This window comes from Mesoplodon bidens (assembly GCF_964165515.1).
Source record: "Mesoplodon bidens genome assembly, chromosome: 2".
NCBI classification, from domain to species: Eukaryota; Metazoa; Chordata; class Mammalia; order Artiodactyla; family Ziphiidae; genus Mesoplodon; species Mesoplodon bidens.
In genome coordinates, this window is record NC_138177.1 from 17,649,322 (window position 1) to 17,721,410 (window position 72,089).

The 72,089-nt window shown below is 36.6% G+C and overlaps 1 protein-coding gene across 3 annotated transcripts; it reads left to right on the forward strand.

The window, feature by feature from the left end:
- Positions 1-9,130: 9,130 nt before the first annotated feature.
- On the forward strand, positions 9,131-55,070 carry LYPLAL1 (lysophospholipase like 1). 3 transcript variants are annotated; one of them, XM_081224919.1, is made up of 6 exons: positions 9,131-9,235; positions 13,689-13,788; positions 24,999-25,168; positions 34,273-34,388; positions 35,192-35,240; positions 54,791-55,070. In XM_081224919.1, exons 1-6 carry the CDS (start codon positions 9,142-9,144, stop codon positions 55,021-55,023), a joined length of 762 nt encoding a protein of 253 aa, XP_081081045.1. In that variant the 5' UTR covers positions 9,131-9,141; the 3' UTR covers positions 55,024-55,070. The 3 variants fall into 3 exon arrangements, with proteins under 3 accessions (XP_081081045.1, XP_081081047.1, XP_081081046.1); XM_081224921.1 differs by having other exon boundaries at positions 35,192-35,253; positions 54,791-55,037; XM_081224920.1 differs by lacking the exon at positions 54,791-55,070 and having other exon boundaries at positions 35,192-36,134.
- The last annotated feature ends 17,019 nt before the right edge of the window (positions 55,071-72,089 follow it).

Below are 72,089 nucleotides of genomic sequence, written 5' to 3' on the forward strand. Positions count from 1 at the left end.
ACTAGACAAAGGAAGAGAAGATAGATTTGAGATTTGAAGAATGAATAGGTTAGTAAAGGAGGGAAGAGCTATGCCTGGCTGAGAGATCAGAATGGGCAAAGGCAAAGGGGCCCAGGGTGGCACAGCACATGGGGAGAACTCTTGCTGTTCAACATCATGAAAAGAGTAGAACAGATTGGCTGTCTCCAGAAATAAACAGGAAAAATAAAGAGGTATGTTCCTGAACAGTGTTTTGAAAATTGCTTTGTAAAATCAACTTTTATATCAGATGTAAAAGCACCTAAAAAAAGGACTGTGAAGAATCCTTTTATTGTCTAGGCACTGGGACTGCAAAGATGGAAAAAATCCAATCTGCCTTCAGAAAGGTCAATGAAATATACTCAATTAAATATAAATTATGCCATATTTAATTTGTCTTGTATATATAGACTTTGAGGTGTATATCATGCTTTCTTAAAGTGAGGCATTCCCATAAAAATGACCTCATTTCCTTGTTCTTGTCATGCTCAGATCTGAAAGTATCATCTTCAAGAAAAGTGTTTTCTAAGTAGGGTAACTTGACCTCAAGAGTGTACAATACAGTCCTTTGGAATGTGGAAAGAAGATATTAAAACTTGTTTACATCTTATTTTTATCCCAAGCTTTTAAATTTCTACTTTATGTTTTGTGTGCATAGAATGTATTACTAAATAATGCATTCATATAACTTATAAGTAAATAAATATACATATACAAGAGATGTGCTAAAAACTTTTTAGTGATAGGGCATATATAACAGAAAAATTCTGGAGATGATCTCTATAGAAGTTAATTATTTTTCTCCTACCAATTAAGCTGGATGATACGGTAGCTAGCACCAGGTGGAGAGTGCTGCTTTGGTTTAGCTGAAGATATAAAGCACGGGGCTTCTCATAAGCTTTGCTTGCTGGGAATCGGAATGATCTTGTCACCATTAATCTTATATGTTGTTGCTTTCAAAACTATAAAAGCATGGAGCAAGATAGTCACACCTGAGGTTCATATATTTCTAGGGAGTCCTTTGGTGGATTCAGAAAACCCCCAAAGTGCACTGGTGTGTGTGTGTGTGTGTGTCTCCCTTTCACTTGAAATGGCCCATAACTTTAAGCTGAATCTTAAGAAGACCATGACCAGCCCCTACCCAACACCACCAACAATTTAATAGACTTATCACAGGACTGCAAGGTCGGATCTTAACAGAGGGCACCGCAAAACAGACGAAAGCTTCAAGTGAGCTTTATTAGGGGGCGCTCCCGGGCGAGGTTCACTGGTCCGAGAGAAAGGAGTCAGAGAAGTCGCACCCGGGCGAGGGTTGGGCAAGATTTTATAGGGGAAGAAGGGAAAGGGGTGTGGTGAATCTGGGAGGGTGCAGGGTATTCCTTATTTGGTGGTCTCTTCGGGTATCGTGGCAATATCTGGTGCCGGTTGCATCAGTCTTGGGACCGTTAGTCCTGCCCCTCGAAAGGCGGGAAGGCTGGGCCGGGTGGAAGGTCCCCAGGTCAGTTCCTGGAACTGGGTGGTCCGGAAAGTCTCCAGGTCAGTTTCTGGAACTGGGTGGTCCGGAGAGTTTCGGTCTGATGCAACCTGTGAATCTGATTGCGTTCCCCTGCCTCGGGCCAGTTGGCCTTACAAGGACAAAATCTTGTCTTTGTGGGCTGGCTGACCTGTGTGCTCCAAACACATATGCCACATTTTAAGCAACCAGCCTTCCTGGATTATGGCTCATTCCTTGTCCTTAGGACCTATTTCCTCTTCTCATTCAGGGTTACGTCCTAGTTTTGTTTTATTCCCACTACACGATCTCTTGCCAATGAGCTCTCTGATTTTCAAAAAATTCTGCTTCCCAAGTGAAGCCAGAACCAGTCCTAATATTGTGATCCTGGCTCTGCCCTTGTCTGGTTTCCTCCAAGTTTTGGCCTGTCCACCTCTCTGGCTCTTCCTGGCTACTGCCAACACGACCAATGACAGGTAGATGTCTGAAGGGGTGTAGAGTTTCACTCTTCCTTCAGGCTTTTCCTTCAAAATATAACTCAATTAAAAGCATAATTCAATTCCAACAAGTAATATTTACGATTCCATTCTAGGCATCTCAGGAAGGTACAAAAATAAGTAAAATATGTCCTGCAAGTAAAATAGGTCTTGCACTTAAGGAAACTACAGTTTAGTAGATCACAGGGATAGCAGGAAAAGTATTTAAACCTAGGTTTCATACCTCAAAGCCACTGCACCTTCCACCATACAACACAAACCAGGTGGGAATTGTGTGTGGGTTTGTAGATTTTCAACACTGTTTAATAAAAACACTTCTTTTCACTTATATTCTTTTATTCTCTTAAGCTGTGAAGGCAAATGAAACAAGTGTATACAAATGAAAACATGTGATGAGTGCCAAATTAACATTCTGAATTATCACTGCCTTAAACTCCTGTTTTATCCCTTGCATCTATTTATCTATTGTGATAGTAGCACATAACATGGAATTTATCATCTTAGCCATTTTTAAGTGTACCGTTCAGAAGTGCTTAGTCACATTGTTGTGAAACAGATCTCCAGAACTGTCTCATCTTTTAAATCTGAAGCTCTATCTGAAATCCTATACTCATTAAACAGCAACTCTTCTTTTCCGTCTTGCCTCAGCCCCTGGTAACCACCATCCTACTTTCTGTTTCTATGAATTTGACTACTCTAGACACCTCATATATGTGGAATCATACAGTACGTGTCCTCTTGTGAATGGCTTATTTCACTCACCATAATGTCCTCAAGTTTCCCTCATGCTGTAGCATGTGACAGAATTTCCTTCCTTTTTAAGGCTGAATAATATTCCACTGTATCATATACCTTACTCTATCCACTCATCTCCTGATGGACATTTGGGCTGCTTCCATCTCTTGACTATTTTGAATAGTACTGCTATAAACATAGGAGTGCAAATATCTCTTCAAGACCCTGCTTTCAGTTATTTTGAATATATTCACTTGCATCCATTTTTAACCTATACAAAGAAAATTTTCTCCTAAAGACTTATATTTTGCCAGCATTTTATAAAAAATTCTCTGAAAGTATAATTAGACAAAGGAATGGTATTTGCCTTTAGGATATGAATTAAGGAGAATTTTACAGTTTCTGTATTTTCTTAATTAAATACAGAGATGACAATAGAAAATCCATTGTCATACCTTTACATAAAATATTTTCCATTGGTCAATAATATAGACAGATAGATAGGCAGAAAATAGTCCACTTCAGAATAAATTGCACTTACTTTCTAAATTGCAAAGATTGATTCATATGATCTGATTGTCTTCTTAAAAGATCTTTTTAAATTCTTTTTTTCCTGGCTTTAGAAATCATCAGGAAGAGAGTAGAAAGAGAGAGTAAAGGTACTAAAATCAGCCACACAAGAAAGGAGGAGAATTGTATTTGCTGATATTTCTGATACTACTAAATAAAAGTTTGTGCAGTACAATTAAGAGTTTTGAGCCAAGCATAATTAAATGTCAGAGGTATACTTATAAAAGTGGCATGTGTCACAAATTTAAACTCCTTCATGATCTCAGAATCATAGAACTCGAGAGCTTATCAATCCCTACTCCCTGATTTCACAGTTGGATAAACTGATTCAAAGAGACTAATGGTCTGTTTAATGTTACATAGCTTGTTACTCCTGAAGCTGGAACATCATTTCAATATTCTGCTCACTGCATGCTACTGTGCCATTATGCTGTTATGATTACATATATATTTCATCTGCTCTTAAATGAACGTAGCAGGACATAGATGTTCAGACTGTATTAAGAGGGAAGTTACTCTTTTTGCTTTGCTTTTCTTTTCTTTTTTTAAATATGTGTACGGAATGCATCATCTTCCCCTCAGCCTATGGGATGGTTTGAAGATTGAGACTTCCCTGCCCTCAAGGGAACAAGATCTGGTTAGGCGTTGCTAATACCTCTTGCTCTGAATTTGAAGAGCCATCAAGATCTGTTATAGAAGGCAAAGAATGGATGCTAGGGTACATAGACATTCCGAAAATCAATGCAGGGATTCCCATGAGGGATGTGAGGACATAGAGGAAGTGGACTAGGAAGCGTTTCCAGAAAGTATCAATAGCTTAGGAATATGAGAACTGGTCATGGGAAGTGCTCCAAAGGGAGGTGATCCCTTTCCTAAAGAAGAATCATGTCACAATGCAAACAACATTGTTGCAGTTTCCAGTCACATACACTGACCACCGAGCCTACGTCTGAGGCAGAAACTTCCACCGTCCTCAACCAAGTCCTGTACACTGCTTTGGTGTGAATCACTCTGACTGTGAATAGTCCAGCAGGAGTGACAAGTGCCCACGCTCCAAGATTGTATTTAGTCCGTATCTGAGTAACTCATGTGTCATCCCCCCATGCTGCCTCAGCCTAGCTCACAATACCCCAGGTGACCCATCTGCTGTGAAATGGCCCCATGTCTGCCATGCATATCTAGTAGGAGTAGTGGGTTATCAAAGGAGGATTCCCCACACCTGCATTTAGAAGGACTGAACTGAAAAAACTTAAGGTCCCTAGAACTGAGGAAATGGCTACACTAAAGTTTATAATCTCATATAGCCATTCATTTCTAAAAAGTTCATTCTTATTGTTTAATAAGAATTCAGGACCTTTAAGTATTCTCTAGTTTTTCTTTCATAAATGGATAAGGGGAAAGTATAAAGGAACTTACTTTGTTAGTTTATAAAATTTTAACCAGTGTTATTACCTAACACTGAGATATTTTGTCCAATGTGTACGTACTGTTAATGTATATGTGTTTCTCTCTTTGAATAATGCAACAGATAAAAACCAACCAATGCAAAGAGGGTAAGATTTGATGCTCAAGAATGAGGAAAACAACAAATGCATAAACTGTGTATTGTCTGATGACTAAAGTGATTCCAATTAACTGTGATCATTTGAAAGTACCAAATATACTACTCTAAATGGCTTATCTTACAATCATTCTGAAGCCAATAAGTGTGTCCTAAAGGATTTCTAAACACATAGTGTCACAGCAAACTAAACTCTCACCTTACCATTTATCTTTAGATCCCAATAGATATTGAAACATTGCAAAAAGGGAGGGGTTTTGTTTGTTTGTTTTTTGCTTTTATTTTATTTACTTGTTTTCCTGAGGTTAAACACTGAAGTTACCAAAAGGGAGTGCATCAATAATGGGCATATAGATTGGCTGAAAGGAAACGAGTTAAAAACAAAAAAAAATTAAGAGATACACAAAGAGTAAAAGAATGTATGAAGAAAAATCTTCCAGGGATAACTCTTCCCCCAAGTTCAAAATGGCAAAAGATCCACCAGAAAAGAAGCAAACAACCATCCTGGGACTTAATTACATGCAAAGTAATGCATGAAAGGAACATGAAAGTTACAAAACAAAGTTACATGAAAGGAACAAAACATTTTTGTTCAATAGTTTCCTACCAGATGGCATTTCTAAATACAGTAATCTAAAACCTTCTGTTTGTTCTATGAATAAAGATGAAAGGAATAGCAACAATAGCTAAGCATTGAAATCACTGGAAATAAAAGAGTATTTTGATTAGGTTTATAAGAATCTGGCTTATACCAATAATGATCCTAAATGTGGGAAGCCTCAAGTTCTAGAGGAAACTCAGAATCCCAGCATTCAGGTACTGCTTGTCTACCTGCTCAAAGTGATGCTCATTCAAGGTGAACTGGTGCTCATTCAAGGTGGAGGAGCAAACCAGGAATTAAAACCAGACTTGGGGATAATCTGAAGAAACACAGAACTCCTAATAGATAGAGACTCTAAAGGGCTACAATCTAAATCCCAGAAGCATTTTTTTTCCTAAAATAGAAGAGTTGGGACATACCCTAATTTTTGTGAGCTACTGTGTAAATGTGTGAGACTGGACTTTGGCGTCAGATAGAACCAATATACAAATCAAGGCTCTATAACTGACTGGCAGTATGAACTTGAGTCAAGTTCTTTACCCCTCTGAGCCTCACTGGCAAAAACAGATAGTAATACTGCACAGTTTTCTTACCCACCAGGGTTCTTGGCCTCCTTAATCAATAGGAATTGATAAGAGACCAGACAAGACATTCAGGCAAGGCTTTACTGGGGCCCCTGCTGCAGCCGCCGGGAGCAAGAACAAGCAACAGGTCCCCTTGCTTGCTCCCTGGAGGCGGGGGAGAGCTAGTTCCTTATATGGGGTGAGGGGAGGGATGTGTCCAAGGGTCAGGCCGGAGGGGTGCCTTAGATGGTTTGCCTACCCCTCTGGTGGTGCTGTGTGCAGGGGGCTCGTGCAGTCCCCTGATTGTGCTCCTGGCTCTTCAGAAGTGGCAATTGGGTTTTTGGTCTTTTTGTATCTTGTTGTTCATTATTTGACCCAACTGCTCATACATGCAGTTATTTTTAGTCCCTTATAGTTTCTTTGTATTTTGTAGGAGACGTCTGTCCAGGTGCAAGTACTGCAGCAAAGGGTCCCAGGTTCCAGCCTGTCTCAGTTTTATGGGAATTTACTTATGATACCTAGTTATGCCCCAATGTTTTACTCTTTTTTACTATTACTATTTTACTATTATTAGCAATAATAATCATAATAATTATGTTTCTGATATTTTTGCCATTTCAAAAGCATGGGGTAGTGCACAGAAAGTTTTTCTGGCAGTAAATGGATTTCTAAGAGTAGAACTCAAAGCCTTACCTGGCATATCTCCAGTGGTCACTCCTCCTATAGCACTGCCCTCTTCTCACCTGGCTCTTGAAAGTTATCAAGAATTCAAGTGGGGAAGGCAGATCTAGAGACAGAAGTAATTTTTTTTTTTTTTTTTTACTTGGAGTATAGCTGCTTTACAATGCTGTGTTAGTTTCTGCTGTACAATGAAGTGAATCACCTATATGTATACATATATCCCCTCCCTCTTGGACCTCCCTCCCAGCCCACCCCTCCATCCCACCCATCTAGGTCATCACAGAGCACCAAGCTGAGCTTCCTGTGCTTTACAGCAGATTCCCACTAGCTATCTATTTTACTCATGGTAGCGTATATAGGTCAATCCTAATCTAGAAGCAATTTTTGAGAATTGGCTATCAGAGCTCTGCCCATCCCAGCCTGTCCTCATTAATGACTTCATTCTCAGTCCTCTCTGCTGAAGATCTAGAGGCTTGTGAAAGAAAACAAGAGTTACTTTTTGATCTGGTTAACTAATGGCATGTAGGGCCATTCCCAGGGACAGCATTGGTATAACACTGATAGCATAGAGCTTATCTTGGCATCTGAAGATAAACAGTTTAGTCACCTGGGAGTAGCATAATTACCTTGAACAAATAAAAGATATGTTGCAATTGCTTAAATATGGAGCAGACTACAATGAATGGAAGGCTGGTGTTTAATGGCTCTTAAAGTTCCACTGGGTTGTTTGTTGAACTTTACAAGAGGAGTGAGCCACCTGCTGGGACTGAAGCCCTCAGTATTAAATGATGTCTATGATTAGGCCTTGATATAGAAAGCAATTCCTTTTTTTTTTTTTTGGTACTTTAAAAATTGTGATAAAATATACATAACAAAAAATTTACCATTTTAACCATTTTTAAGTGTATAGTTTCAGTGGCACTAAGTACATTCACAATGTTGTATAACCATCACCATTTCCAGAAATTTTTCATCATCCCAAACAGAAACTCTGTACCCATTAAACAACAACTTCCCATCATCTCCCCCCAGCCCCCCGTCCTGGCTTAAAGCCCTTGGTAACCACTATTCTACTCTACTCTGTCTTTAAGAATCTGTCTATTCTAGAGACCACGTATAGGTGGGATCATAAAATATTTGTCTTTTATGTCCAGTTTATTTTCAAGGTTCATCTGTGTTGTATCAGAATTTCATTCCTTTTTAAGGCTGAATAATATTCCAATGTATGGGTATACCACATTTTCTTTTCCATCCACCCATCCATGGACACTTCGGTTGTTTCCACCTTTTAGCTGTTGTGAATAATGCTGCTATCAACACTGGTATGCAAGTATCTGAGGCTGTGCTTCCATTTCTTTTGTATGTATACCTAGAAGGTGCATTGCTAAATCATATGGTAATTCTGTTTAACTTTTTAAGGAACCGCCAAACTTTTCCACAGCTGCTGCACCATTTTACATTCTCCTCAGCAATCTTCAAGTGTCCCAACTTCTCCACAAACACTTATTTTGGTTTTTCAATAATGGCCACCTTCAGAAATAGAGACGCAGAGGTAGAGAACAAACTATGGGCACCAAGGGGGGAAAGTGGGGCAGGGGGGATGAATTTGGAGATTGGGATTGACATAAATCCACTAATATGTATAAAATAGATAACTAATAAGACCCTGTGGTATAAAAAATAAATAAAACTAAATAAAAAAAAAAAATGGGGGCTTCCCTGGTGGCGCAGTGGTTGAGAGTCCGCCTGCCGATGCAGGGGACACGGGTTTGTGCCCCGGTCCGGGAAGATCCCACATGCCGCGTTGCGGCTGGGCCCGTGAGCCATGGCCGCTGAGCGTGCCCGTCCGGAGCCTGTGCTCCGCAACGGGAGAGGCAACAACAGTGAGAGGCCCGCGTACCACAAAAAAAAAAAAAAAAAAAAAAAAAAAAAAAAAAAAAACGGCCCCCTAATAGGTATGAAATGGTACCACTTTCAATCTGATTTTCCTAAGCAAACTATTTTTATAAACTACACGAAGAGTTATTATTACATGGCTGTCTTATCCTGAGTATAAAATGCTACAAACATCCTGTGTAAGTCTCACAGGAGAAGGTAAAATATGGTTATGTTAAATTTTAAACATCATAACACCAATATTTCTCTAAATCAAAAGCAATCCTGAGTTTTCGAACTGCAGTTGAAAATCCTACAGCAAAGAAGTATATCCGTGCCTTACCGAAGGGGTCACCTGTATGATACCAGTCTTGGCAAAACCAAAGCCTCAGTACAACCTAAACTGCCTCAGACTTGACCCGGAGGCAGGACTGCGCAGCCTGACTGCGCATGCGCATCTCGAGGCGCGCCCCCTGCCAGCCTACGTGCGCGGGCCCGCGGGAGAGCGTAAGGGCGGGGCTTGTGAATCTCTAGTCGTGGCGGCAGTCATGGCGGCTACGTCGGGTTCAGTTCGCCTGCATCGCTGCATGGTGTCGCCGGCTGGGAGGCACAGCGCCTCTCTGATCTTCCTGCACGGCTCAGGTGGACTACAGTTTTTCGTCCCGGTTACTGCAGCATGGGAAATGCCCCCCCCCCCACTCGGTTTCCCCAGTGTTGCCCTAGTGGGGGAAGCGCTGGCCCCAGTAGGGCGCGGTGGACTCGGAGAGGGTGACTCTCCCCTCGGTAGCCCCGCGGCTGTGGACACACAGGTCTGGTAACCTGTCCCCGGCCGTCCTCCCCGCCCCCCCACCCTTGTCTTCCTTTTGCCTGTCTTGCAGTCACTGGCTGGCCCGCTGTTCTGGCCTTTGTGTCCCGTCATTCGGCCAGCCCTCTGTTTACATTCTCTCCATTGCAACCATTGCCACACATTCCCCCGCCCCATGTCTCTCCCCCAAATTTAAACAGAGCAAGTTAGAAAGGTAAGTCTTTTGCTAGAGACAAATAACATTATCTAGTACTTTTCAGAGTCAGCTACCAGTGTTTGGAATTTTCAACCGCAGTGGATTATTTATCTCCTTTCTGTGAGGGACCATGCCAGGGCTGGAGTGCCTTTTCCCCTTCACTCTTTCCTGCCCCCCATTCCTTCTCCTTTCCCACCCCCCCCTTGTCTTTCAGACCCCAAGATAAAGCACAGAGTCAACTCTGAGTCCCAGGGGCAGGTATTCTCCTTCCACCGCCTGCCTTTAGTGACGTGTTTAATTCTGTATAGCGTTTCTTACACTTAACTGTAGTTACTTCTGACTTCCCCACTTCACTTCTTCCTCAAGATTAAGGACCCTTGTTTGAACCTTTGCATCCCTAGTGCGGCCCAGGGTAAGTTCTTGGGAAGTGTTTTTTAAAGAAATGAAATGCAGCCTGTGTCCCCCTCAGGGGGCCTACCTAAATTTAAAAACAATTCGTTTAGTTTGACTCAGCAGTGGAGATCACAAGATGGTGCATGATTTACTGCCAAGTGAATTATAAGGAAAAAAACTTTGGATAGGCATTATTAAGGCTTTTGGAAAATGAAGAGCTTGTTAGGTTTGCCAGAGGAAGTGGTCTTTAAACTGGGACTTATGTAGGCTTAAAGAGGACAGTGATTGGATAGTGGAGAGGATTGTAAGGTACAGGGTGGAAACCTGGAAATGGGCAGTTGTAGGAAATATTCTTATTTTTAAAATGAGTCTGGGTAGATTGAATAGTTTGTCCATGGTCACTTGGCTATTACTGTGAGTGGTGGTGGAATTGGGATTTGAACCCAGATCTCTGACTCCAGAATCAGTGCTCTGGAGAGGTAAGTTGAAAAAACTCTGAACTAGGATGTATCATTTTGGAAATAGGGAAAAAAAAGGCCAAAGATGTTTGAAGGGAAAGACTTGACTAATGAAATATACTTAGAAGATGAGGGGTCTAAGATGACAGCAATGCTTATAACTCGGAGACTAATACTTATATTATTTGGGGTTCCAAGGGTGTTTATAAGCACCCAGAAATTCCCCAATACCATAGTCCTTTTAATAAGTAAATAATTTCATAAAAAGTCTGAGACTTTTCTTCTTTTTTCCCTGGACAGCTTTGCTTAAAGTTACTATCCTCACTCTTTTCAATTTCAAATTACTGACGTTTTAAAATTTGTAACCATATGTCTCTGAAAGCCAGAGTTGTATGTATATATTTTTTCGCTCTGTGCTTTGAACGAAGAGTTTATCCAAAGAATCCTGCCAGTTATGCAAGTATATTGCAGTTCCTGTGTATTTTGATCTCCAACTTATCGGGAATATGATTTTACATTAGACAATAATATATGTGGTTATGTTATAGGATATGTTTGGCTTCTGGTTAATACAAATGTGGGCAAACCGATTTTAACAGTTTTACCATACTCTTGGAATAAGGTGCTGGCTTTTTAAAGAGCAGACTTTATGAATGGATGGATGCATGTTGTTTTGTAGCATTTAGTTTTGCTTTTCAAGGTTGAAAAAGTGTTTAGAGGCAGATTTTGTTTTTTTAAAAAATCGTGAAAACTTGAGGTTCTCTTCTACGCAGTGGCAGCCATAGAACATCATATAGGAATAGAAGTTATATCTAGCCAACCTAATTTGAGTGTTTCAACTACTAAAATACCGAAAAAATACCTTCTTTCAGGATGATGAAAACAAATGATAGCTTAATTAGCTTTGCTCAGCTTCTCAGATTAGATAAATTCACTATTATACGCTCCATTAGGACACTGTGGTTCTTCTTTCAGTGACATTCACCGTATTTGTAATTACCTAATTTAATGTCTGTATCCCACACTGAGCTCTAAGGTTCACACAGGCCCAAATCATGCATGACTTGCTTTCTCCCCGTATAGTAAGTCTCAGCACATTGACTGAGTTGGTTCTTACTAAATTCACCAGTAACCTCTGTGTTGCTAAATGTAATGGACATTTTTCAGTCATCATTTTATTTGAACTGTCAGCAGCATTCGCCTTTCTTCTTGAAACACTCTCCTGGTTCTTTCTACCTGTATATGGATGTTGCACACTCATTCTCCTCTCCCTGGCCATTAATGTTGGGCTTCCTCAAAATTCGGTCCTAGGTCCTCTTCTCTTCTCCCTCTACATTTTTCTCCTCAGGCTAAATTCCATACAAGCCCACAGATTCTATTTTTATCTCCGTTCATGTGACACAAATATGTGTCTCCATTTTAGATCTCCTTTGAGCTCTAGACCTGGTTATCCAACTGCCTAATAGTCATTCATGCATTAATCTATTCATTCAAGAAATGTCTATTACATGGCCACTGTGCAAAGCACTGTTCTATGCTCTCAGCTCTTAAGAACCTGGATTTTGCCCTCCAGCTGGTTGTAGGTTGCTCAACCCTTCGTGTAGGATCTAGAATGCATTACAAAGGGGTACCTCACACTCAGCATGTATAGACCTGCTGCCTCCTGTGTTTCCTGTCTTGGTGTATATAGCTCTGGCCAAAAACCTCGCCGTCACCCTAGAAACCCTTCATAATTGACCCCTCATAGCTAATCTGTTGCCAGTTTCTTTTAATTTTATCTCCTAAATATCTCTAGTATCTATTTCTGTATACTCCACTGCGATCACTGTAGTCTAAGCATCTGTCATCTGAACAGTAGCCTCCGAACTATCCTTCCACATCTATCTTTGTCCTCCTTCAGGTCTGTCTTCACATAGCTTTGAGAGTAATCCTTAGAAGCATGCCCCCTTTCTGCCCCCCCCCAAAACCTTCAGGGCTTCTCCATGCTCTCAGGCTTTGTCGGGATGTTAGGATCCATCCTGCATTCACTGCTTTTCCCCTCATTTTCTACTTTTCACTTCTTCAATGCCATACTGCTTCCTGTACAGCATTTCAGCATTTGCCATATCCTGTCTGAGATGCTTTTCCCTGTGCACTTCAGTTTTTACCATCCTGTAGATCGCAATTCAAACCATTCAACAACTATCTACTGGATGCCTAGTTTGTGTCCTAGGCATCAGATGAACAAGTAACTCACTGGCTGAAACACAAAATGAACCTTGCCTTGTGGAGTTTATATTCTAGTGAAGTTATCCCTGAATCCTTAACTGGGTCAATTCTGAATCTAATAAACCCTTGAAGTATGAAGTGTCTTAGCTTTGCAGTGGTTACGTTTGTCTTTCACATTTGTTTATATGATTAATTGACTAATGTCTGTTTCTCACAATAATCTATACACTCCATGAGTATAGGAATTCTTTCTCCCATCACCTTCCCATCACTGCCTCTCTAGCAGTAAGCACAGTGTCTGACACATTAGTAGGTATTCAGTAGATACTTTTTTAATTGCTGCCTTAATGAATTGATTGATTAAAAATTAGAGTTGTTAACTTGAAAATTTTCTCTTTAGGACCACATAAAATGAACCTATAGTTCCTTCCATTTTTATGGAAATACACATATATTAATTCTTGCATGAGGCTTGGTTGTTTTTCAGCCATGGGATGTACAGTCATTATTTTAGATTATGTAAACATATTGCCAAAATTAAATTCTCATTTCTTCAAGTAAAAAATAAAAGTATGCTGTATACCCCTTTTGAAGAAATTTGTCTTTTTAACTAAGAAAATTGTTTTAGGTTGTTACAATTACAAAATTTTATAAGCACTTTAGGAATTTACTATTTTTAAGAGTAGAAAGAATAAATGACAGTGTTTAAAATCAGATATGGAAAGGATTTCTTTTTTAGAAAAGTCAATTGATTTATTTGTTCCTATTATATCCTTTAAACAAATGAGGAAACTTAAAACTCAAACAGGTCTTTAAAGTGAAGTCAGGAGTAAAATAATCAAAATTATTTCTAACTATTGATGGCTGATCAGTTATTTCCCATTAATAAATCGGTTTCTATACAGTTATTTTTATTTATGAAGATTTTTTAATTCTGTGTTCTAGCCTCTGTGTGACATGAAATTTATAGACTGCTTTTAAATACACTGTATTGTCAAACTGTTTTAACTTAATCTAGATTTTGTGATTCCTCAGGTGATTCTGGACAAGGATTGAGAACGTGGATCGAGCAAGTTTTAAATCAAGATTTAACATTCCAACACATAAAAGTTATTTATCCAACAGCTCCTCCCAGGTATGCAGTAATTTAAATCATTACTCAGTATAACTCTGTGGCATAAAGTATTTATAAATGTACCAGCTAGATGGTTTTTCAGCTTAATTCTGTATTTAAAATATTTTAAATTGGGGTTCTTTTTTCCAGAACTTTTTTTTTTTTTTTTTTTAGCAATTACTCTGTTAGACCAAGTTTTGCTAGGTGTGTAATTTATTCTTTGAAAAGCATTCCCTGAAGCTCTTAACTTAAACTTTGTCCCAGGCATAGTTTACAGGACTCTGCTTTCTGTGGCCCTGCAGATTGCTCATCTTTCAAACTCTTTTCCCCTTCATTCACCCCCTAAAGAAACTAATAACTCAAACAAGGATAATCTTTCTAATAATTCAGTTAAACCAGAGTTCATAATCTCTGGAAAAAGGGGTTTGTGGCATTCTTTCTACACATAGAAGGTTTTAGAAATAATTCTAAGCTTTTTGAATCAGTAAACCAGAATAGGAACATGGCATCAACTACTTAATCCATATTTATACAACCTGTAGACGTGTTTAACAAAATGCACAATCATAAGACTGGTATAGTTTTGAAGTCGAACTGCTTTTTTATGATTATTAAATTAACATCTACATGGTCTTTTAAACTGGGATTTACAAGTTTTTTTGTGTGTGTAAGTGAAATATTGTGCTGAACTATGCAACCCAACTGACTTCCCATAATCTGTTCTTGATTTGTTCTTATTAGCACACTGTGTACTTATGCAAATGCTTTGATTTATTTTTCTGTAAACTTAGTATTAAGGAGAAGTATTGATAGAAGCAGAACTTCAAGGACCTTTTCATATCTACTGTTAAAAATTTACTTATCTGCGTTGATAGAATTGATAAAGGTAGAACAATAAAATGGTAATTTTGTTTTAAGATTCAAAAAAAAAGTTATTATTTTAATATAATTTTGGAGCAGTTTAGTATTTTGATAGTGAAGATAAAAGACCTAATGGCCAGTGGGTTATTTTTGTGCTGTAAATTGAAGGTCTTTGAAAATGTCCGAAGAGCTTATTATTTACTATTGGTTTTTAGGGTGAGTGAAGTTAAGAGGGAGGAAGACAGTGGTATTTCCCATGGGAATGGGAAAGATAAGTTCAGTTTTGGCTAAATATAAATGTAATTGGCTGATAAAATTGAATGGAAGGTCATTGGAAACATGATTCTAGGAATTACTATTTTTCGCTTATGAATATCATGTCACCACCAATTATGATATGAATTCTAGACCAGTGTACCTCATACTTAGGCCACAGATATTTCTGAGAGTCCAGAATTCTCCATGTGCTCTAAAGCATTATTTGTAGGTGCTGTTGTGATTTAATAAAATATAAAAGCATTGAAATGTTTACTGAATTCATAGTAACTTTTTATTATATGTTTTCATAGTCAATAGCTATTTGGACAGATCAACAGACATTTTAGACCGTGCTATCAATGGAATATACTATAAGCTACATATATACATTTAAAATTTTTGACACCAAATTAAAAAAAAGGAAGAAGAAACAGGTAAAATTAATTTTAATAGCTTATTTTATGTAACCCTTATATCCAAAATATTATCATTTCAACATGTAATCAATATGAAATTATTAAAATGATATTTTACATTCTTTTGTTCATTTTCCTGTCGTAGACCATTTTAGTTTTTATCCTCAGTTTATCAGTATGCATACCTATTTATCTTATTTCTTATTTTCCTTCAGGAAAATTCCTAGAAAGTGCTCAGAGGTCTTAAAGTCAATTTCTGTTTGTTTAGGGAATTAGCTTTTCCAAATTGTTTTCCAAAAATGGAACAATTTGCATTATTTAACTTAGCCTGTTATTAATGTAATGTGGTTAGGTTAAAAAAATAGTAGATTGGGAATTCCCTGGCTTTCCAGTGGTTAAGAATCAGTGCTGTCACTGCCAGGGCTCCCTGTTTGATCCCTGGTTGGGGAACTAAGATCCCACAAGCCACGTGGCTCGGCCAAAAAAAAAAAAAAACAAAAGTAGATAGATAGATAGATAGTTATATAAATAGATAGGGATAGATGTGTGATTTTTTTTTCTTGTACACTCAAAATTTTTTTAATATTTTTTCTTGATCACAAAATTAATTGTTGCCTTTACAGTGATACCTACTTTATAATTTAACAGCCTCTTAAAGAAGACTGAAAAGAAAAATATAGAGTTATGTCAAAATAAGAACAGACTACCAATTTGTTGATCAATTTTTTTTTTTTTTTTTTTTTAAAGGTTTATTTACTTATTTATTTATTTTTTGCGGTATGCGGGCCTCTCACTGCTGTGGCCTCTCCCGTTGCGGAGCACAGGCTCCGCGGCCATGACTCAGGCTCAGCGGCCCCGCCGCTCCGCGGCATGTGGGATCTTCCCGGACCGGGGCGCGAACCTGTGTCCTCTGCATCGGCAAGCAGACGCTCAACCACTGCGCCACCAGGGAAGCCCCTGTTGATCAATTTTAAGCTTAGTTAATGGGTATGTGCTTTGGAAATATATTTGAAGTCACTTTTATGTTATAGTTAGACATTTTTAATGCCATTTATCTTTCAATATATCATATATTAATAAGAGTGAAGCATATGTAATACATATCTAAAGTGACAAATACAGTAATAAATCAACAATAAATCCACTTGTTATTCCTTGTAATTAGTTTGAATGAAAAATCTGGTATGTACTATACAACGTGGAATCTTTGAGAAACCAGTACTTCAGTTAAAGAGGAAAAGTGAAGACTTTTAGAAATACGTCATCTAATTCTTAATTAAAATAAAATTATAAGGGCCATTAATGAAGAATTTGTCAGTTCTGTGTCTTAATTTTCACGTCGGAAATTAACAGATTTGACTAGATCTCTAAAATCACTTGCAATGATTAACTTTTTGTATTTGGGGACCCTTCAGATTTTATCTAGTAAAGATAGAGTAAGAACCAGTAGTGTGGGACTTCCCTGGTTAAGAGTCCACCTGCCAATGCAGGGGACACAGGTTCAAGCCCTGGTCCGGGAAGATCCCACATCCCACAGAGCAACTAAGCCTGTGCACTACAACCACTGAGCCTGCGCTCTAGAGCCTGTGAGCCACAACTGCTGAGCCCACGTGCCACAACTACTGAAACCCACGTGCCTGGAGCCCATGCTCCGCAACAAGAGAAGCCACTGCAATGAGAAGCCCGTGCACTGCAACGAAGAGTAGCTCCTGCTCGCCGCAGCCAGAGAAAGCCTGTGTGCAGCAACAAAGACCCAACGCAGCCAACAGTAAAAATAATAAATAAATAAATAAATAAAACGCAAACTGGGTTTATATGAAGTTCAAAACCAAGCTAAACAAAAATCATTTAAAAAAAAAAGAACCAGTAGTGTAATGCTCATCGTCTTTTTTGCTGTACTTGTTAGGCCAATAGGTGAGGGAAATACCCAAGATGGTAATATTATTCAATAGCAGATTGAAGATACATGGAAGTATTGTGGTACAGTATTTAAGAATGCAGTTTTTGGATTAGGCAGACCTGTGATTGAATCCTGATTTCTCTACTTAATGTTGTAAGATTTTGAGCAAGGTATATTGCCTCCCTAATGGTGTCCCAATTTCTTGAGCATTAAAGTAGAGATAATTGTATCTACCTCAGAGTTGTGAGAATTGAATGTATAACGTACATAAATTCTTCAGCATGAAGTCTGACATAAAATAAGCACTCAATAAATGTTAGTTACTTAGAGTAGTCTATGATATCCTTGTGGGCAAGATATAGAAATATCCAAAGAATTACAGATAATCCTTGAGGAAATTTTCCAGAACTGTGTTTCTGGGTTGTATTCTTATTTTAATTTAGATGAGGAGACAGTGCTCAAATCTCCAGATGATATCCTCAAAAGAAATGCCCAGTCATGTTGTTTGCCCATGTTTTTATTTGGTTGTCTATCCTTTACTTACTGATTTGTTAAAGCTCTGTATTTTTTTAGATACAGCTTGTTGTTGTTAGATGTATGCATTCAAATATCTTGTCCCTGTCTGGTTTGCATTGTCACTCTCTTAATGAAATCCTGTGACCAGAAGTCCTAATACGTTTCTTTAAAAGTAAAATTTACGGTGAAATGCAAACATCTTAAGCATACAGGTCAATCAGTTTTTATGAATATATGCACTTGTTTACTTCGAATATAGAGAATGTTCCCACCATCCCAGAAAGTTTTCTTGTGCCTCCTTCCAATCAATTCCTACCACACATAGATTACCATTGTTCTAATTTCTATCACTGTAGTATAGTTTCGCCTGTTCTTGAATTTCAACTAAATGGGATAATTTAACCTTCTGTGTCTGGCTTCTTTCACTCAACATAGTGTTTATGTGCTTATCAGTAGTTCATATAAAAATTTTTGAGTAGATATTATGTGTGAATATACCACACATTTATTTATCCATTCTACTGTTGATAGACATTTGGATTATTTCCAGTTTTTGAAAATAATGTATGTCACTGCTATAAGTACTTTTGTGTTTTGTGAACATATTTTAATGGATTCTTACCTGAACTCTGTTCTGTTTCATTGGTCTATTTTTTGAATTTTATGCCAATATAAAACTGTTCTGATTAATATAGCTTTATAGGAAATTTTGAAATCAAATTGTGTAAGTTCTCTTGAACACTTTTTCATCCTAGGTTCTTTGCATTTGTATGTAAATTTTAGAATCCACTTACCAATTTTACAAAACACCTGTTTGGATTTTGATTAGAATTGCATGTAATCCACAGCAGGTTTATTTACAGAAAATTGATGTCTTCCAGTCCATGCACATGGTGTGTCACCGTTTATTTAGATCTCTATTCATTTCTCTCTGCAGTGGTTTAGACTTTTCAGTATAGAGGTCTGTTGCCAAATTTCTTCACAAATATTTTATGTTTTTTTGTGTTATTGTAAATGGAATTTTTTTTTTAATTTAAATCTCTAATTTGATTGTTACAAGTACATAGAAACACATTTTATACTTGTATCTTGTTCTTATATCTTGCTATCTTCCTAAATTCACTTATTGCTAGTAGTTATTTAGTAGATTCCTTATGATTTTTGTGTAAACAATCATATCATCTATGAATAAAGGCAGTGTTACTTTCTCCTTCCCAGCCATCAATAATTTATATGATGGTATAGTTTCTCGGTGTTTTGAAAAATTCTAAAAGTAATAAGATTCAGTCAGTAGTGCCTCTACTTTTCAATTCACTGTTTTTCCCAATGAAGTGCATGTTTATATTTTTCACTAAACATATATTCTGAAACAGGGTTAGGCACTCTTGATTTAGGTTTAGTAATGGGTTCATCTTTACTCCATCACTTAGGATTCATACCTGAAGCATGATATTAGGAGATCTCTCTCCTGATAACAGTGGATCTGTACTATAAGTACACTCCACTGGCAAGGAACCCTCATTAAAAAATGCTATTTTGAAGAAATAGTATACTTCTTTGGTAAGTATTTTAAATGGTACATTTAAATATCTATTAGTATGTAAAAGCTTATTTTCTTAGAAACATGTTCTTTCTAAAAAAAAATCAACAAAAGAAAATTTTGACCTTTTTCTAGAAATCACAGAATGGATATTACAAGAATTAAACTCAAAAGATATTCAGAGCAAAATAAAATAATTTTAGGTATCCTGTTAGGTATTCTGCTGACAAAAATTATTCCCAAATCACAAATGATTATTGGCATTCATCGTTCAACAAATACTTGTTCTTGCCACTGGGGGTATCACTGTGGAAAAGAGCATTACAGGGAGAGGGAATGTCAGGTGCTAAGTCCCTGGATCAGTAGTGAGGTAGTCCTGAAGAAAAATGAGGGAAATGTGCCTGGAACCTAGTGAATGTTGGGGGAAGAGCAGTGAAATGAGCACAGAGAGGAAGCCTGGAACCCAATGATGTTATCTGAAAGGTTATGATGACCTTTCGATTTTATGACTTACAGGGAACAAAATTTGGTGTCAAGCTGAAATGTCAACTCTTTATATTTTTAGACCTTGGACATTCATTCCCATTTAATATTTTACCAGTGTATAATGGTTTGATTGATTGATTGATTGATTGAGGAGCCACACGGATGTTCTTTGCTAAACATTTATTTATGGTGGTAATGTCTGAGCTGTTTTATACCAGCTAATAAAGTGGTTTATTTGAGGAAGAAGGTGAATGAGTATAATATATGTGCCAGTTTGTTTACCTGCTTTAAAAGACAATCTTACTTTCATGCTTTATTGAAAGGTTTTTCTAACATCTTAGGAAAATTATGCATTCTTGATTGTTTTATTAACAAAAAAAGTTCAAAATTATTCTTTGTCTCATCACATTTTTCCTATTATCTCCTTTGAACAGAATTAATTTTCTCAGAGAACTGAGAGAACAAAAGGCTACTATATTAGTAAAACTTATATTCTATGGAACATCTATCTCTAATTAAGTAAGGTACTGTCAAAGACAAAAAGTTAAGTTAATGTCATTTTTTTTCTATTAATGGCTGAGTTCCCAGAATGATTCATATTTTAGCCTATGATATCATCCTTATTTAAGTGCTTCGACAGGCAAATAAACCCTTAGAGAAACAGAAGAAAATGAAAAGGGAAGTAGAAACAAGTCAAAAAAGTACCAGTCTGATTCAGGCTTTAGTATGAGTGTTGTATATTGTTTTCATTCAGAAGATCACTGTGATTTAAGTGACAATTTCAATAGTTTGAGAGTTCTTTTTCCCTAACAGTGACATGAATGCTATATGGAAAGCACCTGCTTTCATTTTCAGAGTACTTTAAGAAAGTTAATCCTGAGAAGGGATTCTGGGAGGTGGGAGGATAGAATGCTTTCTGTCTTCTCTCCCGTTCTGATTCCAATTTATCTACCTCTCTTGAGCCAAGCAGCTTCTGAAGTCAGAAGGCCTACAGGAATGAGGGAGAATTTAGGCTCTGTGGGGGTCCCCATAGAGAGCTGGTGCAGGATTTTATCTTCTCTGCACCCAGTGTACCCACTTAGAGCCTGCGGAACGAGGCAGGAGAAGCCTTAGGTAGGGCCCAGAATGTGGCCGACCCTGGGAAGAGCACAGTCTGCAAAACTCTTCCCACAAGGACTTTTTTTTTTTTTTTTTTTTTGGTTACGTTGGATCTTTGTTGCTGTGCACAGGCTTTCTTTAATTGTGGTGAGCGGGGACTACTCTTCATTGCGGTGCTTGGGCTTCTCATTGCGGTGGCTTCTCTTGTTGCAGAGCACGGGCTCTAGGCATGCGGGCTTCAGTAGTTGTGGCTCATGGCCTCTAGAGTGCAGGCTCAGTAGTTGTAGCACACGGGCGTAGTTGCTCCACGGCATGTGGGATCTTCCCGGACCAGGGATCGAACCCATGTCCCCTGCATTGGCAGGCAGATTCTTAACCACTGCGCCACCAGGGAAGTCCTGAAATCCCACAAGGACTTTTAAGGGGAATTATTTGAAACTATTTAAGAATTTACTAAATATTTGATAAATTTCTTAGAGAGACAAAGAAGATTAGATATCTGAGAATAGGCAGGACAAGTCTGGAAGACATGTGGTAATGATGGTAGGGAGAGGGGGCCCACCTGACTCCACCTCAGAACATATTCTAAAACCACTGTAAATACAGTCGATATGATCCTAACACAGGGGTAGATAAATAGATCAGTGGAACAAAATAGAGCCTTTCCCAACCAGAATTTTCCACCTGAATCACAGAACACACAAAATGACTTCTCATTTTCTTGATTTTTGCCTAGGATAGAACAGAACTAGTACCAATCTAGATGCTTTGGAGAGCAGCCCATTCATTATAGATAGTAAATGTATTAGGTCATTAGGTTTTAATTCTGTTATTTACCTAGGTTGACACAGACTAGATAATTCAGACCTATAATATGGCAAAGGTAGAATTTCACCTTTGTGAGAAAAGTCTTTGTTTTTTTGTAGTAGTTCAGGCACAACTGGCTATCCATTTGGGAGAAAATGAATTTGAACCCTTAGGTCACTTCATGTATGAAGTAAATTCCAGAAAAATTCAAAACTTAAATGTAAGAATGAAAACAAAAATCTTAGAAGAAAATCTTGGATTCTATATGTAAAAATGTATGGATTGAGAATACCTTAAATAAATCAGAAGACCCAGAAATTTAGTTTAATACAAAAAAAAAGGACAGATTATATCAATTGTAAAAGTCTTTTATTTGGCTTTTTAAAAAAAGATAGATACTTTAAATACATTATGTCAATATAAAGAAATTGATTTGAAAAAATACTTGAAATACAAATGAAAAATATTTATGGCAATAATACACAGATGCTGTTCTAAACTAATAAAAAAAATCAAAACCCCAATAGAATAAAATAGCCAACGTTATGAATAAATAATTCCTTTATGTGGCGTTCTGGAAAGGCAGCACTAATCTATAGTGATAGAAATCAGTCAGCGGTTGCCTGGGAAGTGAATGGGACTTGCTTGTAACTGGGCATGATGGAATTTTCTGAAGTAAAGGAAATGTTCTGTATCATAATGGAAATACATTGGCAGAAGTCTTTGAACTTTGTATTTAAAATGTGTGCATTTATATATGTAAACTATACCTCAGTAAAGTTGATTTTAAAACTATAGTTGATACCCTTCAATGGTAATATTTTAAAGTATGTTAGTATCTATTGTAATTAGGGTAGGGCTGTTGGGCAAAAGGATGTTCTTAGACCTTTCTTGTAGAAAGGTGAATTTTTATAGCCTTTGTGGAAGCAACTTTGAAACATCTATTAAGGTAAAAATCATACCTCTCAATCCAGTAGTCCTATTTCACAGACTCTGTTCCATAGGAATAAAAGTCCCAGTATGTAAAAACATGTACGTGAATATGTTTGATGCAGAATTGTTCTTAGTGGCTAAAACCTGGGTACCAAATATTAAATGCCCATTAGTAGGTGAAAGGCAGATTAAATTGTGGAACATCTTTATTATATTATATAGCTATTTAAAAGGATGGGTAAGAGCTATATCAGATGAAAGGATTTCCATGAGGTATTGTTAAAGGAGAAAAGTATGACACACATAAGAAAACCAAATAAGCTTATTTCATTTTTGAAAAGCAAATGCTCTAAAAACTATAATGTAAAGAAACATGTTTTAATGTATGTGCAAAGAAAAACATTCCAGATCATTAACATAGTTTACGTAGTGTGAAGGGCAAGGATGTACGATGGGGTGGGAGAGGAGAGGAGGAATGGAGAGATGAGCAAAAAAATAAAAAGGACTTAATTGGAAGATATCAAAACAATACACACACAGACAAAATAGCCTGTATTTGCAAGATTTCATGCATGTGCATAAACTAGGAGAAAATGTTAAGATTTTATGTACTGACTTACAGAGATATTTGTAATATACATTCAAATTTTAGAAAGTATGTTACCAAGTAAAGTTTATAACACGATTATATTTTAGTAAATACGAGGTTCTCTGAAGATGAGTTCTTGTTAAATCTGAGTCGGAGCAACTGTCTTGTTTCCAGATTTCTTTCACTTTCTCTGAGAAGGTTTCCAAAATATTTCTCTTGACTTTTAGGCTCCTTAAGTGGATATCCGTTTATTTTAGAGTGTTAAGACCAATACCGAACAACAGTTGTGTAGTTCTCCTATTCCCTTCAGCGCCACCCTTTGGTCCTAACAGTTGGATGTTTCTGATGGTCAGATCTGCACAGACTGCAGAGTCCTTTTGCTACAGTGGTTGAGAGAATGAGAATTGAATAGTTCTCTCTCCTTGGGTGTGCCAGGATTCCACTTGGTTTTTCACTAAAGAAAATGCAAAGAAGCACATTCAGATCTCAGCTGGTGTCTTTCAGCCCTCCATTTTTTTGTTCTGGCTGTACACTTTATGCTTTTATTTCACTGACTCTGGAGGGTGAGAATATATAGCTAAATTTGAGATGGGGCAAAGTAGTAGAGGTGTTGGTCTAGGAGAAACCCTGCATCTGTGGTCATCACTGGTTTAGATTTCTTTCAAATTATAATGTATACTTTTGTCACTGTTTGTGTTTTCTGTGGTCTTCTTACTTATAACATAAAACTGTTTTTCACGGTCACATGAGGGGAAAGCAAGATTTGCTAAGTGAAAAGTTGTCATCTTTGGAAAACTATTGTTCTCCATGTGTGTCTTCTATATCCCCATAAACTTCTGTGTGTTTGCTACAGGAAGCTCTAAGAGTGTTTTCATTCCCTTCATTTACCTTTACCAACATAAGACTTGATACAGGACCCCTTGACCCCATTATAATTGATTAAAACAATATTTGGAATACCTTGGGATACACACAAACGTGTGCATACACACATGTATACTTAAAATAACAGAGCATCCAGAGCAAGATTCACTAATACTGTAACCACCCCATCTCATACTTAAACGTAAAGCATCTTATAATAGTCTTGTTGAACAAGACACCCAGTTCAGGGCATCTTATCACATAAAATGTTTTTAATAAAAGTCCAACAAGGCACCCAATTTGAGATCCAAATGATGCAAACAGGGTGGAATATCTGTATGATAAGCACTTCCAAAGATTATTTGTATCCCATTAAACTCATTTCAAGGTTCCTGAGAAGATTTAAAAATAAAATAGCTCCAACTCTTGATTAACAAAACAAAACAAAACAAAAATACTGTGAAGACTCCTATTCTAAGGATAATCTACCTGGATGTGATCAAGAAACCTTTAAATTACTAACGTAGCCTTCATACTTATGTGCTACAAACTAACCACCTTTTGAAAAGCATTTTGGTAAATCATATTTTCTACTCTTGAGGCATTGACTTTTTGCATGGCCAGACATTATTTATTTAGCTGTAAATATTTAAATAATCATTTAAATTGAGTGGAAAAAATAACATGCACACACAATAAATAATTACCCTTTTTTCATGGGGATTTTCTGGAGAATTTGTGAAACTTAAAAGATGGAGGAACTAAGATGATGAACTGGCATTAATAAATGTTAATAGAACCAAGGTAAGTATAGAAGAGTTAAGGCAATCAGCATGGAATATTTTTAATGTGAATTATTTAACTTTTAAAACTTGGAGGAAATTGTAATTATTCAAAACTAATTTTTTAGAAATTAAAACATCTATTTTAATTTCTTCTTTTTCTTTTTTTGGTTTTAAACAGGCCATATACTCCTTTGAAAGGAGGATTCTCCAATGTATGGTTTGACAGATTTCAGATATCTAATGACTGCCCAGAACACCTTGAATCAATTGATGTAATGTGTCAGGTGCTTACAGATTTGATTGATAGTGAAGTAAAAAGTGGTATCAAGAAGAACAGGATATTAGTAGGTAAGATCTTTAGATGTTGAGAATTTAAATACTTTTTTCACTTTTAGGTAATTCTATACATTGAATTTTACTTGGAACATTATTTAGAAGCACTTTGTATATCATTTGACCTATTCACACTTTCAGATAAACTTTACATATTAAGAATTTTACGGGTAATAGAATTATAAGCAAAAGCTCATGAAACTTTAAATGATTTTAATAATAGCATACTTTAAGACTCCCATGGCGGTAAAAATTTTCTTTCTACTTTAATTTTCAATTAAGAGATTATTCATTCCAGTTTTTAAAACATTTTATTTTAATTAGCTTAAAATTTATATGTTTAAACTACTATCGCCATAATTAAGATAAATTAGAGTACATAGTCAAAATATAACATCAAATTCGTGAAAAGTATACTCTTCGGAGTTAATATTGTAGGAATAAGGTATTCATAAACTTTTGTTAAACATGTCTTTAGCATTCTCTCTTCCCAAGGGGATATAGCATGCCTTTATATAAGCTTTATTCTACTTACACCCCTTTCTTTTTCTGCAATCATAAAATGCATAAACTATTTTATAATACATACAAAAATAAGATAAACTGTATAGAATGTGAATGATACAGGATGGATTTTTGTTAAAGAGTTATTTCCCAATAACTATTTAATTTATGATGAGTTGTATTTAATGTTGAAATTATAAAGCAAATTAAGTATCTTCATCATGTTCTAAACAACATTAAAATGTACATTGAAATCCTGTGTAGACAGGATTTGGGCAAATTAATAAACTTCCTTTGTGTTTATTGAAGTACTAAACTATTCATTGAGTTGAGAAGCAATATGATATAATGGATGGAATACATTTTTCTGTCTTGGCTTCAGCATTCACTTCTGTTAGTTAAAAGCAGTGTGCCCTCCAGTACAGTAACATCACCTTTCTGGGCCTCTGTTTCCTCATCAGTGTTTAACTCTATATTTCTATGTTTCTCTGTTTAACATCTGTGTCATAGAGATAAATACAGAACGTTATGGGAGTACTGGGAAGAGCATGGTGAAGGGGCACCAATTCAGTCTAGGGCATCATGAAACAGTTACAAGATAGAATTCAAACTATGTGAATGTGTAACAGATTCTGTCATTCAATGATTTAGCAAATATTTTCTAAGTTTCTAAGTACTGTGTGTCTGGCAGTAAGTTAGCTGCTCAAAGACACACCGATAAATAGAACAGGAATGCCACAGTTGCTTACAACCTAGAAGAGCCCATGAGGTACTTAAAATGGTAACTGTAAGGCCAGCCAGCCTTGATGATTGCCCTCAAGCAGTATAACTGACAGCTCTTCAAAGGGAATGATCATCTGTATTTATTTTTATTTCTCAGGACCCATCACAATGCCTAGCACAGAGCTAAACATTTATAATGAGTGGCATGACCTGATCTGTAAATTGATGACTTAAGTAGTTAAATATCACAGGAGTTCAGATGAAAAGAGGTCATAAGTATTTGGGGCTATTAGAGAACAATTTAATAGGAAAGTATCAGAAGCATTTGAGATTTTGAGATGTGCAAATAAATAAAATTTTAACTATTATAGTGTAGAGGTCTAAACATAGAGAGTAATATGAATGGTAAATAGAAGTAAAAAAAAAAAGTAGTGCTTGTTTTTGTCTGTCTGGATGTTAGATGGCTTTAGCAGAAAGTTTGTTGTCTGACTGGAAAATGCCTATTGATCTGATAGCTGGACTAACAGCCTGAAGAGCATAATGGTATAGTGACCAAAATGGGTCGAATCTAAAGTCCACCACTGCCTAGCTGGTTCATCAGTTAATTGCCTACACTGAATTTCTGCTACCTCATCTGCAAAGTGGGAATAGTAATACTATAAAAATACTATTTTACTGGGATATGATGTTTGTAAAACAGTTGGCTCATTTTACACTCTCAATAAATACTTTCTGGTTCCCTTTTATCCTTTATTCTATAGGTAATTGAGGAGAGATGATTGAAGTGTGTCTTTGAGTCATATAGTTAGTTAGGACTGTGCTTTAGGAAAATTAATCTGGCAGAAGGGGTAAGTGAAGAGATAAAAATTTGGGTATGGGAAAACCAGTTACTGAATTTATGATTATAGGGTAATGAGATCCTGAAGTCATGCAATGACAGTGGGAAAACACAATATTAGTACTATAAGAAATTGCTTTAAATTAAAATTGTAAAATCTTCATACATAAAAACATAGAAAATATACTAATCGTACTTCTAATGTATGTGTTAAAAAACATATCGCGTTGAATTGTAATTGCTTGTCTGCTTGTCTCTTGCCCCATCCCTCCTCCTTGCCCTTCCCTGTATCCATCAGTTACTTCATCTTATTCATCTCTGAAAAGACGTTATGGATTGTTGTAAGGTCGGAGAGCTGATAAGACTTTTGAATCTGGGTTTACTTCATTTCAAAGCCCATGGTTCTTCCATTTAACTGAACGCTTGTAAAATTCTTAATACATCTTGTCAAATTCCTTTCATGAAAAAAAGGTACCAATTGATACTTCTCCCACCTATATTAGAATGTCCATCTTATTATACCTCGCTGAATAATATTGTCTTGAAAAATATTTGCTAAAAATAAGTAAACAAAAGTGGTAATTAATATGCACTTAATTTGTTATTTTCCTTTTAATTCTGTTTATGTTTTGACACAAGAAAGCTATTTTTAATTGTCTATTTTTTTCCAAATAATTTCTCAGTTTAAGAAGGTATTTCTCTAGGACTTGAATAAATATTCAAATAGGTATTCTACTGGCTTTTCTATAATTTTTTAAATATTTAATTATTTGATTCATCTGGAGTTTGTTTTAGTTTCTTTCTACCATATCATGGAAGGTTTTAATTATTTTCTGAAGTACCAAGAGAACCTTGTTAAAAGATGATCTTATTTATAAAGCAATCAGTAATGTGGTCGATGTTTTATCAAAGCTCCACTGAATTTTTAACAAAATTTCATTTTGGAAGGGTTATAAACTATTATATTATAAAATTATAAAATTTGAAATTTATTACAAAATGCATATAATAGGATAGTTATATACACTTATGAATATAAAAAATTGGGAAAGAAAAAAATGCTTTTTTAGAATTTGTGAGGTGAGCTTATGAACTCCTATAAAGCCTTTTTCCTAGCTTGAGATATGAAAGAGACGACAGAAGTGCAGATGCAAGGTTGTTTGTCCTTGTTACTTTACTGTTAGTTATTTAACCAGTCAATGAAAATAAATCTTCACTTACATTTCTGTAGAGTTAAACAAGTATGCCAAAATACATGCGATTATTGACCTTCTTTTATTATGACAAAACATTACTTATACTACCTCCTTTTTCTTTACATGGATTAGCTATTGATGCATAGAGGAAATAGCATTCTAGTCCTATAGGGATTTTCTCTTGTAGTTTTTTTTTTTTTGTCCTATTGATCTAACTGAACTTCTCACTTATTTGAAAACATGGCACATGAAGCAAAATATCATTATGTATTCAAATATTTGTACATGCATTTCCTGAGTTCTGAATATCATAATTGCAAATGCATGACTGCAACTGACAGCAGTATAACATGGTTAAGAACTTGGGCTCTGGACTCAGACTGCAGGTTTCTAATCCTAGATTTACTATTTTGTAGGTATATGAGTTTCCTTAACCTCTGTGTGTGGATGATGATAATGGTACTTATCTTACAGAGGTGTGATAATTCAATTAGTCAATTCATGTGAAATACTTAGAAATGTGCTTGGCAGGTAATATTGAAGAAATTTTCTTGCTGTTATTAAACACTCTCTATACCACCTTCCGCATGGTCTCTCCAGACAACAGAAAGGCCGTGCTGGACCAGTGCTGCCCTGTGGAGACTCAGGAGCTCATTGTTCCTTCCCTACCAGCTGTTTTCTTTCCTCGGTAGTATATGTGCTGTGCTTCCCTCTTTCTTTTTCATTCCTCATAGATTCTTTAAACAGAAGTTACTGCTTCATATTTTTCTACTGGTTTAATCCTTTTGTCAAGTGTCTATTATAGAACATTTTAAATTAAGTAAGATTTAAATGCTATTTATAACATTTTAATGAAGGAGGGATCCAATGGGACGTCAAAGCAAAGTGCATTTGAGATGCGAGACACATATACAAACAACATAGGTTATTTTAAAAAATTAATTATAAGAGGAAAAACTAGAAAAATTAGAAGGTTAAAAAGGAAAGGTACTTCCCTGGTGGAGCAGTGGTTAAGAATCTGCCTGCCAGTGCAGGGGGCACGGGTTCGAGCCCTGGTCTGGGAAGATCCCACCTGCCGCGGAGCAACTAAGCCCGTGTGCCACACCTACTGAGCCTGTGCTCTAGACACGAGCCACAACTACTGAGCCCGCACGCCACAACTACCCACACACCTAGAGCCCGTGCTCTGCAACAGGAGAAGCCACCACAATAAGAAGCCCGCGCACCGCAACGAAGAGTAGCCCCCGCTCGCCACAACTAGAGAAAGCCTGCAGGCAGCAGTCAAGACCCAATGCAGCCAAACATGAATAAATAAATAAATTTTTTAAAGGAAAAAATAGAGATAGTAGTACAAAATTGTTATCCTTGTTGATTTTGTTTAATATGTGATAAAATTTCAGATTTAATATCACACATTGTGTCCTCATGGAACTCTTTTCTCTGAGATTGTAATTTTAACCAATATAGCTTTGTAAACAAAGCTATTCTCTATATTTGAGTAGGTGGCAGCCCATTCTTTTTCTGTGGTTTTATTTTGGTTAGTGATATTATATTAAACTTAGTTTAAAAACAATGTTTTTATAGAGTATGATATACCACCTTTTCTAGGTAGTTTACACAGCTTAGGTCAAAAATGAAACTTCTCATACTAAATTTAATTTCCAAATTGTTAATGAAACTTCTAAGTGCTGGAGTACCAAAAACTATCAAAAGTTTTACAGTATAATGAGGGAGATAACAGAAGTAAAGTGTTCTAAAGAACAAGTCGATTTTGGGGGGAGCTAGGAACTGCTTCTTAGAAGAGATAATTTCCAATTGAGTTTTAAAGAATGAGTGAGAATATGACTGGTAAACAAATAGGGAAACACATTCATGAAAGAAAACAAGGGACACATTAAAATCTCTCAGGAACTACTAGTTTGATAAGCGCTTCAACTCCTAGGATTATTGAATTATATACAGAGAATGACATGATCAGATGAGCATTTTAAAAAGATTACACTGACAACACTGTGGAGGCTGGCTAGTCTGAAGTCCGGGGGAATAGGAAGATGGCAAATGCAATAGATCCAGTAGAATGATGAAAGACCAACACGTACAGTGTTTCACGACTTTGGAAACAAAGGATGAGTAAGATTACACTTAAGAACATTGCAGTCAACTGGGAGTTTAGCTAAGAAAAATCCTTTGTTTTCTTGTTTTCAACAATGGAAATATATTTCTTTCTTAATGGAAAGGATAAACTTTGGTTAGAAAGGAGGAACTGGGCAAAAGCTTTAAATGTGTTCCTTGGAGACATTCGTAAATCCTTACTATGCATATTAAGAAGATCAGGTATAAGAAAGTTTATTTTTATATAATACCACACATGATTCTACAGAGGGTATGGTAAAAATTAGGGGAAACACAGGCAATAAAATAGTGACTTTTAAATTACTTTCTGAATTTGGCAGCATAGCTATTGTTAAAACCTGGATTCAGATTCTGTATTCTGAGAAAATTATTAAGAATATAGTTTAACACTATAATGTGTTTAAATTATACACATTTTTTCATATACAGTATCTTTCTTGACCCTTGTAATAGGTGAAGTAGGAAATTAATTATTCTCATTTCAGATAAGAAGAAACTAAAGTTCAAAGAGACTGCTGGCTAAAATAGAGTTGGGACTAGAACCCAGATCCTATGCATTGACTTAGGAACTTTGTACCATAATGAGATTCCTTTTTCTAACCACTAGGTGGTGATAATTTGTTGTTAAGAGAAAACTGACGTAATTTAGATTTAACTTTGATCTAGGATGTATAGAACCTGACAAATGATAATGACCAGATTATTGGTATAGTTTTTCATGTTCTCTGATAATATTATCAGAATTTTGAAGCAGGGATAATCAAGTGCTTCTGGAATTACACCTGAATAATTTACATGGATGCTCTACATACCCATTATGATGCTCTAAATACCCATCATGAGGAGAGCGGTTAAGGAAGTAATGGCCTATTAATACAACTGACTATTATGTAACCATTATATACTATATACATACATTTAGAAGACACTTAGTATACTTAGTATGTGTTCAAGGAGTAAAAAAATAATATGGAATTTTGTAATTCTGTTTAACGACATTCAAATCAGTATTACATGAAAGTAAGGTATAAAATTGTACATATAGAGTGAGTTTAACTGTTAAAATGAATTTTTAAAAACGTCAAAATTATATGTGAGTAGTGAGATTTTAGATAACCCATTTTCTTTATTTTTGTATGGTGGAAATACTTTACACAGTGGGCATATATTAACATATTAATTTTATAATAAGATTTAAAATTAAAATGAAGGGATAGTTGCAGTTACCAAGATGAAACCTAGCTCCACAATTTCCAGGCTGACTTTCCTGACATTATATAAGTTTCTTTTGAAGCTCTTGGAGGGAAAACTGGAGAATGATAGCATCCTTCTACTTTCTTTTAACATATATATATCTTAAATAACGTACGTTTCTTCAGCAACAACTATCAGAAGTTTTAAGGCTTGGGACTGCTGTTTTAACAGCTCTCCATAGAAGATGATAAATATTTTGTTTACCCTGTCAATTTTATATGAGAGAAAATATACAAATATGGTGGGCATAATTTATATATTCCCAAATTTTTGAGACTTTATCACAGTTCATTCTGAAAAATAATTATACATAAAGTGGAAAAATTGTTGCAATTTGGTTGGAGGGTGGATTTTATTCCATTTTTAAAATCCTATTCAATTGACGGTAAACTTGAATTGTAAGTTCCCTGCCTCCCCCCCGCACCCCCTCGCCCCCGGACTTTGTTTTCAGATAGATTAGCTTAGTTTTCCCAGTACAGTTCTTATACATTATTACTGTTTTATTTAATTTAAAGACTTCATAAAAACTAGGTTATTACTTTTTTAACATGTTTTATTCAGCCTGTTAATTTTAAACGTATGTTGAAATGTTAACTCTTGACATTTTAATGCTTCACCAGCGACTATAAATATACATCATAACTATTACCTACAATGAGTTTACTCTTTGGTATTTACTTATTGAACAGTATATTTTATATTGCATTTTAAACACTTAGATGAAAATTGAATTGAAATAACTAGTCTTTTGTGTTAAATTTTCTTCCAATAGAAAAAAATACATAAAGTCCCTTTCACACCGGTGTCCGCAATGTTAAAGGTGACTGTATTGTCAAAGATCGCTTGTGAGGAATTGCAGGCTACCTCACGAGATTATAAATGGACAAGGAACTTAGATTGAATCTTAAAATAATGAGTTTTCAACGAGTACATTTTTCTTCATTATAAATTAGGAGAATTGAACATGAGGTTAAATGTCTCAAGGATGCCTTTGTTCGTAATGGCATTTCATACGTGGGAAAGTGTTTTCTTTCTTAGTTTTGTTGCTGTTCTTGTTGCTGTTCTTGCTGTGGGGGCTCGGAAATCCCATAAAATGATTAACTTACCCTAGTCAATAAAAATGCAGTGATGGGGTGGGTGCATTTAATGTGTAAAAATTTTCTCAGGTGTGATTTTATAATAATTTTTAAATATGTTTTTGCTCACTGGTCTATTTTTATTCACATTTTATCTTTGTATGTTTTTTTAAAATATCGCATTAAAAGATCACATTTAATGATACTAGCCACATTATTTTTTTTTTTATGGAACATTAATTTCATTTTGCTCCATTTATGAAATTTAAAGCTTTTTTTCCATCATTGGTGCAGCTTAGATTATCTAGAACTTCATTGTCCCATATGATAACCCCTAGCCACATGTATTTAAACTCAGATTTTAACTAGGTAAAATTAAAGTAAATGTTTAATTCCTCAGTCATGCTAGTCCCATTTAATATGTTACTTAGGTACATTTGGCAAAAAATATAACTCAAGCTCTTGAATTTCTCCAAAAAATAAAAACTGTGTTCCTCCAGCCTTGTTATCTGTAACATATGGATTTCTTTTAAATCGTGAGATGTCTTTTAACTCTCAGTCATGCTGGGGAATATCACACCGAGTCTCTAAGCTGAAGCTGGGCCATCCTCTCTGCTATGTCACGTCAGGTACCTACCTCCATATTCTGTGTTGTGTCTGTTTTCGCCTTTGAACAGAAGGGTCCAGGTATTTTAATCTGCATATCTCTGGTGACTAGTGTCACTCCAGTGACAGTGTTTGGCACATAAAAGACAATAAAAATTTGTCAAGTGAATATTTTTTCCCCAAACTCTTTTTTAAAAGGACATATAGGTATATATGTTTGAATTATACTATCACGTCAGTTTTCAAAATAATATTACAATACAAAGATGTTTTATCTTTCTCACCAAATTTTTGATCATCCTTCCTAATTCAGAGATCACTGAGCATCTATTATATGGCAAACTCTAGAAATATAATCCTCATGGAGCTTATAGCTTGGCAAGTAAGACAGAAAGGTGCATGTTATTAATTGTAGCTGCAGTGTGAGGATTCCTACAAGCATAACCAAAATGTAAGTAGACACTAGAAGTTTAAATAAATAACACTTGTGCTATGACTCATATTTTGAAATATAATAAATATTTTTACTTGATGACCAAGATTTCTTTTTTCAATTCTAGCTCCTTTTATAACAAATTATTTTACCAGTGCTGACATAGATAGAACAGTGTTATTTACTCATAGCAGGTTTTTTTCCATGAGATCTAAAGTAGGCTAAATTTCTCTTTAGCACTGTATCTCTTTTAGGTCTCCAAATATTTCTGGAAGACTGACATAGCTATATCTTGTTCTAAATTATCGTTAAATATATTCTGCTTTTTCTGATAAGTGAATTTTTGCTTGTTTTAGGAGGATTTTCTATGGGAGGGTGCATGGCAATGCATTTAGCATACAGAAGTCATCAAGACGTGGCAGGAGTATTTGCTCTTTCTAGTTTTCTGAACAAGAAATCTGCTGTTTACCAGGTAAGTTCCAGATTTTAAAAACAAAACAGAAAAAAAAATGAGACATTCACACATTGAAACTAAAACAACATTGATAATTACACAATAACAGTTGATTCACAGAGCATTCCTGGTAATTCAAATTAGTTATATTGATACATTCCATCTGGTCATTCATGTTTAGGAAGTGCCTTGTACAGAGATTATTGTTAAGCAAAGTGTCAAAGAGAAAAGGATAAAAAATATGTGTATGCTATATATGTATCCTGCATACATATTAAAATATAGATGATTATAACTAGGTTTGCTTATTATGTCATGAACATAATCAAACCAAAGAATCAGTTACATGGCTGATACCTATTTTTCAGCAATATCCTAATTTATGAGTATGGCATATTATAGTGCTGCAGCCTCATTACCAGAAGTAGAACCAGCAGGTATGGAAATGAGAGCAAGAGTGCTATTTTTTCCTTGATTGTACCTGAGCTCTGTGTTCCTCCCTCTTTCCACTCCATGTGAAGAGGTTTGTCTTCCCAAGACACAAGGTTTCTTCGGGAAATGCTTTGACCATTTTTGAGACAGTCCTCTACGGAGTAAATTCAGATCACGTACAACTGCAGCTCCAGTGGTGCCAGCAACCAGCTAAGCTCCTGGTCCTGGCCCATCAATATGTACCTGAGAGAGCTCTACCACTGCCTCTTTTCCGCTTTAAATGTTGAAGCTTTGGTTAAATTGGAGTTTTTCTGCCCCCTCTGATTTCTAAGAATAATGTTCTTAAATGAATTTCTTAAACGTCTCCATTTTTGTGTTCTCTTCTCTAGGCTCTTCAGAAAAGTGATGGTGTCCTTCCTGAATTATTTCAGTGTCACGGTACCGCAGATGAGTTAGTTCTTCATTCTTGGGGTGAAGAGACAAACTCAGTGTTAAAATCTCTAGGAGTGAGCACAAAGTTTCATAGTTTCCCAGGTGTTTACCACGAGTTAAGCAAAGCTGAGCTAGAAAAACTGAAGTCATGGATTCTTACAAAGCTTCCAGACTGAATGAGTCAAGATTGATTTGTTAATATATAAGTAATGTCTTTATGAAAAGTGATTTTTACTGCCAAATTCTAATTTGATAAACAATAATTAAAATATTAAAAAATATCAGCAGTTTACTGACTTACTAGTTATTGAAATGCTTAGCACCATAGAGAGTAGTATAATCTTATTAATGGTTAACGTTAATTTAGGCAAACGTCTGTGTATTATTTGTCAGAGACATTTTTATAAATATTTGAAGGCCTTGTAAGTAAGTAAATATTGAAATATTAGAAAGTACTTAAACTAGATTAAATAAAGGCAATGAGAAACCAGGAAAAGTTTTAACGTGATATTATTTTATCTTTGTTATCACTTTCTTTAAATTGCCTTTCTGCAGATATTCATGTTCCTGTAGTTTTTGACAGAATAACATTAGTACCCCACATTTATAGAGTAGTTTCCCAGTACTTCACCTGATCATCACAAGAGCTTGATGAAATAGACTGAGCAGTTGTTACTGGTATTTTATAATAGGGATAGAAGGATTGAAAACTTTCCCAAAGCCTCAAGAGTGAAAACTAGAATCCAGATCTTCTCGTCCCAGTGGAGCTTCCTTTCTCTGAGACCAGATTGCTGCTCTGCCCCAGTCCTAGGGTTCCGGTTGCTCTTCAGATCCTTGTCAGCACTCAGTGTGGCCAGTCTTTTCAATTTTATCCATTCTAGTGGGTACACAGTGGTAACACTTTGTGGTTTTAATCTGCACTTCCCTAAACTAATGATGTTAAGCAATTTTTATATGCTTATTTGTGATCTGTATAAACCCTGATGATATCTCTATACAGATCTTTTGCCCATTTTTTAATAGGGCATTGTAAGAGCTTGCATTGTAAGAGCTGTTTATATATGCTGGGTAAAAATCCTTTGTTAGCCAGATGTTTTACAATTTTTTTCCCTTAGTCTGTGGCTTGCCTTATTTTCTTTACAGTGTAATTCAAAAGAGCAGAAGTTTTTAATTTGATGACGTCCAGTTTATTCATTATTTTTCATTTATACTTTGTGCTTTTGATGTCATATTTAAGCAATCTTAAGAGATTCTAGGTCACTAAGATTTTCTCTTATATTTTCTTCAACTAATACACTCCTTTAGTGCTATAAATCTTCCCGCAAGTATTATATTAGTAACATCCCACGATTTTTTTATGTTTTGTGTTTTCATTTTCATTCAGGTAAAATCTTTCTAAATTCTCTTTTGATTTCTTCTTTAACCCTTGGGTTACTTAAAATTGTGTTATTTTGTTTCAGTATATTGGGAATTTTCTAGAGATCTTTGCTATTGATTTCTAAGTTAATTCCATTGTGGGTCAAGAGAGCATACTTTGTATGGCTTGAAATCTTTTAAATTTATTGTGACTTGTTTTATAGCCCAGAATATGGTCTATCTTGGTAAATGTTTTGTGTGCACTTTAGAAAAATATGTATGATGCTAGTGTTGGGTGGAGTGTTCTCTACATATCAGTCAGATCAAGTTGGTTGATATCCTTGTTTAAATCTACTATATCCTTGCTGATTTTCTGCCTGCTTGTTTTATAAATTATTGAGAGGGGAATATTGAAAGTTGCAAGTATAACTGAATTTGTTTCACTTTGCCATTCCCTCAGTTTTTGCTTCATGTACTATGAGGCTCTATTATTAGATGCATAAACATGTAGGACTATCATGTTCCCGTGATGAACTGGCCTCTTCTTCTTTATGAAATGATCATCTCTATCCCTGATAGACCTTTTTGCTCTAAAATACTCATTGTGTGATATTGATATAGTCCTTCCAGCTCCCTTTAGACTAGCATCTTTTTCCATACTTCTCTTTTAACCTATTTGTGTCTTTATCTGTAAAGAGCAATTCCATCAGGCAGAATACAGTTCGGCCTTCCTTGTCTATCCAGTATGGTCATCCCTGTTTTTTAATTGATTATTTAGAACATTTTAATGTGATTGTTGGCATGTTTGGATTTCAAGCTACCATCTTAACTGTTTATTTTCTCTATATTCTCTATATTCTCTATTCTCTTCTTCTTTGCTCCCTTATTCTTCACTTTCTACTCCCCCTTTTTTTCTTGGATTATGTGTTCTTTTGCTGGCTTCTTAGTTATGATTCTTTGTACTTTTATTTTAATGATTACTATAGGGTTTATAGCATATAATTTTTATATTTTTTTAAAATTTTGAAATAATTACAAGCTCACAGGAAGTGTTAAAGATAGTACAGAAGAGTCCCATGTACCCTGCGCCCAGTGGTTACATCTTATGTAACTATAGTATAATGTCAAAACCAGGAAACTGACATTGGTACAATGTGTGTGTATAGTTATATGCCATTTTTTCACATGGCTGCATGGATTCATGTATCCACCACTACAATCAATATACAGAACTGTTCCATCACCACAGAGATGCCCATTGTGCTGCCTATAGTCATATCCATCCCTTCCTCTGTCACCATCTAACCCATAACAACCACTGATTTGTACTCCATCTCTATAATTGGACATTTTGAGAATGTTATAGAAGTAGAACTATACAGTATGTGACATTTTGAGATTGACTTTTTTCACTCCATCCAAATTGTTGCAACCATCAATAGTTTACTTCTTTTTATTGCAGAGTAGTATGCCCTGGCATGAATGTATTCAATATTATAGTTTGTTAAACTGTTCTCCAATTAAAACACAGTTTTTTTGGCTATTACGAATAAAGCTGCCGTGAACACTCTTGTATAGATTTTTGTCTAGACGTAATTTTTTTTCTCTCTGGGATAAATACCCAGGAGAGTGATTCCTGGGTTGTATAATAAGTGTATGTTTAAGAAACTACCAGATTTTTCCAGAGTAGCTGTGCCATCTTATACTCCTACCAGAAGGCAGGAGAGATAAATATTCTCTACATCCTCATCAGCATTTTGTAGTATCACTATTTTTTTTTTTTTTTTTAGCTGTCCTAATAGGTATATAATGAAATCTCATTGTGGTCAAAATGTGCATTCCCTAATGGCTAGTGATGTTGAGCCTATTTTCATAAGCTTATTTGCCATCTCTGTATCCTATTTGATAGATGTTTCTTCATGTCTTTTGCCCATGATCAAATTGGATTTTCTTTTTTGTTTGCGTTAACTGTTGAGTTTTGAAAGTTCCTTTTAATATCTTCTAGATGTGAGTCTTTTGTTAGATATATAGTTTTCAAATATTTTTTCACTGTCTGTAGCTTGTCTTTGCAACTTCTTAGGTTCTTTTATGCAAAAGTTCTAAATTTTAATGAAGTCCAGTTTACTGACTTTTTCTTTCATGGATTATGCTTTTGGTGTTAGTGAGCTATTGTGAGTTAATTTTTGTATAAGGTGTGAGGTTTAGGTTGACATCCATTTTATGTTTTTGCCTGTAGATGCCAAGTTGCCCAGCACTGTTTGGTGAAAGAACTATCCTTCCTCCATTGAATTATTTTTGTATCTTTATCGAAAATCAGTTGTCTGTTGCTTGTGTGTCTGTTTCTTGTTTATCTGTTCTGTTCCATTGATCTCTGTGTCTGTCCACATAACGCTAATTACTATAGTTATATAATTCTTGCAGTCAGGTACAGTTAATTCTTCCTAATTTATTCTTCTTTTCAAAATTTTATTAGCTATTTTAGTTCCTTTCCTTTCCATATAAATTTTAAAATACACTTATCTATATCCACCCAAGAAATCTTGCTGGAATTTTGAAAGGAATTGTGTTAAATTTGTATAACAGTTTAGAAAGAATTGACATCCTTTCCATATTGAATCTTCCAATTCATGAACATGATATATTACTCCACTTATTTAGGTCTTCTGTAGTTTCTTTCATTATTTTTTTTGTAGAATTTAACACACAAGTTCTGTACATGTTTTGTTAGATTTGTACCTGAGTGTTTTGTTTTTTGAGGAATTATAAATGGTACTGTATTATTAAGTACAGTTTCCCTGTGTACATTGCTAGCTTATTGAAATAGAGTTGTTTTTTGTGTGGGTGTCTTATATCATATGATCTTGTTTAGCTCAGTTACTAATTCTAGGAGGTTTTCTGTAAATTCCTTGGGACTTTCTACAAAAAAAAATGTCACTTGCAAATTGAAATCAATTTATTTCTTCCTTTCCAAATGAAGTCCTTGTATTTCCTTTTCGTTGCTTATTACACTGGCTAGAACTTCCAGCATCATGCTGGATGAGAACAGTGAGAGCAGACATCCTTGTCTTGTTCCCAGCCTTAGGGGGAAAGCATTCAGTCTTTCATCAGTAAATATGTTAGCTGTAGGGTTTTTTGTAGATGTTCTTTATCAAGTCAGTGAAACTCCTCTCTATTCCTAGTTTTCTAAGAGTTTTTATCATGAATGGTTGTTGAATTTTATCAAATGCTTTTTCCACAGGGGATAAAATTATGTATAATTATTAATAATATAATTTATTATTATAATTATTAATTATTATAATTATTAATGATATAAAATTATTCTCTTTAGCCTGTTAATAATATGTTCTTCTGTATCTGATATGTGTTTTTACTCTTGCTGTTTTTAAAAGTTTCTCTTATCACTGATATTGAGCAATTTGATTATGACATATATTGGTATAGTTTTTCATGTTTCTTATCCCGGGGGTTCCTGCTAATCTTTTTAGGTGGTTCTTTCTGGCCCCAGATAGTTTACTCTGTGAATACTCCAGGTGGACCATCTCTAGATCTCTGGAGTTCTGTCTCTGTGAAACGTACTCTTCTCTGGTACTCTGTCCTCTCAATTCTAGCCAACATCATCTACTCAGACTCTCAGCTCTGCATGTCAACTCAGGGAGTCCACCAGGCTCTGCATGGATTTTTCCTCTCTGTTCTGCAGTCTGGGAACTCTCTCAAGGCAGTAAGCTAGGGACATTATAAGGCTCACCGTGTTTCCTTTGCTTCTCTCAGTGATCACTGTCCTTCATTGCCTGATGTATGCTGCTTTGAAAAACATTATCTCCAGTACTTTGCCTTTGTTTGTTTGTTTTGGTTTTGGTTTTGTTTTCTGGTTGTTTCAGGTGAAAGAATCCATCTAGTCCGTGTTTGTTAATTACATTATGTCTGAATGCTAAATTATCCTTTAAAGAGTTTTTTTTAAGTTTTTTAAAGTCTTTTATATTTACCCATATTCTTTCCTTTTCTAATGTTCTTCATTCCTCAATATAGCTTCAGATTTCCATATGGTATCATTTTCCTTCTGCCTGAAATACATTAACATTTATGACAGACATGTCTACTGCTGTTAAATTCTTTCAACATTCTTCTATCTGAAAAAGTACTATTTTGTTTTTATTTTTGAGAGCTGTATAGAATTCTAACTTGACAGGGTTTTCTTTCTTTCATTACTTTAAAGATCTTATGCTGTCATCTTCTAGTTTGCATTTTTTCTGCTGTTGTTCTAATCTTTTATCCTCTGGCTGCTTTTACAATTTTCTCTATTTTTAGTTTTAAGCGATTTGATTAGGATGTGCTTTGGTGTTGTTTTCTCCAGTTTCTTTGTGCTTGGAATTTCTTGAGTTTCTAATCTGTGGATTTATAGTTTTCATGAAATTTAGAGACATTTTGGCCATTGCATTTTCAAATATTTGTTTGCCTATCTCCTGTCCCTTTTTTGTAGGATTTCCATTATACTTATATTAGACTGTTTGAAGTTGTTTCACAACTTACTGGTACTTATTTTTTTCTTTTTTTTAAATTTGTTTTCACTCTCCATTTTATTTTGGATAGTTTCTATTCCTGTTGTGAATTTCGCTGGTCTTCTCTTCTGCAGTTATTTGTCATTAATCCCATCTTTTTTATCTCAGGTATTGCCTGTCTCTAGAAGTTCTTTTTTTAAATTTCTTGAATTCATATAATTAATATGCTTAGTGTTTTCTCCACCTTCTTGAATATATGGGATGTAGTTTTAATAGCAGTTTTAATATCTTTATTTGTTGAGCCTATCATCTCTGTCATTTTTGACTTTGTTTCAATTAATTTTTCTTTTTATTAAGGATAAATTTTTTTGCTTCCTTTGTATGCCTAGTGATTTTTTATTGGATTTCAGACATTGTGAATTCTACATTGTTAAGTGCTAGATCAGTTTGCATTTCTATAAATATTTATGAGCTTTGCCATGGAATGCAGTTAGGTTACTTGGAAAGTACTTAGAAGTATTTTGATCCTTTCAGACTTCCTTTTAAGCTTTCTTAGGTAGTACTAGAGCAGTGTTTGCTCCAGGACTAACTTTGCCCCACCATTCAAGCAACACACGTTTGAGTACTCTAGCTGATACTCGCCGGATTGTGAGGTTTTACACTCTGACTAGTGGGAACTCAAATTTTTCCCAGTCCTCTCTGAGCCTCAGTGATCATTCCTTCTGTTCCTTCTAGGTAGTTCATACTTTCCTTACACAAATCTGTTGGTTAGTACTCTGCTGAAGATTTGAGGGGGACCCTCTGAAGATCTCTGGCAGTCTTGCAGCTGTCCAATACTCTGTCATATGAACTCAAAGCTCCTTGACTTTCTGGACTCCCAGCTCTGTCTCCTCCTTCAGCTCCATCTGGGTCTCCGTCTCCATGCTGTAGCCTTGAAACTCTTCACACAGTAAGCTGGGCATTTGTAGAGCTCACTGCATTTGCTTCTCCTTCTTAAGGGATGACTCTCCTGTACTGCTAGTGCCCAATATCTGAAAATGTATATGTGGCCCACCTTTTCAGTTGTTTCCGGTCAAAAAATAAATCTGGTCCCTGTTCCATCTTGGCCATCTTGGTCATAAGTGGAAGTCCCTTCATTCCCCTTTTATTTGAAGCTATAAACTGTAAATTTGAAGAGGGAGGGAAGGAGAAAGAAAGGGTAGGGAGGAGAGAGGAAGAGAGACAGAGACTGAGACTTTAACTAATAAAGTCCAAATCCCCTCAGAGAAGACTCAGTTCGTGCAGTGTTTTAATTATCTTAAGCTTTTAATGACCTTCAACTTCTTGACATTTTAAATGCCCTGGCTTGAATATACATGGTATCACTCATGTTTAAAGCCCTTATGGCCGCAATTTGCCTTAAGAGTAACATATATACGTATCATAGATAAGGGTGTCAGGCTTATACGTGTTGAGTATATACATACCAAATATAAGAGAAAGAAATCCAGATCTTTTTGGTGAATATTTGTCCTATCACTTGATAATTATGTATTCTTGGATAAATCTCAGCCTCTGCTACAGTATACTCTTGTGAAATTGTTGTGTGAGGATCAAGTTGTATAGCATGTGTAAAAGCCTTTAATAAAACGTAAAGTTAAAGAAATTGAAGGTATTACCTGTATAGTTTTGCCAGAAATGGAGGGAGGTATGTGTGTAATGGTTACAAATCTTTCTCCACAAACTGGTCTATGCATGAAAGGTATATCTAAATATTTTATATGATAATCTTCGATCCAAGTCTACTCCCCTACCCATTGGGCTGATAGGATATTCAGTCTTAGTTGTCATTTGCTGCTTTACCTCATTCCAAATCCTGCCAGTCTGGGCCCCCTTGCAAAGGGTAGTATCTTTAGGGAGGCCCTGCATTATCCAGTGCTCACTCACCTTGAGACACCTATTGTCCATATGCATGTGGTCTCTTAAAGCCAAGTATTTGAGCCTGAAAAGTCATTGCTAAGGCTAGGCACACGAGGGTTTAAGGTTTTATCCTCCTAAGGAAACAGCTCAGCCATTTTCCTCATGTTCTGTTACTTCACCCACATAAACATTTCCTAAGGCAAGAGAGTTGAAATAGTCTTGATACTTTCTTACATGGGAGAGGAAGAATAGCAACAAGAAGAAAGCATAAATCAGTATCACAGTAAATTATATATGTTTATATGTTGGGGAGACTGGAATTTTTCAAGAGAGGAGAGATAAAGCTAGTATGTAAGTGAAGGGAGATGTTCACTTTTTACTATATATTTCTTCTGTTTGAATTTTTATAATGAGCTTTATTGGTTTTGTAATCCTTAAAGTGAAGTAAATGTTTATTGATGGCAGTTTTTCTCAACTAAGGACTGAATAGGAAAGATCACCATCAGTGGTAGGAAAATTAAATGTACTCTTTATAGGAAGTTAAGAATTTCAATTAACAAAATGAACTGAGAACAAAATATGAAACAGACTGGCAATTTGACTATTGAGAATTTAAAGTACTTTAATACGTTGAAGAAAAGTGCAGATATCACTTAGCCAGAATATATTTAAACAATACGTCTTTATCATATAAAGAATTTCTTGATATACAATAAGAGAACAGAAAGCCATGTAAACATTTCAAGAAAAATCAGATTATATGATACACAAAGACCGCTGGTTCACAAGACTTTGTATATAATTTTAATACATGAAAAGCTAGAGTTATATTTACAGAGAACAAATGTACTGTTATGTACATTTTGATTCTACTTTAAAATTTACCCTTTAGAAATACGTTTCTGTGAGTATACACATGTACAGTCTTCTGAAGGGAGTGTAGCCTCAGCATATTCCTACACTGAGGGTAAGATGCAGACCCATGCATGTGTTATCTCTGTCATATTTGTTAAATTCTGCCATTTAGCTGCAACCAAATCAGCTCAATTTGTTTCATGCAGCAGTAAGACTATGAACAGAACTCCAAGCACCAGAATGAGGTCAACCTACAGCCCTGCCCTCAGCTGTGCTCCCCAGGGCCCTGGTGCCACCCAGCTGAACAAATTGCATGGCCTAGTAAGGATGTGCCTTAGGAGGCCAGCTGTCCTTCTCCTTAAGTTTCTGTATTAACCTTCCTACTTGAACCAAAGCATTAATGCAGGCATTACAGGAGCAATTGCACAGACTCCACCTTGGCCTGCGAGGACACAGTTTAGGACAAGGTATCCTCCACAACAGCCATGGCCATGAACTGAGTTGGACCTGAATGCTTCCAGGAACAAGAGGGTATCACTGATCATTTTAGCTAAAGATACACGCAAATTTCTTACCAGTTTTTCAAATTGGATGGTTCCCATTGTAAGGTCACAGCCCTTAGGTTGTACATAAATAACAAATTGGTTGTCATCTCTCTAGAAAGCTTTCCCGAATAATCAAGGTAGCTTCATTTTGGAGAGATCTCCAGTCATCTTAGATCTGCATGAGCTATTTATGATATTTCCTAAAACACTTGAAAGTCTATTATGACACGTGAAAGTCACCATGTTTTCCAGCGATACAAGTTAATACCTACTTTGCAATTCTGAGGCCCCCTCGAATGGGACCTACATCAGCCAAAGGCATAGGTGACAGTGTCTCCAGCATGACTCCTGGCCAGCTGAGAAGCCTTAGTCCTCCCAGTTCAGTTCAGCAATTGAGCCTAGTCCTTGTTTTTGCAGAGAATGCCCAGGAGAAGTCACCCCAGCCTGTGCTGTTTGTCCACACCACGAGCTGCGTTGCATTTGTCCATACCACAGACTGAATAAGTGACAGTTATGGGAATGGGTATGGAGGAGATATCTGGGGAGCGTGCTGACAGATGGTTGGCTTTTGTCTTTTGTGAGGGAAGGGTTTGGTACAGGAGCTGGGGCCATCCTTTGCTGTTTCCACAGACTTAGTAAGGTTAAGAAGAATGGTGATCAAATCTTGAATCCTCTGTAGAGAGGTGGCAGGCCTGGCACTCAGTTAAATCTAAGGTGCTTTGTAACAGTGTGGGAAACCTCACCAGGGTGTTTTCCAGCTTGAGGAAAGCTCCAGGGTGGTCCTGAAAGACAACAATCATTAATATCCCTCTCTTCCCCATAAGTTCCTGGGGTCTAAGATGCTCTCTGGTATCTCTCCACTTACACATAATTTATGTCCTATTCCAGTAGCTATAACTTCATCTTTTTTCTAGTTGTCCCTTACTCATGCCCAGACCTTTCGTCCAGAAGGGTTGGGTACAACAAGGGCAAAGGCATTTTTATAGAACCTACAGAGACACATTATGCCCCCCACTTTGGGCCACATGGACCACTATAGGGGGACTCAGCAAACACTGCGCTCAGCCAATTAGTGATGATCTTGTTTCTCCAAGATCATGTCAATGAAACAAATAAATCCATACTTGTAAACCAGAAGTAAGTTTAAATCCCCTTCCTGCTTTCGACTAAGCACCCTCCTGGAAGGTGTACCAACCAGATCAGCCTGGGTTGCCATTAGGGGAAGGAAGAAGCATTACACTCAGTGGTCAGGAGGAACAACAAATTTTCAAAAGCACTTTATATAATCTCCCAACACTTTTATTCTCACCCTTACCCAGGAAACAGCTGAGAGGAGATGATCCCTTTCTGAGGACAGCTGTATTCCTTGACCTTACCAAGGTGTCTGGACCAGAAGAAAGTGAAGGAGGTAGAGCCAGACATCTTTTGAGTCAATTTTTGGCAAGAACCCCCCAATTCTCAACAATACCAAATCCCAGTGAATTGCAGGGAATGTTCAAAGACTACCGAATACCTGACTACCAGCCCATTGTTTTGCAACAAAAGGCACACCATTGCCAGACTGAAAACCATCCAGAAATATAAGCCAAAAATATAACACAGATGAGTTTCATGACCCACAATAGTGTGGTCAGTGTAAACTTATCACACTGGAACGTCAACATATAACCTGAAAAATTGTTGATAAGTAGTGAGGCACCACCTATAACCCCAAGAAGAGGCGAAAGGTCAGATGTAATCAGTGTGTCAGGAACAAGTATGGGCAATGCCCCCTGCTATGTGGTTGCCTTCACTGCCAGACAACTGGGTCAGCTTCTGCCAGGACTCAAAAGTCTGGCATGCAGTGGTAACCTGTGTATCAAAAACAGAAGCTCTTTTACCTTGTACCCAACACGATGGTTGATGTGTCACTCTGTCTGGTCTGATGATGGTTCACGTAAGCAACACTGGCAGTCTGGCAGTGCAGACTCAACCAGCAGCTTGATTCCAGTTGGTTTCAGTGCCAAAGGGGGTAGTCTTGAATCTTACAGTCTGTGGTTTTCCAAGTGACAGTCCAAATAATCAGGCCATGGCAACAACCCAAGAGTCAGTAAAAATATAATGAGATTTATCAAGTGTCGTATTTGTCAGAGCTATAAGAACGACCTTGGGTTTTGCCCACTGAGCAAAATGACCCTGTCCACTTTGAGTTCTGAATAAGTTGGCCCTGAGCCTGAACAATTGCAGCTGCCCAGTGGACACCACCAGCTGTCAGCTTAGCCAAACCATCGGTGAAGCAGTCCCAGACATTATGGGGAACCTCTGTGAATCAAGGGCCCCAATGAGCCAGCAACTTTGCTACAGGTGGTGGAGTGGAAGAGCTGCCATTTTTTCATATAGAGCCAAGATGCTTCTGGGGCCAGGCTGGCTACATTCTTGAATGTACCATTTCCATTACTGGATCCTTTTTTCACTTTGTTAGTCATTGAGTCTGAATTGATCCATCCCAAAATGGAAATACCAGGCCAGAGAGTCACAGTTGCTCCAGGGGTCAGACACTCAGTTTCAGTAAGAGCCCAATAGTGAGCTAAGAGCTGCTTTCAAAAGAAGTAAAACTGGTAGCTGTGTCAAGGAGTCAATGAGTCTAAACCCTAAGGGGCACCTCCAAGTAGAGGCCACCTCCCTTTGCCAGAAGCTCCAACTGGCAGCAGCATCACTCACAGAGACTTGTGGCTCAAAGGGATCATTGAAGATGTAGGGCCCCAGAAGCATCAGCACCTCTCTACATGCAGCTCTTCCCAAACAGGAGAATCCCTTTTGGATCTTATGGGCATTTACAGTATAAGCATATAAAACATAAATACCAATTACACATTCAGCAGTGGAAGCCAGAACAATACATTGCATTAACACAGAGGACTCCACTCCCCGGCCACGTTAACGTTCCTTTCTTACTGTGAGCTCTGTCCTGACCCCAGCAGTTGAATTTGGGCATACACTCACTAATGGGACCCAGTTGGATGGTAACTCAGGTGCCAGTATCCACCAGAGCCACAAAAGTTTGAATCCCTTCTCTTCCCGACCTTCCCTAACCCCTTTGGTAGATTATGGCTTCTCATCCCTTTTGGGAACACAGCAATGTCACCTAGCCCTAACCATCTTACTCCTTAAACCAGCTGAGGTCAGTGAAAGGAGACAGGATGGGTCACAGGGGTACGGAGAGGGAGGGTGACTCCACTCAGTAAGCAAGTCACATTTCAGTTTGGGGAGGCATGTCCGCAGCATGCAATAATTTATTTAGATTGTTGGAGTCAGTTTCTCATTCTTCAGGGGATCAGCCTCATCAGCATTGTAAACCAAACCTAGAACACTAAAAGCCTGAGTACCAGTCAATGCCCTATCTGTGGTTTCCCATGGGAAACTGTCTCAGGGAAGTTTTCCCATGGGGCCAAAGCTCCCTGAAAGCAAGCAGGACCCACTGCAAAAAAATAAGACAAAGCTCTGAGACATTTTACTGCCATCTTCAAATGGATCTAAGGTTGGCATAACAGACTACAGGAGGGTCTGAGCCATAAGCCAACCCAGCTGTTCTGTTCCTCCTTAAGGAGCATCCTTGCACGATGCTCTCTATCTACCAGGTGAACCAGAGAACTTTCTAAAGATTTGCCTGGTCTCTCCTCTTAGGGATTGTGAATTTCACTCCTTTCACACTCAAGGCAGTTATGTGTCTCTGTAACTGTTGTCTGAAAGAGAAAAGATACTTCTACCCATACAGAATGAATGTTAGTATCAGTTATTCTAAAGGGGTGGGCCCGAAGCTGAGGTTGACCGAGGTCCTTCCACTGAAGGAGAGTTAACAATGGATAGGGTACCAATTGGATAGTTGTCTGGATCCCGTTCCTTAGCCTGCAATGGCCCCCCTAATTGTTATTGAACACAAGTTTGTGTGCCCGACACACAGCCAAACAAACTGAAAGGTTGGAGTTTGGATCAGAGAAAGGTTTTTGCAAGGTCATGCAGGGAGACGGGTGGCTCGTGCCCAAAAAACTCCGAGCTTCTTGAAGGGTTTCAGCAAATCACTTTTAAAGGCAAGGTGAGGGAGGGACATGGTTAGTTGTTGCAGACTTCTTGGGGTAGGATTCCTCTGTTCTTGCAGCTGTCCATGTTTGTCAGGTCACGATGTTCCTGTAACCCTGCAACAAGACAAATATTATTCTCTGTTCTGCAACTTTTTATCTCTATATGAATGGACTCAAAGATCAGAGCCCTGAGAATAGTCTATCCTGTGTATTTCAGGCAAGATTGTTTTGCAAAAGGTGCAGAGCCAGCATGACTAAGCACAGGCAACAAAACAGATCTAATATGGAGTCAGATTTGTTCTTCTCCATTACATAATTTCTTTTCATTAAGAATAAATACACTGGAAGACCATTTATTGCCCAGTTGACGTACAATTTCTTCAGTGTGTTTGCTGCCATTTCCCATGGACTTCCCTCAAATTTTGTTCATCATCCTGCAAAGCCTTCATGCTTCCCTTTCTCGTACTTCAGCATTTGAGAAAATGAGTGTGAAATTTAATTTGAAATATTGAGTGGACTTTTACAAAAATGTAAAGTATTATCTTAAAATACATTTTCTTTGTGCTATCCTCATGTTATTATGTGCGTTACCTTTGTGATTTTACTTAGGCCTTTTTGTCTTGGATTGGTTGCAAAAGCCATATGTGATTTTTATATTGGGAATAGAATTAATGAGTCTATGATGAATAGTGGACATCCTGTTTTGAAGAAATCATATTTTGGGCAAAATGCCCATAAGAGACTTATGTTTTTGCCAATAGTTTAGTGCAGAGCCTCAGGGATCTTTCTTTTCTTTCTTTCTTTTTTTTTTTTTTTAAAGAAATGAGAAAGTTTGATGCTTTTGCATTCTATTTTAAATTCGTTTTAGGGGTGATTTCAAAACAGCTTGTTAGTTCATTTTTTGTTATTGTAACAAATTCATACTTGTTTTGTTTTGTTTTGTTTTGGTGTTTCACTACCTACACTTAAGGGCAGAGTATTACTTTAATTAAAAATCACTCTTGGGACTTCCCTGGTGGTCCAGTGGCTGAGACTCCGTGCTCCCAATGCAGGGGACCTGGGTTCAATCCCTGGTCGGGAAACTAGATCCCACATGCATGCCACAGCTAAGAGTTTGCATGCCGCAACTAAGAAGCCCGCATGCCACAACTAAAAAAGATGCTGCATGCTGCAACTAAGACCCAGTGCAGCCTATATAAATAAATAAATATTAGAAAAAGAAATCACTCTGTTTTCATTTTCTGTTTCTCTCTTCCCACCTCAATTTTTTCTAGTCAGTTGGTGGCTTTTCCACTTGAAACTAGAGAAACACTTGACATATTAGTTACTTGACATATTAATTTTGGCCACTTCTGGTATGCTTTCTTTTGCCAATGAAATTATTGCAATTGAAAATTTGGGTGCGGGTCTCTATGAGAAACAGAAGTCTTTCCCTTAGGCATTAAGTATTAAGCCAGTTTCTCTACCATATAACAAGAGAGAAGTGTTAAAACCAAAGTTCATGACATGCAATTGGCAGAGGCAAATAAATGGTTCTCTTTAAAAATTTAACTTCAAGAGCAATAAATCTCTAGTTAAACTTAAAAACAGGATTTTTAAATGGCAAATGAAAAATATACCAATTTCAAATAGTAGCTGAAATCTTTTTTTTTTTTTTTTTTTTAACGTTTCTTAATTATCCTGTGAAATGTCAAGTGTGCTTTAGGGCATCTGGTTAACATTGTCTTAGTTCTGCCATATAATCAAACAATTTTTACTGCTGGAGGGAATTCAGAGATGATCATTTTACACATATGGAAACTGAGATCCAGAGACAGTCAGTGATGTACCCATAGTCCTGAAGAAACAGGACTAAAACATAATTTCCCTTCTGATGCTTTTTTCGCTATGCCACATTGCTGTAGCAGTTCAGAAAGTATAGCTAAATATTCACATAAATTTCAAATGACTTAGATTTAAAGCCATTTCCTTTCCTTTGTAGACATTTTATATTCATGCTCCTTTTGGCTCCATTTGTACTGTTTTGCTAAATGATGTAGTGGTCTTTCCCTTTGCCTCAATGTAATAGTAGGCCCAGCCTAATTTTTAAATAATGGAACAGATTTAAGAGTTCTTAAAGATTATGAACCATTTCTATCAGAATTCTAATTTCTGAATCCCATAACCTGCTTCAGTCCTTACCTTACTCGATATCTTTATAGAATGTGACACGCTGATTAACCCCTCATTCTGGAAACAACTCTTCCAGCCTGGTTTTTCTAATATCTCTGGACTATGATTTCTCTATCTCCTTCAATGGTTTCTTTACTGTTAGTCCCTTAATGTGGAGACTCCTTTTGGTTCTATTTTTGTCTTTATTCTCTCTCTGGGTGATCTTCCACTTTTATGGCTTCAGAAAGCTGGCTTCCTATCTACACCTCTGGCCCCAAACTCTCTTTGTTGCTCCACATCTGCATTTTATACTTCCTGCTGGAGCTTCCCACCTGGTTGTCAGACAACCAAGATACATGTCATATATTCACAACATTGCAAAATTTTCACACTTACCAAGTGTGATGTGGGTTAAAAAACAACAACAACAACAACTAATCTCTCCAAGTTCCTGTTCCCTCACCTGTACAATGGATTTGTTATGAGATTAAATGTGAAGAGCCCAGCACAGCAAGTGGAGAGTTATTGCTTTGTTGTCCACTCCAGAACCTACTTCTCCTGTTGCGGTCTGTTTTCAATGACCTTCCCTCCACATAACAATGTCTTTGTGTCATACCCTACTCTTCTCCATCTCTCATCTTTTCATTATGTCAGTTAACAATTCCTTTTGATGTTCTATCAGCAAAACGTCTTTCTGTTTTCGCCTCTAAACCATCCCCATCGTCTCTGCCTTAGTTCTGGTCTCATTGTACCTTTGGATCTGTCTGCCTCTGGTCTCTTTTGTCTGTTCATTCTCCAGGATGGCCTTCTCTACTACCTAACAACCTCACTGTCTGGGTGGGCTTCCCACTGTCTTCAGAAAAAAATTAAAATTTTTTAATTAAGCAGCAAATTCCTTTACAATCTAGCCCCTACCTACTATTTCAGCTTCATCTCCTGCCCTTAAATTTGTTGTTAAAATATTGTATATGATGTGTTAGTTAACTTGTAAAACTAATTTAGTGTCTTCTGGTTTAGTTAATAACAAGTAGGAAGGTAGGATAGACCAGTGTATGTTTTAAAACAATTTAAAATTTATAAAGAAGTCAATTTCAAGTACCGTACAAAGAACTTTTTTTCCTGAACTATTCGAGAGTAAGCTGCCAACAGAATGCCCCATCATCCAGAATACTTTGGTGCATATTTTCTACAGACAAGGACATTCTGCACATCCATAGTACAACCATAGTAATCAAGGACTTCAAAATAGTACATTACTACAATTTAATCCTCATTAGACTAGACCCTCATTCAAGTTTCACCAAGGGTTCAATTATATCTTTTATAGCAAAAAAAATCCACACCAGATCACACGTCACATTTATTTGTTATGTCTGTTTAATTGCCTTTGGTCTGGAACAGTTCCTCACTCTTTCCTTGACTTCTATCACTTTGATACTCTTGAAACTTTTAGGCCAGTTAGTTTTGTAAACTGAATTATTCTGATGTTTCCTCACAATTACATTTGGGTTAGTTCCTCTTGTGCAGAAACATAGAAGTGATGGTGTGTACTCCTCATTGTATCCTATCAAGTGGCTCATGGATTCAATATATCCCAGTACTAGAAATGTTCATTTTGATCATTTTATCAGTAAGGATAGTAACGTAAGTATTATTCACTGTAAAATTACTCCTTTCCCTTTGGCAATTAATAAGTATTTTGTGAGGACATACTTTGAGACTATGGCAGTATCATATTCCTCATTAAAATTTTAATTTGTTTATTATATCAGAATCAACTCATGGCTTCCTGTTTCACTCAATGGATTGTAATATACTGCTGTCATTTCCTTTTAATACTAAAATTTTCCCAGAATTGGCCAGTTAGTGTCTTTTTTGAGTTGGCTTCAATGTTCTTTTCACAGGTCCCTTTCATTCTTTGAACACTGTGTTATTTTACAGCTCACAAAGATGTATCAGGTGCATCTTGCACTTTTCTTGCCCAAGCCACTGAATCAATCATTTCTCCAAAGACTCCTGGTTCCTATTTAGTGAAACATGAAATTTAGAAACCAAGATCTGGGCACTAAGTAGACACATTCTATTAGGGTATTGCTGTTCCCAGGCCCTTAGTGGAGAGAACTGGGGATAAATGTATGTATGTGTATATATATATATATATATATATATATATATATATACACACACACACATTAACAATGATATTTAGGTATATGTATATTCTATATTATATGTATACATATATATGAATTATACAATAGACATACCTTTACATGTATTTATGTTGTATAAACACATATATATATATGCATATATGGAATGAGTTCATACATGAATGAGAGATAGTGTATGATAATGGAATACCTTCTGACTTTTCTGAAACGTATTAAAAATTAAAGCAATCAGTACAGAGTGACTTTAGCTGCAGAAATCCTGATCAACTATGACTTAAACAGTAAAAATGGTTATAAATCTCACAAAGAAAAGTTGGAGAAGTGCTCTCTGGTTTGGTATAGCTGTCCAATGCTGTCATTAAGGACCCAGACTTTTCCATTTATTCACATTGTCATCCCCAGCATGTTGGCCTTTTTCCTGACATTTGTTATCCTATGGTCACAAAATGGCTGCCAGAGAGCCAAACAGTGCCTCCTCACACTGCAGCATTCAGTGCAAGAAGGAAGAGAAGGCATAGCTAAGAAAGACTTCATCACTTGTCTGTCTTTTTTCAAGCAACATAGTCTTTCCCAGAAATCTCCCAACTGTCTCCTCCTTCCATACTAGTTTTCAGAACTATGCTACATGGCCCCAGATCCCTTAGAAAAAAAAGTCATACTTAGCCAAAGTTTTCTGACTTCGTTAACAATATGTGTATATATATATATTTAGTTTGAAGTTTACACTAACTCTTCTGTCTTTCTCCTGGGTGAATATGTAGAGAAAACCACTTGTGTGCTTTCTAAACTTGTTGACACTCCAATGCAGGGACCCAGTTCCACCAAGATGACAGAATATGTATTTATTAATTCAATGAGTATTCACTGGATATTATTTCAAATGCTAAGATATGAAATTCCTGCCCTGAAAGAGCTTGCATTCTAGTGGTGTGCTCCATCAGAAGAAATCTAAATCCAGATCAGAGGAGATCAAAAGACTTTTCAGAATTACCTTTACTTACTTCCTATCACTCTGCTTTACTCTTTCAAAAACAGAAGTCAGCTGTTCATTTCTGGTGTATATTTGACTCTGACCTAAATTATATTTTTCCTGGCTGATATTTCTGAGTTTGTGAAATGAATTTGGGCTTCCTCCTACTTTTAAGTACTAACATTTGCAATGCTATTTTTGCATCTTTTTGTTCATTTTGGTCAATTATAGTGTTGAGAATTTTGTAGTCCTGCTCTTTGAACAGCCACTCTTCCTTAAATTTAGTGTGTCCCACTTGGGAAGAAACTCATACTTTAAATGGAAACTTTTGCTGTACAATATGGCTTTGGAAAATTGCCACAGGAATGTTTTTTGATTGTATAGGACTTGGCAATGAAAATAATTGGTTAAAGAATGACATTAAAAAATAATCCTCGGATTTTGACACCTTAGAGAAGAAAAGAGGGAATGTTATTATATCACTCTTTCTCCATGATATGCTTTTCTTAGAAGAGAACAGTATATGTTTAACTAAATAATAACTTACTGCTTAATGTCTATTTTAAAAGGACATATTATCAGTTTGGATGCTTTGGAACAGCATGAAATAGAAAACACAGACTCTGTCTTAGTCCATTTGGGCTGTTGTAACAAAATACCACAGGCTGGGTGGCTTATAAAGAACAGAAATTTATTTCTCACAGTTCTGAAGGCTAGAAGTCCAAGATCAAGGTGCCAGCATGGCAGGGTTCTGGTGAAGGTCCTCTTCTGGGTTGTGACGACTTCTCACTATGTCCTCACATGATGGAAAGGACGAGGGAGCTCTCTAGGGTCTCTTTTATAAGGTCATTAATCCCATTCATGAGAGCCCCTCCCTCATGACCTAATCACCCCCAAAGACCCCACCTCCTATTATCATTACGTAGGGCATTAGGATTTTCAAATATGAGTTTGATTGCACCAGGAATGGGGGTGAGGGGGGAAGAAAAAACATTTAGCCTATAACATATTTTTAAACTGAGTAAAGAAATAAATGTATTACTTCACAGAACAAGAAGTCCAGAAGTTGCACAGGCTCCTCCACCATGCAGCCAGGCTGTTAGGGACACAGGCTCATTCCATCTCATGGCACCACCATCCCAAGAGGGCTGACTGTGCTCTCAGGCCAACTCCTCTCTGGTCGAGTGATGGCCTCAGAAGTTCCAGGCATTCCATTCAGATGCAGCATCATCAAGAGGAAGAAGAAGAACCACCCTTTTTTCTGATTCTCTTTTGGGAGTGAGAAAACTTCCCTAAAGGTCCCCAGAAGACTCCCTCTCACATGTTACTGACCAGACTTGGGTCATATGCCCATTTCTAAACCAGTTGCTGGCAAGAAGTGGGGTTCCCCTGATTTGCTTAAATCAGCATCCATTTCCCAGCGCTGGGGACAGGATCACCTTCTCATGACATGCTTTGTGGAGCGCAGATACCTGAATGAAATTGGATTCTGCTAGGAAAGAAGTAGCTGGAAGGAGAGGAAATGGATGCTGAAGAAGTGACCACTTAATAACCGCCGAGTGGGTTCTCGCTGCTATTTGATTGGTTTAGCAATGTCAATCCATTGGTCAAAAGAAATTTACTTTAACTAGGATTGTATTGTCCTGACCATATGTTCTCAATAGTGTCTAAAAGCAAAATACAAGCAAAATATGTATGAAGTGAATCTCACGTCATTTAAAAAATCTTAGGTGTAATTGCAATTAAAGTTTAGCAGACAATCTCCAATCCCCAAATGAAATAATCTGTCTCCATCTGTGTCTCCTTTAACCTTATTCTATTACCTCAGTTGGTTTTTAATGCCTGAAACATTATCTAAATGTTCAGCTGAGATCCGCATTTGTTCACTTTAAATCCCCAATAATTGGTGCAAAGAAGCTTTTTAGGGTGCTGGTGCGAAGTTGTTTTCACTCAGGCTGTTCTAGATGAAAAGCTTAATTCTGTGGGGAAACCATGCCAGGGCAAGTCTCAATCCAATCTTTATGCCAGATTCACACTTGGTCACTCACCCAAATGGACATTGTTCTGATTCAGAAGTTATTTTAGAGGCCCTTTTAAAAAACTACTTGTCAAAATTTAGTTGTATAAATCCCTGAAACTAGCTCATAAAACTACTAACAATGACAGCTAACTTGTAGAAGGCATTTCTAAAGAAATATAATTCTACTTTTAAATTAGTCCCTCTTGCCAGTATATTGAAATGCTTGGAATTTTAAGTAAATCATCCTTAGGATCCCTTAACAATTTTGTACAGATGGAAGGCCACGTGGGTGAATATCTTGCATGCATGAGGATGAGATCCAGATGACGAGAACATAGAAAGGGTTGTTTGAAACATATTAGAGGAGAACATTGAAAACATCAAACACTGTGATTGTAAGCAACTGTCCTAACTCTGAAACAATGCAAGAATATGAAGATATCAAACCCCATGGCATCTTCATTTAGTCTCTCTCTGGACTAAAAATATTTGTGTTTTCTTTCAAGAAGAGATGAAACTTGAATATATAAATATATTCAGACAAACATGCATGTTAATAAACACATTTATGCAATATGTTACATATATTACATACATTGTATGTATGTGTGTATATATATATGTTTGCATGTATTTGTATGTATGTAGGTATTTTAGAGGACATATGTCACTGGTAGTTGATGGAAAATGTTCATTTTCAAACCTTTATTTTCTTATTTTCTTAACAACACCACCAAAGCAAGAAAATATAAAAATAAAGAGGATCTTCATTTTTTTAAACAGATGGGAAATACACTCTCTGGGGAAGTACAACCAGACTGATGTTTTGTCTGCATCAGTTTCTTTGCAGACTATCTGGTATTCCTTGACAAGCTTGGCATGCTTCCCTTACTTGTTGAACATCAATATCTATGGGTAACTACATATATATCCTCATAAGGGTAAAGGTTATGTCAAACAATCACCAATAAATATGTAAATGTAATTATTTCTATGTGCCATATACTAGCTGCCTTATTTTCACTAAATACCAAGCTGTCTCAGAAATATTTTTCTGATGTTCCCCATAACACATACATAGAGAATACTTAGTACAGAATTTTCATGACACTGTAGAAGCTGTCCATATATACGTAATTGAAATTCTGTATGTTTCTACCACAGTTATTTCCATGAATCTGGCTCTCAGCTTTCAGGAGACAAATTTTCTCTTGAAATTCTAAATTTTTATTTCTTCTCTGTCATTGTTTGTTTCAGAAACAAAACTTTTTCTTTTATATAAGCAAGTATTACCCATATCAGCTAAAATCTGTGAGGTTTTCGGGAGATATTTATTACACTGACTTGGAACAAAGTGGTATTTTTTATTCTTTGCTAACTCAACAGTAATGCCCAAGCTCAGATAGCCTGATTACTGTTCACTTAAGCACACTCACACACACACACACACACACACACACACAATTTTTCAAAATACAGTATAGCATGAAGTTGGACCCTTATCTTACATTATACACAAAAATTAACTCAAAATGGATCAAAGACCTAAACATAATAGCTAAACTATAAAATTCTTAGAAGAAAACAGAGAGGAAAGCTTCATGACATTTCATTTGGCAATGATTTCTTGACTATGACACCAAAAGCACCGGTAAAAAAGTAAATATAGGGCTTCCCTGGTGGTGCACTGGTTGAGAGTCCGCCTGCCGATGCAGGGGACGTGGGTTCGTGCCCCTGCCCAGGAGGATCCCACGTACCGCGTAGCAGCTGGGCCCGTGAGCCATGGCCGCTGAGCCTGTGCGTCCGGAGCCTGTGCTCCACAACGGGAGAGGCCACAGCAGTGAGAGGCCCGCGTACCGGAAAAAAAAAAAGTAAATATAGTTGAACTAGATTATATGAAAATCAAAAACTTCTGTACACTGAAGGACACAACAGAGTGAAAAGGCAACCTATGAAATGGGAGAAAATATTTGCAAATTATATATCTGATAAGGGGTTAATATCCAGAATATATAAAGAACTACAACTCAACAACAATAATAAAAGCATTAAAAAATGGACAAAGGACTTACTTAAGTAGACATTTATCCAAGGAAGCTATAGAAATGGCCAAAAAGCATATGAAAAGATGCTCAACATCACTAGTCTTTAAAGAAATGCAAATTAAAACCATAGTGAGCAATCACCTCACACCCAGTAGGATGGCTACTATCACCAAAAAAAAGAAAAAAAAGGAAGGCAAGTGTTGGCAAGGATGTGGAGAAACTGGAATCTTTGTGTACACTTGGTGTAAATGTAAAATGGTGCAGCTGCTATGGAAAACAGTATGACAGTTCCTTAGAAAATGAAAAATAGAATTACTTTATGATCCAGCAATTTCCCTTCTGGGTATATATCCAAAAGAATTGAAAGCAGGTTCTCAAGGAGATATTTGTACATTCATGTTCACAGCAGCATTATTCACATTACCCAAAAAGGTGAAGCAACCCAATTGCCCCTTGATGGATGAATAAAATATGGTATATATGTACAATGGAATATTATTCAGCTTTAAAAGGGAAGGAAATTCTGACATATATGCTGCAACATGAATGAACCTTGAGGACATTATACTAAGGAAATGTCAGCCACCAAACAGTAAATACTGTATGATTCCTCTTAAGTGAAGAATCTAGAGTAGTCAGACTCATAGAAACAGGAATTAGGAAGGTGGTTTTCCCAGGAACGAGAGAGAGGGTATTGAGGAGTTATTGTTTAAAGAAGGGGTCCCCAACCCCTGGGCTACAGACCAGTACTGGTTCGTGGCCTGTTAGGAACTGGGCCACACAGCAGGAGGTGAGTGGCAGGTGAGCGAGCAAATCTTCACCTGTATTTACAGCCGCTCCCCATTGCTCGCATTACCGCCTGAGCTCCGCCTCCTGTCAGATCAGTGGTGGCATTAGATTCTCATAGGAGCGTGAACCCTACTGTGAACTGAGTGTGCAAGGGATCTAGGTCACAGGCTCCTTCTGAGAATCTAATGCCTGATGATCTGAGGTGGAGCTAAGGCGGTGATGCTAGTGCTGGGGAGTGGCTGCAAATACAGATTATCATTAACAGGTTTAACTGCATAGAGACCATAATAAATCAATTGCTTGCAGTATCAAAACCCTATCATATCAAAACCCTATCAGTGAATGGCAAGTGAAAACAAGTTCAGGGCTCCCACTGATTCTGCATTATATGAGTTGTATAATTATTTCATTATATATTACAATGTAATAATAATAGAAATAAAGTGCACAATAAATGTAATGCACTGGAATCATCCTGAAACCATCCCCCCACCACTGGTCCGTGGAAAATTGTCTTCCACGAAACCAGTCCCTGGTGCTAAAAAGTTTGGGGACTGCTGGTTTAAAGGATGTATATTTTCAATTTTGCAAGATGAAAAAGTTCTGGAGATTGGTTGCACAACAGTGTGAACATACTTTACTAAACTGTACACTAAAATGTTTAAGATGGTAGATAAAAAAGTGTAACAAAATGTAACTAGATATAACAATGGAAAATGCTTTCCAAGTGAGCGATAATCTCTGCCTATAAGCACTGCCATGTAAAAGGGGGACAGGCTGTGAAAGGCATTTTGAAGAAGAGATGTGACATAATTGTGGGGAAAGCAGTAAATAATACAGTGGAAAGACTGTCACACCTGGGGTCAATCATACTAGGGCTTGACCAGCCTAAGTATTTTTATGATGAGCCAAGGTCACTAAATGTTCTGATCCTGGGTTCTGTTATATATATGGCAAATATACAAGCCTTATAAGATTATTTTGAAGATTAATTGATATATGTGTGCTTGTTCTATCCTGGAACACGGAAAATACGAATACATTGTTGTTGCTTTTACTATCATTATCACTGTTCTTCAAATAAAAATGTTTTTGCTTCAAGTAAACATTGTTTTGAACTTTGGAAAATAAATAACATACCAGAGCTTATATTTAATAGATAGAATCTTATGCCTAAGTTATTAAATTGATAAATTATTGATGAGTCTAAAAATGTATAAAATATAAGATAACTTCCTTAAATAATGGTATCTTTCCCTAATCAAATAACAAATACTCATAGAATTCTAAGTGTAAAGTGTCTCACATTTACTTAGGCACAAAGAATAAACTAAAGATAATCAGAGACGTTATACATTTGAAATTAGAGAATATTGCAAGTTATAAAAATAATAATGAAAATCTGCACATTGAACAAGAAGAAAACAATTGCTTCTATGTTAGTAACTGTCCATAACTCCATGGGCTTTCTTTCCTACCTACTGCTATAAAACAACTAGAGGCTGCGGACATCTTCTTCCTGTAGAATTCTTACTAATTTTTGAAATATCTTGTATTTGGTTCCTTTATAAAACACAGCATTTGATTAGTGCTGACTTGGTATTTGTATCACTTAGAAATATTTATTGAGTCCACATTGTGGAGGCCCTAAGGAAGTTCTATCTGCAAACAGATGATGGATAATGTACACGCAGCCTCTAGGTCGGAGGTAGAATGAGGCTTATATCTTTCCTTTAAATGTTGAAGATTACTTATTTCTTTATCCTTCTACTTGGTGTAAATAAGAATACGACAAAGATCAAAGTCACACGAAGTGATTTTTTAAAAGTACTAATTTTTCACACTACCTTTCTATGTAGCTCTTATACAATGTAATCTGATATCTCATCTGTGTATATCATAATTCACTTTGACCAAACTGTCTTGAGGAAAAGAAAAGATTAATTTAATTAACATATTATTGGGCTTTGACTGCTGAACATATGGTTTTTGATGGCTGACAAGACACTTTGCAGAGGTTGAAATAACCACACCATTAAATCACACACTAACCAGTGTACTTGCTCACGGCTACATCGGTAAGCAAAAGTGTAAACATCTGAAACATAAAGGTGACATTCTTGAAACAAAAAACTTCTTTCACTGAGAACATACACTTTCTAAAGTTAATACTGAGGCATATTTGATTACTACCAGACCACGCTGAATGAGAAAGTGAGGTTGTCAAGCCAAGCCTTTGTTTACAGAGCATAATCTAATTACCTATGGATCAGTGTGGTAAAATGGGCCAGGATCTGACTTGACATCAATGCGCTTTTAATATTTCAGACAATCTATTTTACATTCAGCCTTGGAGTGAGTGTGTGACTTGACCAAAAATGTTCTGCAGAGTAGCATAGAAATCAAGCTTGCCCCTTCTACTATGTATGCATACACATGCAGAGTGTATTCAAAATTAAAATTACCTACTTCCTACATGGTTTTCTAAGACATATTCATTATGCATGTGAGCCTCTGAATTCAAGCATAGTCTTGGCATCAGGAAGACTTCTCAAAGCCAGTATGGAGATTAAGTACACCATGCTTATTTTATATAAAATTTACACAAATTGCCAGCATTTCATAAAGTTCTTGTCTACCTTTGGCACATTTGTGTAGGGAGCCAAGAGAATAGATTGACATTGTGAAGTTCCATTTTCAGGGAAAGGACCAAGGACATGGCTTGAAGGTTCGGCATTTGTTTGGAGTTCCAACAGTATTGTTTTCATTATAGTGAGCTTAAATAAGTATTAACAGTCTTTCTATCAAAGAAATTAGTCCTTATGTGAATGGCCTATAAATAAAATTGTTATACAGTGGAATAATAGGAGCATGTAATGAAACTTGATTTCCAGCCAAACAAACATATGGACATTAAAAATTTTTTAAAGGAAAATGTGCACTATATGGGTCCCATGTGGGATGATTGAAGTCATCCACTAACATGTGTGTCTGGATTCTATCCACTTAGGAGTGCAAGATCCTTTCAGGCAGGGGACCGCTCTTACTGTCTGGGGGTGTTGCAAGTGAGAAGATGTGGTTTCCTGTGGAGGGAAAAAGAGGTGGGGCAAAGTTTTCAACAGTTACCACAGTTTTGTTCAACACGTTTTATTGGGTAATGGGATACTGAGATTCAGGGCATAGGAAGTATTAACAATTATAACATTCACTGTCATCTCAAAGCAACTAATGGTGTCTCTATTTTGTGTGAAGTTACCTTACAAATACCCGCATGGTTTTTGTTATTTTACAAAAGTTATCTTACAGAAAAAAAAAGTTATCTTACAAAATCCTACATGGTTGTCTACATCAGACTTCATGTTAATTTCATACATTCACTTATAGTTTCAGACATTCATTCATTTAAAACCTTTATCAAACACCTATCAATAAAAGTCTCCTAATAAACAAAAATGTATAACTTTATGTATCTCTACCAAAACAGTCCATTCATTCAAATAACCCAAGTAACAATCCTTTTTACATACCCCAGAGCTTCCCTAGTCTTCTGTGAAAGTGTAAAGTACTGAAATAATGGACATAATTACAGTTAAATAATCCATTTGAACTTTTAATGAATTTTCAGGTAAATGCCAGTTGAATATAAGAGAAAGAACTTTTTCGTTTTAAAACCTTAAGACTGTATGGGTTCATAGAAAATGCTAACAAGAAACTAATGCTGTTAACTGAGTATATTGATAATCAAGGAAATTAATGGTTAAAGCAACATAAAGTCATGTCAGGGGCTTCCCTGGTGGTGCAGTGGTTAAGAATCTGTCTGCCAACACAGGGGGCACAGGTTCGAGCCCTGGTCCAGGAAGATCCCTCATGCCACGGAGCAACTAAGCCCGTGCACCACAACTACTGAAGCCTGCATGCCTGGAGCCCGTGCTCTGCAAGAAGAGAAGCCACTGCAAAGAGAAGCCCGCGCACTGCAGCGAAGAGTAACCCCCGCTCACTGCAACTAGAGAAAGCCCGCACGCAGCAACAAAGACCCAATGCAGCAAAAAAAAAAAAAAAAAAAAGTCAGGTCAGCACAAATGAATATGCATACTTGTTGGAAATTCCCTACTACACATTGCGGTTGAGAAATTTTTGAGTGAGCTATGTGTTAACTCAATCGTCAGCAGAATAAAATTTCATTGTTTAAATGTTTTGTACTTTCTTTTCAGTACAATAGAAAATTATCTTTTTTCTTCAAGTAACATTATTTGGGGGATCATATTGACCAAACTATGGCTCATAATAAAGATTCAGACCCTGTGTGAGGGAGAAAAAAAGTGGTAGGGAGAAGTGTTCAATGGTTAACAAAGATTTTGTCAACACATTGTATTGGGTAATGTGATACTAAGCTTCATGGCAGTATTAGTAATTACAACATATGGCATTCTCAAAGCAGCAGTGATGTCTTCATTTTGTATAAAGAGTTATATTAGTTATCTTACCGCTGGGTCCAGTTTGATCATAAACCTTCTACTATTCTTATCTGTTTTCTCTCTTCTCTTTGTCTGGTTTTCGTCTGTTCTTTTTTCAGTTTTCAGCTTAGGCTTCTCTTCTTCCAGGAAGCTTTCTGGGAGCATCAAGGCTGAGTTGGGCTTCCCATAGGTTTTCTCATAGCTCCCTCTACTTCCTCTTTTGTTTCCCCTATACTATAATTCTTTGCTTAATGGTCTGTCCCGGCCTAGCCACCCCCTCCATGGTGTACGCTCTACTAGGGCAGAACTATCTCATTTACCACTTTATCCCCAGCAACTAGCACAGTCCCTGGCACATAAAATTTGTCCAACGTATACTTATTGAATGAATGACATAATGAGTGAATGAAAAATCAATGAAGAAATGTATGAATGAGAATCTGTAGACCTGGCTTCTAGACTTGCCATTAACTGTCTGTATGGCTTTTGGCAAATCACTCACATCTCTCTGTCTTAGTTTCCTCAAGTTTAAAATGAGAGGTGTGGGCAAGATGATTTCTAAAACTTTACAAATCTCAATGTATATGCTTCTGTGATGAACCCTTCAGAATAATCCTTTCTTCAGAGTACCATTTCATTTGCCTGGGGAAAAACTTCAGAAATACTTCATATGCCATGTTGAGGGAGAATTGCTTCCATAAGCAAATTTGTAGCTAATAACTTAAATATGGAGCATTTGTTTAGCCTTTGAGGCAGAGTCTTTATTGCGGACTTTGTACATACCATCTGCTGTATAGTGTTGAGACTATCACAGAAAATCAAACAATAGAAAATAAAATAAAATAGGACCTTATTTTACCTATACCAACACAGATAAAGAATGATATAAACTTCATCTTATTTAAAATTTACATTTACCCATTTAAACAATAAACTTAATATAAAATGACAATTAGAGTATGAAAATGAACATATAATCTCACTACCACTATGCACTACCAATATGTTTTGTCCATTGTCTATATGCATTCAATCAGAAACTAACTAGAAAAGAGAAAGAGGAGAATATGGCAGATGTTATCTTGGGTACAGAGTAAATGATCTTGAGAAGATGTTCAAATCTGTGTAGATTATGTACTGATAAGGGTCTGTCCCAGGAAATCTGTACATCAGGAGAAATTTCTTTAATTATCTTTTTATTTATCTGTCTTAACCACTCTGGCCCTGGCCCAGCCAAAGGGACTGTCAGATAATAATATCTAGCATTCATTCAGAGTTTGCTATGTGTCAGGCACTGTGACAGGAAATGTATTATTATCTCTAGTTTACAGATTAGGTGAGTATAAAATAAATGGGAGTACTGAGATTTGAATGTGGGCTATATGAATAAAAACAAAACATGTTGTTACTGTGTGTTATCTGTGCCACCTGCTTGGTCTGCTGGTATTTCCAGCATACAACCTAGTTCCTGGCACATAGTAAGTGCTCAGTTTATGTTTGCTGAATTACTAAATGAATAAATAGTTAAATAGGTAGGATTCCAGAAGTAGCTGGGGAGCCCAGAAATGTGAAGATAGTCTGGGGAGTTGATCAAATGGCAGTGGAATTCGCTTTATGAAAGAAGCACTATCCTAAGATATAGAGAAATGATTTTGTCAGAAATATATGTGTGATTCACAATATGTGTGTGTGTGTGTGTGTGTTTTCTTGTGTTAGCATATATAATAGTTTTAAAATGATAACGCCTAAACTTAAAAGTGAAATTTAGGTATTATATTCTAATTTATAGCCAAACTAAATGTGACAGAATATAAACTCCTGACAAGGAAGGATTATAATGGAAATCTTGGCAGTTCATCAAGTATGCTTCTAGAAATACATCATAATATTTTAACTCTTCATATTTAGGCCCGGAATAAAGTTAAGTTACAGCATTTTCCCTTAAGACATTTAATCCAATAATTATAATTGAATCTGTTTGCCTGCTCATTTTGAAGTGATCATTGAACTTTTCCCTACTCATCAGACACTGATCAATGGATTTGCAAAGAACTCATTAAGATGGAATATTTTAAACTGGGACAAAGAAAGGATCACAGTATTTCCACTATCATTAAATATTTGTCAAACGATGACTCCAAATGGGAAAAGACAATTTGATTTAGTCTGAAATCTGGAGGTCCTGGTTATAAAACATATGGAAAAATAAAAACTGGATTCTGTAGCATACTGAGCTAGCAGTTGTATGTTTGTGTGGTTTTCATAATGCAGTTGTGAAAGAATCACTGCTGGAAGATATTTACAAATATACATATATATATATATATATATATATATATATATATATATATATATATATGTATACACATATATATATACATATAATACTAGTTGTACATCTTTCTGGACCTAAGAACAGCAATGTGAGTAAATTAGTGAATTGTACAGTGGAAATAGCTTAAAAAATAGAATTTATAAAGGTGTACATATTGAAACTACATGTTTTTAAACAAGCATGAAAAACTCTTAGAATTGTCAAGGCATAACTTCAATGAAACTGTCTAGGACATAATAATAGACTTAGGGTTTTACATCATTTTAAAAGATTTTCTACAAGATGCATTGGATTAAAAATGCACAATTATGACCCAAATACTTAAACTGGGATATCTAGAGATCCTTAAGTCTATTTGCATATGGGCTACGTATCCTTTTTATTTAGAGTTATTTTAAAATACTGTTAAAATATAAATAGCCTTATAATATCAAGATGGAAATTAAGTGGAAATGACATTTTGCTCTCTGATTTTAAATTATGGAAGCCAAATTCCCCAAACTGAGTATTACAGCCCTAAGTTCTTATAAATTCTATTGTTTTCTAATGAAATTCTATTCAATAGTTCAAGTAATATTTATTAGGTACAGAGAGGAAACTGTGAGTTGACCTCCAAGAACTTACAAAAATGAATAGTCTTATCTGGTATAAGCAGGAAATATGTGTTAACAAGGCCCCTGTGAAGCAAAGTGAAAGTGGGAAATTATTTCTTAATTCTCAGTATATGACTTTGTATGATCATGGTTCCTTCTTAGTAATACTTGCTTTTTTTCATCGATGCTTTGCATATACTGCAGTGTTATTTGTATTCTATTCAGAGAATGAGATAGATTTAAATTGGAAAAGCTGTCACAAACTTGAAATTTGAAGTCATATCCACTTTTTGTTTTTAGATAATATTACTAGACAGTAAAGATTATACTTAAAACAACAGTAGCTTTCAAAAACCCTATAAGTGAAACTTGCTCACCTGTTTCCTAATCACTAGAGTAAGATTCCATTGTAAAGAAATACCTTTCTTCCAAAGGAAGACTTGCTCTACAAAATATCAGCTGAGGTTGACTTCTTGGTCCATGCAGTGCAGAGTTTATAAAATTCAAACATACTTATAAAAACCAATTCAATGCTCACTTGAGGCACACTGTGGGAAAAATGTATATACTAAAACTCTAAGAGCTGCCATTGTCTCTGATACTCTTAGATGATATTTCTCTTATATTTTCTTTCTTGTTCATGGATAAACTCATTTACATGAAAAAGCTTAATTTTGAAAATCGTTGCACATATTCCTTGTAGAAAACTTAGAAAGTCCATAGGACTTTAGAAATAAAAATCAAAAACAAAAATAAACACTACTCAGAGATAACAACAACAAAAATATCTGCTTAGATGGGCTTAGATGTTTCCAACTCTGTTCTTTCTTCCTGTGCATACAAGAAGACTTCGTTAACCTTATGGAATGTGGGCACAAATGGTGTTTATCATCTCTAGGCCTGGTCTTTAAAATGTCCCATGGGATCTTCTATGATGTTTTTCCTTTTGACATGACTAGAAGTGAAAATAGCCATGATGGCAAAGCCACAGGATAGAAGGATCCCATATCCCTGACTTCCCACTTGGAGGAACACAACCAGAGAACTCATCCGACCTACATAAGACTGAGACATGAGTGAGAAGTACAGTTTTATTGTATTATCCATTGAGATTTGGAGATGGTTTGTTATGACAGCACTCTTTCTTTTTCGGAATGGGAGATTTAATTATGGTTCACCTGTCCTTGCTCCATAGCTGTACATTGTTTGAGGGCACTTTGTCCCCACAACATTGACCCCCAATGAGTTTCTCTGTAAGAATTATTAGAGAATAATACTCTAGGAAAAAAATATACAACCAAGAAGAAAAAGAGGGATACAAAAAAAGTGAGGAAATAAACTGGTAAGGATTTGTTATTAAAACTAAATAAGTATATTTATAAAAATTAATACAGTTCTGGAACTAAAATCTCATGATATAAGATATTTGGAGATGCACAAGCAGCGGTGGAAATTAAAAGTTTGGCAGAGCTTTTTGTTGTTGTTGTTGTCGCATTGACAGTTTTTCTCAGCCAGAACTGCAGTTTGGGGCTTTAAACTGTTAAAGCATCCCAGCCCTGTGTAGACTACAGAGCACCAGTGTGTATCAAACCAGGCATCTGCAGGTTGTGCTAAATCAACTGTCTTACATTTTAGTCGCCTCTACACTGCAGTCAAGGACAGGGAAGAGAATTGGTGGGAGAGACTGCTAGCCTCTTGGATTCGCATAGCTTGATCACAGGTTTTATGTTCCCTAAACATGTGTTCTCAATATGGCCTTACATTCATTAATTACATAAGTTCTGATCATGGCTTCAGATTCCAGAGGGCCAGACATTGGCTTCATCCACTGCAATACACTGAATGTTTAAATCTCCCCCACATTCATATGTTGGAGACTTCATCCCCAGTGTGATGGTATTTGGAGGTGGAGCCTTTGGGAGATAATTATGTTTAGATGAGGTCATGAGGGTGGAGCACAATGATGGGATTAGTGGCCTTATAAGAGAAAGAAGCCAGACCCCTCTCCCTGTCTGTCATGTGAGGATACAGTAAGAAGGCAACCAGCCATCTACAAGCCAGGAAGAGATTCCTCACCAGAACCTGATGGTGCTATCACTCTGATCTTGGACTTTCAGCCTCCAAAACAGCGAGAAATAAAAATCTGTTGTTTAAGCCACCTATGGCTTAAATTATGCAATTTTTTATAGCAGCCCAAGCTAAGACAACCATCAAAAATGTGATGGACGTTATTTATAAACAAAAGAAATGGAAATGCTTTATTTTTCAGAAATGGAGTAAAGAAACAACACAATTAAATATTTGCAAACCCAAAAGCGAAGGAAAAAATGTAAAAGAACTATATCTGGAACGCTGTCTCCAGGAATCAATTGTGATCAGAAAATGAATGAGGAATTAGGGTGTTTTGAGGTATATGTTTTAATCTTAATATCAGAAGGGAAAAAAGGAGTAGTAAGAATGAAAACAAGAAGAAGACCAGCTTTATTAAGCTGAAGGAAGATAGGGATTTCCTTAGAAATGTTGAGATTTTAGGCAGACTGATCAGATAAGACAAAGAAAATGAGATCTAATAGGATAGGCTAGAATTTTGGAAAAGGAAAAGCTACCCATGTGTAGCTACTTTAAAATAAAATGATGTGGAGAGGAGGAAGAGGCTTTTCCTTTCTCTGACCAGACTCAAAGAAATCTCCCAGAGGTAGGCAGTCAAGACCTCAGAGAGCAGACTGAAATAGTCCCCACAGAGGAACCATCATTAGGAACCTATTGACATGGATGATTTCAAAGTTACTGGTAGAGTCAGTAAGTGTGATTGGAAAATCAGCCCTTGAAGACTGAGCATTAATTACTAGGTAACCTTTGTAGTGACGCTGATATGGTGAGTGGGTGATACAGTTATTGCCTATGCTATGAGGAAGCACATCCAATAAGAAATATAAAGGAAGACATGGGGAAGTTAAAATTCCTGAAGGAGAACAAGGTAGGACAATGGTTAATAGAGTGGCTCTGGGTTAGATGTTGGCCTGGTAGGAGAATTACCCAACTCCTGCCATTTGAGATAACATAGGTTATTTAAGACTTGAAAAATTTCTAAGGTGAAGGAGGGATTCTGCTTTGTGGAGCACAAGGTGGAGGTATAGTGCCTAATAAGAGAAACAGGCCTCAAACATCAATAGCTCTTTCAGTGAGGAATGTGCCAAAGGGACTCCTCCAACTGATCCACCTGTAGAAAAAGTCCTGGAGAGTCAGATTTTATCATTCCTACAATTCCACAGCCAGAGGCCATGGTAGCAACCATGAAACAGGTCTTAAGAGGCCTATTTACCATGAATTTATCACTCACTTATTTATTCATTCATTCAAGTTTAAATGTTTAGGAGAGCTCATCTTCAGTATCATATTACAGTTTCAGCATTATAGGATATAAAGGAGGAATGAAGTTACAACTTGAAAGCATTTGAAGACACCGGGTAGAGAAGATTAGCATCTCAGGATATTTTAGGCTGCTCAGCTTCTGGAGTCCTAAAGGAACTTCATCCGTTCTGAGCTACGGTTATTGAAGGAATAGCTCTACCAAGACATTGAGTGGACAATGATAAATTGGGGAGGATGGCTTTCAGATCTCAGTGATTGTGAACTTACATTTTACTGCAGTTCAACTCAGAACAAGGGAATTTTTATCTTAATTATTCACTTATTTGATAATGAAATGGACTCTTTAATTAAATCGGAGGCCTCTCTATGTTGATTCACTATTTACAACTGGAGAATCTGGATTATGTCATTTTGTTTATGCATTTGTTCTGGTAAATTTTGTTGAGGTACATGTGTCAACATGGTTTGAAATAGGAAGCAGAGTAAGGAGAGAACTTGTATCCTAGGATAGAACCAGCCTTGGAGTTGATTCAGTTAGTATAAAATTTGACCCATTTCAGCACCTTATGATGACATAATTTAAACTGCACACTCTGGATTGAGGCGGATAAACAAAAGAGGGGTTAAGCCTTGATGAGGAGAGAAGCTGAACTATCCTGAGGGAATATCCTCTGTGTGTGCATGGTGGGGAGTTCTGGGAAGGGGAGGGGAGGCAGTGAGCCATACCTCTGGTTTAATTCAAGTTTAATGGTTAAGAAGCAAAGATGCTGGGCATATACCCGGAGGAAACCATAATTCAAAAAGATACATGCACCCCAGTGTTCATTGCAGCATGATTTACAATAGCCAGTACATGGAAGCAACCTAAATGTCCATTGATGGAGGAAGGGATAAAGAAGATGTGGTGCATATATACAAAGGAATATTACTCAGCCATAAAATAGAATGAAATAATGCCATTTGCAGCAACATGGATGAATCTAGAGATTGTCATGCTGAGTGAAATAAGTCAGACAAAGACAAATATCATATATCACTTATATGTGGAATCTAAAGAAAAGGGTACAAATGAACTTACTTACAAAACAGAAATAGAATCATGGATGTAGAAAACAAACTTATGGTTACCAGGGGATAAGTGGGGGCAGGGATAAATTGGGAGATTGGGATTGACATATACACACTACTATATATAAAATAGATAACTAATAAGAACCTGCTGTATAGCACAGGGAACTCTACTCAATACTCTGTAATGTCCTATATGGGAAAAGAATCTAAAAAAAACAAAACAAATCAAAGAGTGGATATATTTGTGTGTATAACTGATTCACTTTGTTGTACACCTGAAACTAACACAACATTGTAAATCAACTATACTCCAATAAAATTTTTTTTAAAGTTAAAGAGAAAAGAAACGAAGATGCTGAAAGATATTAGGAGAGCACTGCTTTTTGCCTTGTATCCCGGTTCTCTAAAAATCTTCTGCCAGCATAGCAGGCCCAGCTGCTTGTCCCACCTCTTACTTGCTCCAAGAGAGAATTGAGTTATCTGATTGGTAGATGGAGCCCATGGTTCATATTTCTCAGTTGATCCAAAGATGGCAATGAGAGATGAATGAGAGGGAGGAATTCTATTCTCTAGCTCTGAATGTTCCTGTAGGCAGGCTAGCCCAAGGTCCAGACCTGAAATGGAGAAGGAAGACCCTTTCATCAACAGATCTAAAGTCATGTTATCCAATTGGCTTTATCAGTAATACAGCTGACATGTTCATCTCCATCTGGGTCTAATTTCTCAAATGTATCTGAACATGAGAAGAGAGGAAAAGGATATTGTTTACTGCTTCCCTGAACATCGCCACTCCTCCCTGTGCATCCTGTGTTGTTCACACAGTTTGCTGGTGAGATTACTGAAGGGGAAGCTGGGGAATAGATCTGGTCATCTGTTAATTACTTATTCTTCATTTATATTTCTTTGATAAAGAAATCTAAGGAGAGAACCAACAGGTTAAGCAAGGCTCTGTGTGATCCAAAGATTTGAAAATTGTGCTTGGGCTGGAGGTTAGTGACAATATAACTTTGCTAAAGCGGAGGAGACAAAAGGGGCCTCCAGCAAAGAGCTCTTTATACCTCTGCATCCTGTGTTGTTGCCCCAGCTTGGAGTGACTGACACCAGAACCTCCTCCCTTTATGACAAACAAATGCCTAACTTATGAGTAGATTTAACCCAAATTTCCATTTTCCAGAAAGTAAAGGAACAACATGTAGTAGAAAAGCCAGAACTTTAAGATTAGAACTCTGGGTTAATCATGACTTGAATATGAGCACAAGAAACCTTCTTCTCTGAACTTCTTTTCTCTCTGGCAGGACTATCTTGAGTATTAAATTAGGCATATTTTAAAAAAGCACCTAATACTATGTCCAGTACAGGAGTTGTTCAACCATAGATTATTATTATTATTATTATTATTATTTTGCGGTATGCGGGCCTCTCACTGTTGTGGCCTCTCCCGTTGCGGAGCACAGGCTCCAGATGCGCAGGCTCAGCGGCCATGGCTCATGGGCCCAGCCGCTCCGTGGCATGTGGGATCTTCCCGGACCGGGGCACGAACCCACGTCCCCTGCATCGGCAGGCGGACTCTCAACCACTGTGCCACCAGGGAAGCCCCCATAGATTATTTTTGCTAGTATTGGTAATGTCTTATTAAGCAAAAGCAAATTTTTGAGATAATGTGTCACCG

Excerpts from the sequence above, each read along its gene's own strand:
- LYPLAL1 (XM_081224919.1), top strand. The coding sequence starts at position 9,142 with ATGGCGGCTACGTCGGGTTCAGTTCGCCTGCATCGCTGCATGGTGTCG. Across the intron at positions 25,169-34,272 it reads GAAGAACAGGATATTAGTAG|GAGGATTTTCTATGGGAGGG; the intron begins GTAAGATCTTTA and ends TGCTTGTTTTAG. Across the intron at positions 35,241-54,790 it reads TGAATTATTTCAGTGTCACG|AACAAGAAGTCCAGAAGTTG; the intron begins GTACCGCAGATG and ends ATTACTTCACAG.